General features: G+C 35.1%; 4 protein-coding genes and 1 long non-coding RNA gene across 7 annotated transcripts in view; 4 read left to right on the top strand and 1 right to left on the bottom strand.

Moving 5' to 3' along the window:
- LOC145821053 (uncharacterized) overlaps window positions 1–4,553 on the top strand; it is a 6,992-nt gene extending 2,439 nt beyond the window's left edge. The window contains exon 2 of one of the 2 annotated variants that reach the window (XR_014363095.1): window positions 4,138–4,553. This is a non-coding gene — a long non-coding RNA (uncharacterized LOC145821053). Of the gene's footprint in view, window positions 1–4,132 lie in introns of both variants that reach the window. The other variant, XR_014363094.1, reaches the window with a different exon arrangement.
- Window positions 4,554–8,694: 4,141 nt separating this feature from the next.
- Window positions 8,695–9,804, bottom strand: LOC145821664 (putative mitochondrial protein AtMg00860). Its single transcript, XM_082918212.1, has 2 exons — window positions 9,484–9,804; window positions 8,695–8,760 (listed from the first exon to the last, which is right to left on the bottom strand). Exons 1-2 carry the CDS (start codon window positions 9,802–9,804, stop codon window positions 8,695–8,697), a joined length of 387 nt encoding a protein of 128 aa, XP_082774338.1.
- Window positions 9,805–11,053: 1,249 nt separating this feature from the next.
- Window positions 11,054–12,609, top strand: LOC114296866 (uncharacterized). The gene is made up of 3 exons (XM_082918211.1): window positions 11,054–11,510; window positions 11,699–12,095; window positions 12,246–12,609. Exons 1-3 carry the CDS (start codon window positions 11,054–11,056, stop codon window positions 12,607–12,609), a joined length of 1,218 nt encoding a protein of 405 aa, XP_082774337.1.
- Window positions 12,610–39,336: 26,727 nt separating this feature from the next.
- LOC114296867 (uncharacterized) lies at window positions 39,337–40,581 on the top strand. The gene is made up of 2 exons (XM_082918209.1): window positions 39,337–39,426; window positions 40,057–40,581. The coding sequence occupies exons 1-2, from the start codon at window positions 39,337–39,339 to the stop codon at window positions 40,579–40,581; spliced, it is 615 nt and encodes a 204-aa protein (XP_082774335.1).
- Window positions 40,582–52,912: 12,331 nt separating this feature from the next.
- RPN13 (regulatory particle non-ATPase 13) lies at window positions 52,913–71,412 on the top strand. Of its 2 annotated transcripts, XM_028241216.2 has the most exons (14): window positions 52,913–53,108; window positions 53,783–53,828; window positions 54,384–54,476; window positions 54,632–54,691; window positions 57,135–57,173; window positions 57,261–57,335; window positions 57,418–57,484; window positions 59,692–59,773; window positions 64,579–64,697; window positions 64,803–64,826; window positions 70,058–70,152; window positions 70,239–70,316; window positions 70,431–70,485; window positions 70,929–71,412. In XM_028241216.2, exons 1-14 carry the CDS (start codon window positions 52,984–52,986, stop codon window positions 71,069–71,071), a joined length of 1,101 nt encoding a protein of 366 aa, XP_028097017.2. In that variant the 5' UTR covers window positions 52,913–52,983; the 3' UTR covers window positions 71,072–71,412. The 2 variants fall into 2 exon arrangements, with proteins under 2 accessions (XP_028097017.2, XP_028097018.2); XM_028241217.2 differs by lacking the exon at window positions 64,803–64,826 and having other exon boundaries at window positions 52,924–53,108.
- The last annotated feature ends 677 nt before the right edge of the window (window positions 71,413–72,089 follow it).

Raw genomic sequence — 72,089 nt, 5'->3', positions numbered from 1 at the left:
TCCTATCATGAGGTTATTCAAGGAAGAAGTAAGCATGCTTCACGAATCATCAAATATTACAAGATAGTATGTGATGATTATAGAAGCAACTAAAATGAAAAATAAAAAACAATAACAACTCAAAAATTGTTGTAAACTCCTCTCTGTACTCATGGAATAAGGATGAGACATCTATTTTCATGCTTCAAAGTGGAACTAGAAGAGAGTTTTCAACACTTTCGGTAAAGAGCTCTATATGAGCAACAAGAAAAGTAAGGGAGAAACTCGAAATCAAGCTAACTATAAAAAAGCTTAAACACACAACTTGTAGGGATGTAATAATGGCTGGCCCAGACCGACCTGACCCATCCGGGTCCGAGTTCAAACTGACCCAAATGGGCCTTACAGGCTCCCTTTTTTAGCGAGTCGGGCCGGGCCCATGGGCCGAAAAGTGGGGCCCAGGCCCAAACCCAATCATAATAGGGCCAAAGGCTTTGACCGCAGGTCGGGCCCTTTTTTTTATTATTTTTATTAGGAATAAATTTTTTTAAAAAAAATTTATACTAAAGTATTTTAGTTAAGATTAATGAGACGTTTTGTTTGGTTACGTTTCATGGTGATATTTAAATTTAAATGCGTATGACTTATGCTTTTTTAATTATGAACTTATAACTAAAAAAGTATGCAATTATGTAATTTTTTTCTTTCGAAATAAATAATTATATATATATATATGAAAATGAAACCTTCAATATTACAATATTAATTAATTTATATAACATATATTGAATGAATAATTTTTATTTCAAAATGAAATAAAATATTACAAAAATTGATATTATTAAATAAAATAGGTATAGATTATTAATGATGGTAAAGCAATTGCATCACTATAGGTTACGTACATCCAAACTAGGTTGGCACCTGCTAGCCTACCAATCGTTTGCATTAACTCCACCTCAATAATCTAATATAAAAAAAAAAACGAAATGAAATGAAATAGTAAAAAACAAATTACTGATCAATTATCGAAGGAGACAGACATTTCAGTCGCATTGCCCGATAATATGTCATCTAAATCATTTTGAATTCGCTCATTTTCACTATAATTTTATCTTTATGTAAGTGCATGCATATAATCTCTGGATATAATCAATGCCTCAACCATTTTAGATGAAAGCATGCTCCGGTAATCACTCAGCACCCGTCCACCTACACTAAAAGTTATTTCCGAAGCAACTGTAGAAATATGACCGGTTAGTATATCACGGGTCATCTGTAAAACCACAGGCTACATAGTTTTATTTTGTTTCCATCATTCCAAAGTGTCAAAATCATCGGAATCATCCACTAACAGGCTTTCCAAATAACGTTGTAGTTTAGAATTACTTAAACTTGTATGTTGAGATATTTTTCTACTTTTTATTGCTGAAAAACACTTAATCTCTCGCCTAGAAATGAGCCTGCTAGTGGTGTGTGTGGAGGTGTATTTAAAGATGCAGTTGCCCTGTATTCTTCAAATAATCTGTTGCATGTTTGTATAATAGGGGCAAACTATGTTTGATCAACGACAAGACACTCTAAAAATTCTTGTAAACCAATTTATTTGCACCTAGGATCAATTGTTATGGCTAAACCTAATAAATGAGGCAAATAATCAAAATATTTATCAAATTTTGCTTCCATTGAAGTAATAATGGTTACATAATATTCATTACCCATATATTTTACGAAAATTTTAATTGTTTCTACTAGCATATATAAAACAAATGGTGAAGTAAGAATATATATATATATATATATAAGAAAATAATTTTGTTGAAGTATCGAAAACTTTTAAACAATCTTTATACAAGGCTACTTGGCACCAATTAAGTTCTTTGGGAGTTCGTATTCCTCATATTGATGTTGTTGCAAAAAATAAATCTATTGCTCTTCTTTGTTTACAAACTATTTTTAACATATTATATATTGAATTTCACCTACTTTCTACATCTAAAATTAATTTTCTAAATGGTATATTTTCTCATTGACAAATTTTTCTCTATTCCGAAATTCGATTACCAGAAGACATAATAGTAACAACTGCATTTTCTATTACAAATACAGAAGTCTTGTATACACGCATAGTTTCTTTAACAATCAAATTTAAAATATGGACACAACAACGAAGATGAAATAAATCACCATCAACATGTAATTGTAAAGTTGATTTTAAATAGGTTACAGTTTGATTATAATATGCTGCATTATTTAAACTAACCATAAATATTTTATTTTGTAAAGCCCACTCCTATAATACATTTTTTATTCTTACACTGAGCGAATGACCAATGTATGGAAGTTCAACTAATTTAAATGAAATAATTGTTTTATTTAATTTCCAATCATTATCATTAAAATGTGCAGTGATACATTGATATTCAAAACTATTATTTGACCACAGATCAGATGTTAAACAAACTCTTCCATTCAAATTTTTAAATATGTCAAATAATTCACTTTTAATATCCTCAAATTTCTTCAAAATCTTATTTTTAGTAGCATTTCTTGAAAAACTTTGATCCTGCAATACAAAACTTTCGTGAATCATTTCGGTAAAATCGGGACATTCACTAGTAGTAAAAGGTTGTTCTTTTTTAATAATATAATCAACTACAAAATTTTGTGCACGTATAGGGTCATATGAAAATGTTTGTAAATTACCAATTGATGAAGCCCCTAATTGCATTTGACTTCGAATATCAGGTTGTTGACTTTGTAAATGTTTGTTAGCATGCCTTTTTAGATGACTAGTACTCCATGTAGATGCAGTACTAAGTAAATGTGTACGATATTTATATTTTACTTTAAATGTACTTGTACCATCAGGATTATTTATAGATACTTTTTCAAAATGTTTTCAAACACTACTACTTTTGCTCCTAGATGATGATCCAACTGTTGGAAGAGTGATATTAGAAGGAGAATTAACAGATTCATATTGTATCGTATATGTATCAATATCGACATAAATATTAGGAATATTAGAATCTATAGTAATGTAAGTAAAACAATATATAAGAATTAACAATTAATTTAAATAATATGTAAATACAATGAGTAAAAAATAATAATTAATATATGTGCACAAATAATTAATGAAAAAAATGAGTAGCTCATAAATTTAATTAAACTAATTAATGTTACCGACTGGCGAATGCGATACAGAAATTAGCTTCTTCTGATAAAAGTTTCTTATTGCACAATTGCAATTGTCACTTAGGAATGACAATTCAAAATTAATTGAGAGTTGAGAGAGATTGAGAGTCTAAGAGAGATAGAGAGAATTATTTGTGAGATTTATTTTGAAAAATAAAGGATATTTATAGTAGTTTTAAAGAGTGAAATAAATTTATAAATATATATATATATATATATTACCGTTTGAATTATGATCGTTTGAATTTTTATGACCGTTTGAATGTCTCTACTAATTTATGATCGTTTGATTTTATTTTATTTTTTTCATTCAATGAATGAAGAAGAGTGTGAGTTGAGTGATTGATAAGATACAACAAATAGAGTAGGCTAGCAGGGGTGGGGCAGTAGGAGGCTCTTCTTCTTAATGAATCAATGTCTTTTCTGTTGCCTAGTGGGCCCCACACTCCATTTCTCTCTCTCTCTCTCACTCTCTCTCTCTCTCTCTCTCTCTCTGTTCCTCCTCTCTTGTTCTTGTCCTGTGATGGTTGCCAGAGAAAAAACAAGATAAAGTTAATTAGATTTTAATTTAATAAAACTATTATTATTTTTTGTTTTTTTTTAAATTATTAATGTTATTTATTTAAAGGATTTTTATTGATAAATTCATTTTAGAGTTGTTGTAACCCATTAGATCCACAAAGGATTATTATAGCATGATTAGTCCCATGTACTTATCTTTTTATTCCATGAGGTCCATTTTACTAATTTTATATTTTTAAATGGACTATTATGCCCTATATATAGTGTTGATACACATACCGCATTTCCTTTTTTTTTTTTTGTTTATTTTGTTTTGGTAGTTTCTATCTTTACGCTTTTGATCATTATTCTAATTCAGATGGATACGTTTCTATTTTGCTTACTCGTTTCAAGACTTTGATATGCTAGGGTTTTATTGTTACTGTTGTAGTATAGTTCAGTGATTTTGGAGTGAAGACGACGGATTGGACAGTGTTCGGTTGTGACATTTTCTGGAGTATAACTAGTTGAAATCAATTGTTTTCGAGTTACAGGACGAGTGTAGGATTGCATGATTAAGGTTAGTATTATTTTGGTTATGAATACATGTTCAGTTTATGTTTTGATTTTTATGATGGATGGGATGCTCTATTTGTTGATTGATATGGATCAGATGCTCTATTTGGTCAATTATATGCATTTTACATGGCCACAGGAGGGGAGGTAATTCAGATTATGTAAAAAATGTGGATGTTCACATTTTATTTGTAATGATAGTGGTGATATTTTGAGTTTGGTTTTGGCAATGTAAAATTTACATATATGCATATACTTTGTATGTTCGTTTTATTTTATGTTTTGATTTATGTGGTGATCCAAGTATTTGTTTGGTGAGTTTTTGATATTTGCTTAATGAGGCTCTGTGTGGGCGAGATAATTCAAAGTATATGTAACAATGTAAATGCTCACATCTTGTTAATATGAAGTTATAGAGGGTTGCTTGCATGTTGTTTACTGTAACCTCATTCTGGTGGTGTCATTTTGACATTATAAAATGTTTTATGTTGTGTAAAAATAGTGGTGATAGTTTTCATTATGGAATTAGCTGTTGAACTGTACACATAGGCATTTAATTTTGCACAATGTAAATTTTCATATAGTTTGGATTATTGTATGTGTTGTTATTCGTATGGTTGTAATGTGGTTGTTGACTGTTGTATTGTTGTGTTTTTACAAGAGATGGATACCTTTATGATGTTGGCGTGTACATATGGTTGCAGTATAACTGTAATAAATGTTGCCCACGCATTGTGTTATTCACGTTTGGTGGAGTGTTTGTGTGAAAAATTGAGTGAGTTGTCTGCTTGTTTTATTTCATTGTTTTGTCGGATACTTGGGATTAATAGGTGTGATTTGGACAATGATGAAGAATTTCAGAACATGTTATTGCTTGCTAAATCAATGGGGGTACAACACGTAGAGGTTGTCGTTGGGTTGAAAAGTGATATTGGTCAGTCGAGTAGCTCTGGGTCATTGCGTATGGGGGGTGAGGAAGAAATCGATGCACTCCGGAGATTTTGCCACCATAAGGAGAATGTGTTGTTGTCAGCCCCTTAGGCAAATAGTGTTACGCATTTAGGACAATGGTTTGTTAGAGGTGCACAAGAATTTCTTGATGTTTTATGTAAGTATGCAATCCAATGTGGGTTTCAGTTTACGTATGTCAAGAACGAGACAACAAGGGTTACCGTGGTGTATGCGATGCACGAGGAGAGAAGTTGCCACTCTAAATCTTTCTAACACCTGGAAGTGATAAACAACTAAGTCAGCTGATAGCTCAGTGAGTAGTAACATGGATCGTAAATACGGTTTTGAAAACAGGGTTCGATTCCAAAATAAGATATATATCACATAAACTAGATTGGCATACTGTTTGGCAAAGACAATTTGTTTCAAAAAGAAGGTTCTGCAGTTCAACATTTAAAACACTCATGTCTCTCAAGAACATGATAAATGACATTTTCCACTTAAAACATATTACAACATGAACACCAATAATTTTTTGGGTACAAAGAAATAACAAGTAACATGTCACACAGTTCTCAAGACTATAAGCCCCATTAGATCCAATACTGAACTAAGAGTTATCTTCAGGGTGGCAACCCGGGCCTTTTCTCTAAAACGATCCGATTGAAGGTCACTTAGCTTAACCTAGGTCTTTTCCTTACAATCGTTGAGCACTAGAGTCATCACAGCCCAACCCGGATCTGTTCCCTAGTGGCCAGAGTCACCACACACAGTAGAATAATTTCTTTGGACTAAAATACACAGATGGTCCCAATAATCAATACACATCAGTTTCACAAAACATGGTAGTTCACCATTATAAACATGAGACCAAAACAAATAGTTTACAGTATGCTAAGTTTACACATGTTTCAGAAATAATTTGATTCTATTGATAATATAATAATTTATCAAAATAGTTTAGTCCTGAAACAACAATTTAATTTTCTAACAGTTCAGGATAGAGGAACATTTACAAAAATATGTAGCATGAACTACTCACCTAAAAACGAAATAATATAATCCTCGAATAGAGTATGAAAGTCCAACTAGTGCCCTGAACCAGGTATGAAGACTATACATCACTACTAATTTAAAAATACTAAAGAGAATAATAAACTAAGTATCCCACACTAAAGCGCACTAACACAGCTTAACCCCACTCACTGTTACTCTTAAATAATACCTAAGTTCATGTTCTTCAAGGTCTAAAATTACCCAAGACATGGGTTCCGACCGAAACTTAACTAAAAGTAACTTTAAGATAAAACAGAGTTTTAAACAAATTTTCCCAATCTATTCGCTAACTTTGAAAATTAAAAACCCACTCCATGCTATTCGAAAAAATTCCAAAACCCTCCAGATATCAACTAATATATCCTAAGTTTCCAACCCAATTGGTTTCACTTGATTTTCTTATCAAAATAACTATCTACAATTTATTATATCCAAACATGTTGTTTTTTGCAGCACTTTAAAGAAATTGACGGTTCTCTTAGTATATACGAGCAATCAATGCAAGGACAAAAATTTAAGAAACCAGACTCGTAACCGGTTCTAATGACGCTGATTTGATCATTTTCGAATTTATACCCAAAGAGAACAACACTCCCGAACTTACTGTTTTAAGCCAGTTTTCTGGACAGATTTGAACGCATCAGTTTATATGGATTTTGACTCCCAAAAATTATGAAAAAATCCATATATGCAATTCAATATGTAATTAATCTACTATAAAAATTTCAGTTCAAAATTCATTTGTTTGATATGGTTTCTTGATTTTTAAAGTTTTTGGTTCTGGATCAAAATTTCCATCCACCATTGTAACCCAAAACTTTCCATCACCAACCCCTAGCTTCACACCACCATCCATCATCCACACAAAACAATGACTTCAGCAACTCAATGATTACCATGGTCTTAATTAAAGAAAACAACATACATGCTTATATATAAAAATATTTACCTGCACAATTTCTTTTTCCTTCTTTAATTTCTTTCACAAAAGACATCTTCCTTTCTTTTTTCTCTATATCTCACGGCTGCTGTTAGGGTTGTTTAGAAAAGAATTAATATCTCACCATTAGGGTTTTATCCTCCTATAATAAATTTTCAAAATGACCCCTTACTAACTATATTATTATTATTGTTACTATTATTAAGATTATTATCAATAGTCTTTAAAATTGTGGACTTCCATAAAAAATTTATTTATAGTTTAAAATTAATTAAACAATCCTCCAAATATTTAATTTGCACTTTAGGATTCACCATCAAAATATTTGAGATTGTAATATTATTATTATTTAATTATTTACGTAATTTTTATATTCGGGTTCTCACATTCTCCCCCCCTAAAAGAAAAGTTTTGTCATCGAAACTAACCTGCGTAAATCATGAAAATAAATGTGGGTACTTCTTGCGCATTTCGTCATCGCGTTCCCAAGTCGCATCTTCAACTAGATGATTACACCACAGTACCTTAACCAATTTAATGGCCTTTGTACGTAACATTTTCTCTTTCGAATCCAAAATCTGAACAGGCATCTCCTCATACAAAAAATCCTCTCTAATTTGAAGCGGCTCATAATCTATCATATGCGATGGACTATGCACATATTTCCTTAACATAGACACGTGGAACACATTATGCACTCCTGCCAACCTAGGGGGTAGAACAACACGGTACGCAACCTCACCAACCTTCTCCAATACCTCAAATGGACCAATGTATCTAGGACTCAACTTTCTTTTCTTTCCAAACCTGATGACTCCTTTCCATGGTGATACTTTCAAGAATACCGTATCCCCCACATGAAACTCTAAATCTCTCCTACGATGATCAGCATAACTTTTTTGTCTACTCTGAGTAGTTAATAATCTCTCTCTGATGATGATAATTTTCTGTGTAGCATCCTCCACCAAATCAGGTCCTAACATTTGCCTCTCACCAAACTCATACCAACACAAAGGAGACCCACACTTCCTCCCATACAAAGCCTCATAAGGAGCTACTCCCAAACTAGAATGATAACTATTATTATACACAAACTCCATGAGTGGCAAATAATCATCCCAATTACCTTTCCACTCCAAAGCACAAGCCCTCAACATATCCTCAAGGGTTTGAATAGTCATTTCCGATTGCCTATCTGTCTAAGGGTGATAAGCTGAACTAAAATTTAACCGAGTACCCATAGCTGACTGTAATGCACCCCAAAACTTAGACATAAAACAAGGGTCCCGATCTGACACTATTGACACAAGTGCACCATGCAATCTAACAATCTCCTTCACATACAACTGTGCAAATCGAGCTAGAGAATAGTTCATTTGAACTGCAATAAAATGTGCTGACTTGGTTAATCTATCCATAACTACCCAAACTGCATCGTGATTACTACTAGTACGAGGTAATCCGCACACAAAATCCATGGTAACATGATCTCACTTCCACTCTAGTATAGGTAAGGGTTGTAGTTTCCCCATGGGTTTCTGATATTCAACTTTAACCTGTTGACACACCAAACATTAAGCTACAAATTCTGCAATATCTCCATTCATACCATTCCACCAAAAATGTTCATAAAGATCCCGATACATCTTAGTGCTTCCAAGATGAATGTTGTAACTAGAACTATGTGCCTCTGTCATAATCTCTTTCTTCGAATCACCACCAGCAAAAGCACAAATTCGGCTACGGAATCTAAGCAACCCATCATCACTAACCACAAAGTCTACATGCTTACCCTCTGTCATCTCTCCTTTAATATGCTTACATTGGGGGTCAATTGCCTGAGCTAAACGAATCCGTTCTCTCAAGGTCGGCTGAACTGTTAATTGACTACAATAAGCCCTATCAACAGGCGTAACAACCTCAAGCCTCAAATGTCTCATGTCTTCCACCAAACAACTCTCAATAGGTAAAGCAGCTACATCTCCAACTGTGACCTTCCTACTCAAGGCATCTGTCACCACATTTGCCTTCCTCGAATGATACAAAATATTCACATCGTAATCTTTTAGCAACTCAAGCCATCTTCTTTGCCTCAAATTTAGTTCATTTTGTGTGAAAATATAATTCAAACCCCTATGATCAGTGTAAATCTCATATGACTCTCCATACAAATAATGCCGCCAGATCTTAAGAGCGAAAATCACTGCTGCTAACTCCAAGTCGTGCGTAGGATAATTTCTCTCATGTATTTTCAACTATCGTGACGCATAAGCAATCACCTTCCCATGTTGCATAAGCATACATCCTAAACCCTGTCGTGAAGCATCACTATAAATCACAAAACCACCTCCATCTGTCGGTAAGGCAAGGATTGGAGCTGATGTCAATCTCTGTTTAAACTCTTGGAAGCTATGCTCACAATCATCATTCCACTCAAACTTTATCCCTTTCCTGGTGAGATTGGTAAGTGGCAAAACAATACGGGAGAACCCTTCCACAAACCGTCTGTAATATCCAGCAAGCCTTAAAAAGCTACATACCTTTGTCACAGAAGTAGGTCGTGGCCAATCAACAATTGCTGCCACTTTCGTGCTATCCATAGATACCCTATCTTTACTCACCACATGACCCAAAAAGGATACACTACTCAACTAGAATTCACACTTCTTAAATTTCGCATACAGTCTCTTCTCCCTAAGGGTCTATAGTACTACCATCAAATGCTGCTCATGCTTCTCCTTACTCCTCGAATAAATTAGGATGTCATCAATAAACACTACCACAAATTTATCCAGCTGGGGTTTAAATACTCTGTTCATTAAATCCATGAATGTGGCTGGTCCATTTATGAGACCAAAAGGCATCACCAAAAACTCATAATGCCCATAACTGGTTCTAAAAGCAGTCTTAGAAACATCCTCATCCCTTACCTTCAATTGGTGATAGCCTGACCTTAGGTCAATCTTAGAGAATACTTGAGCTCCTTGCAACTGGTCAAATAGGTCATCAATGCGTGGCAAATGATACCTATTATTCACTGTGACTTTGTTCAATTCTTTATAATCAATACACAATCTCATAAACCCATCATTCTTCTTCACAAACAACACAGGTGCTTCCCAAAGTGAGACACTAGGCCTAATAAAACCTTTGTCTAGCAACTCCTGTAACTGAGTTTGTAACTCCCTCAACTTCATTGGTGTCGTTCTATAGGGCACTTTAGAAATAAGTGTTGTGTCAAGGACCAAGCTAATGGAAAATTCTAACTCACTATCTGGAGGAAAACCAAGTAGATCCTCTAAACAAACATCAATAAATTTTCTCATTACAGGCAACTCCTCTAACCTCTACTCTAGTTGTTCGGTACTCACCACACAAGCCAAATAACCATGCCACCATTTTCTTAACATTCGATTAGCTTGAAGGGAAGAAATAAAACAAATAGAAGACCCTTTCCTATCTCCCTGAAAGAAAAATTCATCACAGCATAATAAAAACTACCCTCTTTCTAAAACGACCAACAGAGGCATGATGCTTTATTAACAAATCCATTCCCAAAATCACGTCAAAATCCTGCATCTCTAAGGAAATCAAATCCACTAGAACAATCCTACCATCCAAGTTTATCTCACAAGATCTATAGACATTTCCCAACACTACAATTTCTCCTAATGGAGTAGACACATCAATACATGCATCCAAAGGCTCACAGGGAATAGACAATCTATGCAGATATCTAGGTGCCGACTCTTAACCTTCAAAATGAAATCAAGAAAAGATCAACACAAGATTAAACAAAACTAAACACAACGAGAAAATGGTTTTTTTTACATCAAGAGGTTCAGTGATATGCATAGTTGTGGTACGGATGTCCGAACATCGAAGAATTCAAGAGTTAGTTCTGATTTGGTGTTGAGTACTATATCTAAAATTGTGAAGGACAAGCCGTTAACTCAGCCTTGTGACGTGATGACTATTTTGAAGAGAGATTATGGGCTAGATGTGAGTTACTACGTGGTATGGTTGGGCGTAGAGAAAGCAAAGGCTGTTATTAATGAAAATCACTTATTATCGTTTGACCAGTTGCGGTGGTATTTAGCTACTGTGATGCGTTACAATCTGGGAAGTTATGTCAATATTGACTATCACGCAAGTAGTCAACAGTTTTGTCGTTTCTTTGTATCATTCGTTGTGTGTATTTTTTGGTACAATTCTTGTCGGCCTTTATTATTCTTTGATGGAACATTCCTCAAAGGAAAGTACAAAAGTCAGCTACTTGCAACAATGGCAAAAGATGGAAACAATGGTTAGTATTTTTTTTAGCTATGTATCCATGTAAATATTCACATTGAGCGGCATAGTGTGGATATATGACAGACTATTACATAGTGTAAACATTCACATGACCTGTTTGCTTAGTGTTTTTGTAAACTACTTGTGTTACTATTCACATTGGAATATTGTGTACAGTTGTTTAATAGTGTTGTGTTGTAGGTCTATTTCTTGTTACATTTGCGATTGTTGATTCAGAGACCACGACCAATTGGTTGTGGTTCTTGCACAAACTTGGGAAAGTTATTAATGGTAAGCGTCAAATTACTTTTATTTCGAACCGTAATCTTGGTCTGTTAGAAGCGATGTCGAAGGTGTTCCCATCGGCTCACCAAGGTTATTACTTACAACACTTGAAGAACAATTTGAGAGACCGGGTAAAGGGAATTGATAATGCATTTAGGGACCACCTCGTTAGTAGTTTGGGTGACTATGCTTACGAGCTAACTATGGTAGGGTTCCATGAAAAGCTTGAGAAATTAAAAGAGGAGGGTAAGCAACGAGCTCATAGTTTTTTCAAAGAGTTGGCACCTGAGCACTGGGCGAATTCATATTTTAGGTAATAGTAGCTTCCTGATGTATTCTATTTGTCAAGTTTAGAATGGTAGCGATATGAAATTTCAATTATGTTTTGTGATGATGTGAAATTTCATATTCAATTTCGAAGAAATTTAATTCAATATTGTACAATGTTTATGATGTTATGTAGGGGCATGCATTATGGGGAGATGACATCCAATGCAGCAGAGTCATTTAATAATTGGATTAAAGAAGCACGCAATCTTCCTATCACTCAAATGGTGGACACAATTCGTACTCAGTTGATGTGGCAAATGTCTGCGAGATGTGACCAAGCAAACAAGTGGAATGAGCTTATTTGTCCTACATTTGAAACAATGCTTCTTGATTCGTTCAATGACAATAGGTCTTGGCAGGTGAGCAAAGCCAATGAGGATGTGTTTGAGGTTCATTCTATACCATCTGTTATGGTTGATATTGCAAGGTGTACGTGTTCTTGCTTCAAATGGCAAATCAACGGATTCCCATATAACCATGTTGTTATTGGTATTTAGAAGACCCGCTACAATCTCAATGATTGTGTGAAACATTACTTTCATGTAAAGACGTATCTTGTAGCCTATTCGGGTGTCATATTCCCTATACCGTCGGTGGAAAAGCTATCTTTTGATCCCATGGACTTCACTGTATACCCATTAACTGTGAAAAAATCACCGGGCAGGCTGAAAAAGAATAGAATCCCGTCAAGGGGTGAGAAATTGAAGCAAATAAGGTGCGGGAGTGTATAGACTCCATTTTTGACCGCCCTTAGGACTTGGGCGCTTTATTCTAAACACACAATGATGAAAGTTTTTTACTATGCAATCTTTTGAATTCTCAATGAAAAAATTTGGATTCAAGCTCTAATCCCAAACCTTGCACCCCATTTTGGCCAAACTATTTTAGACCTTAAAACCCTCTTTTTCAAAAAAAAATTCCAAATGCTTTTACGATGTTCTGAGGCTCGCATTTCGTTTAAAACATTGCATTTTTGGGTAAACCGAATAAGGACAAAGTGGAAATAAATGAAAGGGAAGTGAACTCTTTAAAAAATATTTTAAAACATCTTAGTTATAGGTTTAGAGTTGAAGGAAATAAGAAGGGAGGGAAGAAAACTAGTTGGGGAAGAAGTTGGGCATCAATCCGTTAGGATCGAAATGAACAGTCTTGACTAAAATAGTCGTATCTCTTTGCATACTTAGAATTTAGATGTGAGGCTACCACCATTGAAAATTAGACTTTCGAGGCTTCAATTTAGACTTAAGAATCACCTAAAATCGAGTCTGGATGAGGGAGATATGACCGTTTGAAATCAGGCCTGAAGTGTAGATTTTTAGACCCAGCCTGGTCCATTTAGAACCGGCCGTCCCTAATTGAGGCCTGGCTGGGCCTCAATGAGAAATTTCCCTGGGATGCTTTTTAGGCCCAGCCAAGGGTTTTCGAGCCTGGCCGGGTCTTAATGGCACCAGACAGAAAGCTGGAGGGAATTGAACAAATATCTTTGTTTGAAGATATTTTTGACCATTTTTGCTCAAATTCTATAAATAGGACCTCCTACTTCAAATATTAAGGGTTAGAAAAACTTTCCAAAGGGCTTAGGCATTGATGAGAGCTCTTGAACCTTCAAGCTTCTTTTGTTCTTCAAATTAACTTTCACCCTCCATACACCATTAAAGCTTGGATTTGAAGCTTTCTTGTAGAGAATTCAAGGCATATTTTTAGAACCTAAAGGTTAGAGAATTGTTCTAGAAGATATTTGTAGAAGCTTAGACATAACTTCTTTACAAAAGCTTTCTTGACCTTCAAACCTTCTTTAGCTATACATACACAATTCATACACCATTGGAGCTTGTTCTTAAAGCTTTTTGCTAGAGTTTCAAACCATATTTCGTAAACTTGAGGGTGTATGGAATCAAGTTTGGTCAACAACCAAAGCTTGCTCTCTTCAAAAGGTATAAGCTTGTCCCTTTTTTTTCTTGCTTTCATTTCAATCTTTTTCTTGTGTTTCCCTGCTATTTTGGACCTATTTCAAGTGTTGGAACTTGGGGTTGAAGAGCTACCAAATGTAGAGAGGCTTAACACTCTTTCTTGCACCTTATCCCATAGCTGATACCCTTCGTTTTCAATTTATTTTATTTGGTTTTCATACTGATTTTTAGAGTTTAAAAGGGCTGAAAAACATGGTTTAAAAGTCTCAAAAGTGGAGGGGTTAGCCACCTCTCCTTGATCTTGCTTACCAACTTTATATCTCTTGCTTTTGTCTATCTTTTTGTGCTCTTTAAACACACTTTTAGCCATTGTTTTTGGGTTGTTTTGGGACTATTCTTAGACTGTTTTTGAGACTGAAATATGTGATTTAAAATTGCAAAAAACGAAGGGGTTAGCCACCCCTCCTTAGGCTTTGTTCCATAACTTTTCCTCTACTCTTTTTACCTACCTTCTCTTGATTTTAGCCACTATTTTTAGCATATTAAGGGTTGTTTTAGGGCTATCTTAATTTATTTAATTAGTGTATGCTTTGAATATATAGCTTGTTATGTTGTAAGTCTTCATATCTAGCTTGTTGTGTTGTGTTACCCATCCTTTGATAGGTTTTCCTTGGTTAATTTTTATATCAAGAGTCTCATTGTAATAATCAAATTCATGTGTTCATTTCTGTAACCACTCTCTTTTCTTCTTTTCTTTTGTTTGAGAGTTATTTCAACCGATTGATGGTTATTCAAAGCATGAAAATGAGACCTATGCTCAATGACTTAATCTCTACGGAGGTTCATCGTCAACGGTATGGTCTCTCTTTCATGTTTAGGATCACCTCTCATTTGACATTTCTTCTCGTTTAGTAGGCGTAATCATCACTTTGGACAAATGGACTAAGAAAATTGCTAAAATGAACCGACCCACATAAAGAAAATGAAGTATCTTACTTGGGTTCGGCCGGACGTTATGCCGAGTCCATTGTGTCAAGGGTTGTCTTACATCAATTCATGATGTTTTGATGAACCTTGAATCGTTTTTACCTCCCTCTTTGAGTCCATTCTATGATAAGAAGGAGGGGTAGTTATTGATTCATTATATTCATTAATTTTTGTCCAAAATCATGCCCTAACTCATCAAGCAATCAATTTGCTCATTGATGGTTTTGGAAATGAATTTATTTTTCTCTTAAGGCTTACCATAAGAGAGAAGAGTAGAAGGGACAAACAAAGTTTAGAATAATTCTGTCTGCACTGTTTTCACCTCAGAACACAAAAACAGAGTTTTGCATACAATTAAGGCACGACCGGCCTTATTTGGGCCCGGCCGGGCTTCATTGGGAGCTGGCCGGCCATCAATGTTTGGTAAGACAATGTGTTTTGCAGAAGTAGAGGGTAGTGACTGGGGTGGAACAGAGTAACTGGGTAGACAGAGGAACTTCTAGGCATCGCATATGCAATCGTCGTGCCTCATGGTCATTTGAATTAGTATTATAATTAATTATTGATTGTCATAATTAATATTGTTATAGCAATGTTTCGTTAGATGGTTAGTTTATTTTGTTGTAATAGATTAGCTAGTTAGTTAATTAGAGCTTAGCTAGTTAGTTACTTATTCATTCGTAGTTTATTTTGTTGTAATAGATTAGCTTAGCTAGTTAGTTACTTATTCATTCATTCAGTTTTATAATAGTTAGTTTAATTCGGACTCTCGGACATTGATTCGCACCCTCTTGTGCGAGGGGAAAATGTAATAAGTTGTATGTCTTCTAACCCCACGTCTTTTTTCCTTTTACTTTATTATTTACAATGATTAGAATAGAACATCATTTTTCAAATTAGCATTCTTATACGTTGCATCCATTGTCTTGCATGCATCGAGGCTTGGTTCATCATTCTAACAAGCATTGCCGTTTATTACTTCGTTGAATACGTGCGTTACTGCATGCTATCAAATTAATTCACATGTCATGTTAATAGCCGAGCCTATTTAAGATGGCATATTGCATATGTTGCATTAGTCATTTTGCATCTGTAGGATCATGCATTTTTTCTAACTTTTTTATTTCTTTTGGCTTGCCTTGGAGCACTAGGTGAACACTTATTACTTTAGCATAACCGCATGCGTGTGATTGTTTCCATGATAAGCATGAATACCACAAGGCTAATTGCTTAAATGATATAACTATTTGAATGCCTGCGGATGAAGGCTAGTTGTTTGAATTGGGATAATTTGATTAAATGTCCATTTTAAGCTCACTTTTTCAAGTGGCAAATTCACAAAACAATTTCAAATTAAACATGAAATCAAATGTTCCAATTCTTACAAATTAGTCTATACCTTGTGTGCATCACATAGTAAAATAGCTAATAAATCAGAACAAGAGCATATAATATAAATAAAAATCACATCATAATTAGTAGAGGCCGATCTTTGATCAGGCAAGTGGGGTGTTCAATTCATGGCTTTCCCCTCTCGTACCTAAGTTCCCGAGTTGAGACACTTTAGTGATGATAGACTAATAGCCTTTGGCACGAGTCTTGGATTTGTTAAATTTCTCATAAATATTTAGGTGGTGACTCTGAAATCTGGCAAAATAGTCCATTTTTGGCATTTGATTCAAATATCGATTTTCCAAAAGAATTACCAGATTTGGACTCTTTTTATGTTTTCACTATTTCACATTACACTTATGAAATCAAATTCAGAACCGCGGGAGTCCGAACTATAGGGCTAGTCGTATTCGAAAGGAGCACGAAAAGTCGAGCTGCAGGGAGATGTGATAAGTTGGGAAGCCACAATCGAAAATCATGCAAGGAGCCGATATAAGGTCTACATTTTTTCATTTCAACATTATGTTTTACATGAGATTCTTATATTGATTTTTGAAATAAGATTGTGTTATGTTGGCAAACATTGTGTTGCAATAAGATTACGTTGTGTTGGTAAACATAATAATGCATTGGCAAACCTAATAATGCATTAGTATTTGATTTGTGTTTTTTTTTTTTTTTTTTTTGAGTTGCAAACTGACATTTTTGTTGGTGTGTTAAGGATGAATACATGATGTGAACATTCACACTTGTATAAGATAATCATATTATGTGAATACTTGCGCATGGGTTAAACTTTTTAACATTATTGTGGTGTGAATATACACATTCTTGTTACCATTAATAGCATCAAAGTAAATGACATGAATATTTACATCACTGTAACTATTCATATCATCAAATCAAAATATGTGAATATTCAGATATGTATTACGAAATTTAATTGTGAGTGCTTTTTGTTAGCAAAAATAAGATGTTCTTATGTATATTATGATGCATGCATGGGCGTGGTGTGAATATTGACATCGTTGTTGCTATTCACATCATCAAAAGTTACGATGTGAATATTCACATTATCAGAATATTCACATGATCAAATTATTTGCTGTCAATATTGATTTATATGTTAAGAAATATCATATTCACACATGTCATATTGTGTTACAATAACACTTTAAGTAATATTCACATCCATGTAGTAGGGCTTTAAACATAAGAATGTGTATGATCCTTCCATGATGTAGAAATTCACATCATGTCATATGTTAAAAAAAAATAAAATACAATCTCAATATGAATGATCAACATGAAATAGGCCTCAAAATGCATATAAATATATTAAATGAAAAATAGCAGTACAAATAGTGATATAGAATTGATTTACAATCAAGCTAGTCTGCTCCAATATGTCAAATCTATTAATACTAAATTGTCTTAAATGTTGATAATAGTTTTGGATAACAGTTATAGGTGGACACCCCCCACTATAGGTTTTCACATTGCACTGTCTTTCTGTGATTTAGAAAAAGGTGTACTAATGAGTCTCTTATTTGACACCATTTAAAGCGATTAAAGCTGTCAACAATTTCCTCACGGTATACATGCGCCCTCATGATGTAACACACTGCGGGCCCACAATCCACCCTGAAAATGTAAAGTTGTTATTGTTAGATTTTGAAATTTAGGTGTGTATAATGGTTGTGGAAGATGTGTATAAATTGATTTGAGGCTTACGATTCGGATGCTTGTTGAGGACAAACGTCTACTGATATGATTGGTTGCGATGGATTTTAGCCTGATAATTTTGTCCATAGTGGTGATGACGGTCCGATGTTGCGCACCACTGCCTCGATGTAGTCCCTCTGCCATGGAGGAAACAATGAAATTTCATATTAGGCACAAAGCAACATAGTGCATACGTCCAAGTTCAAATATTACACATCATGACAAGTATTATATGTGTCAGCCACTTACGATTATTTATGCTTTGTCAATATATGGGTCATGTATGCCGGGTCTTGGTCGTAGTGAGTTATAATGCCTCCATAGATTGTCTTTGACGTCGTAGACAATAATCGTCCAATGGAAGTCGTTGTGTATTGGGACGATGAAGTATCTCTGGCCTTGATAGTCATTGATATGGACATCAATCAGTTTATTTCTCTTGTGGGGGGTTACTCTTGCATAACGTTTTGCATACAATGGGCATATAATGATGTACTAAGTATTTATATCAATGTTCACTGTGAATGATGTGAATGTTCACATTTGTTAATTTGTTAAGCAGTCCTATAATGTATTACAGGTGTGAATGTTCACACATGTTAACTTCTCAATCAGTCATATAATGTTGTTGTTAACATGCACATTTGTCTAGCATTTAAGTCAATAATATAAGCATATAATGTTCAGATGAACATTCACATCTATTCAACATGCAAATCAAATAATGTTCATGTGAACATTCTTATCAACATCAAACATAAGCAAACCAATAGTCTAGTTGTTACCAAATATGTGCTTGTAAAGATGAATGCCGAATCCTCCAAAATTGGGTTGACCAACTCTTGTAGTTCGAGTAGTATTTCACCATATGCATCTATCACCTGCACAAACAGAAGAGTGGCAGTACATTATTTCTAGTGTCTTTACAATCTGTGTGTGTGTGTGTTTTTTGTACACATTTATGAGTGTCATACGTTGTTGTGTATTGATTCTTCCTTGATGATGTGTATGATGTCATCAAATACACGTTTCTAGACTTTGAGTCCCCTCACCACAAAAGCAACCTGTGCATTGTGATTACAGAAAATGTGAATGTTAACATTGCACAATTATAAAATGATTTAATCTATTAAGCACATATGTGAAGCTTAACATCATTACAAAAAGAATTCAATCTGAATATGTATAATCACTTACTCATCACCGCCGTTCTTGTGCAAATTTTGGACCTTCTACTGGTTGAGTTTGCTCATGTTGGCCAAAGCCTTCAGTTTGTTGGTCAATGTTAACTTCTTTTATTTTGTTGGGTGCTTTGTTTGTGGATGTTTGTCTAAATCTTGTACAATGTGGACTGTATGGGATTGCTCTTCAGCTCCCTCTTTCATTTTCTTTTGGCTAGGCAAGTCGGGGTATTGAAAGTCATCTAGGCGGTGCTCTCTCTTTACCTTTTGCTTGATGCGCTTTACCCTAGATGATGGGCTGAGAATGTCTTTCAGTGCTATAATGCGATACTTCTTAAGGCTGTCATGAACCTTTTGTGCTTCGATTTACGTGATAATGTGGACGGACTGATCATTGTAAAGGTTTTTGAAGAATCTTTTTTTTCATATTCTAGGTTGATGACCAATTTTGTCAACCGCTAAATTTTTGTATCCTTCTGCTCCATGCAATTCTTGATCTTCATGTCCATATTGGATGGGCCTGATTGGTCGAATAAGTTGGCTTCAAGTGCAGCAATCACCCTTGTCCTCAACTCCCATGATTTTTCTAACTGCTTGTATTTTGCTTCCCATTGTCGTACAAGACCCCAAGCTTTTTTATTTTCTTTTATAAGTACATCCACGATGTCCGGTTCACTTGGTTGTGCTACGATGATACCTCTCTCAGCATTGGGGTTATTAAAGCTGGTGTTGATGTCATCTTTAACATCATTTAGGTCAATTGCATCGCCAGAAATTCCATCGTTGTTGTCACTGCCTTCATTGTCTTTGCTTTCATCGTCATTGATTTCATCTTGCTTTGGTGGTGCACTCGACAAAACCTCATGTTTTGGCTCCACATTCAAATTGGTATGATGGTACATCTTTGCTTCTATTGGGGATGTCATCAGCTCGCCGCCATATACTTGGAATTGGAAACATTATGTTGGTTACATAGTTCCTTGTCTCAGTATGTGAATGTTCACAATATTTTTTGTTATACTTTTACCTCATTTAAACCGAGCTTCGCGAAAGATATGGACTTCATGTTGATATGTAAGGCTGTGAGGTCCCACTTCACACACTGCGGAATGGCATTATGCTTGCGGGGTTGTAAGATGGTTGTGTGCTCACACAACTAGTACTAAAACAAATAACAAACATCAATGTTGATTTCAGCATATTTAACACAACCGTGAATGTTCCTATCAATAATCACTGTTGTTAATGTTCACATGAGCAGCACACTGATGTGAATGTTTACACCAGTGTCTACTAATGTGACTTTTTTCATTAATAAACAATGATGTGAATGTTCACATTATTGATGTCAACTTCCACACCATTGCCTAGTAATGTGTGTTCCACGTTTATTTTGGTGCTAACATGAGCAAAACACCGGTGTCAATGTTTACATCAATACACATTGATGTGAAAGTTCCTAACATTCTATAATGTTGTGAATATTCACATCAGCGTATACGCGTGCCAACCTTGCCACCAGTGTGTACCGATGTGTGTGTCACATTTGTTTTGCTGACAACATGAGTGAACAGACTTCGTGAATATTCATATTAAATATAGAATAAGATTTATGGGATTTATCATTAACAACATAACACATTCGGTGACTCGTCCTCGTTTTCCCTAGTCTTGGCCCACTGACCCCATCAGGGTTGCCCAAATGCTCTCAGCCCAGTCATACTCAATCATGTTGTCTAATGGGTCTATGTATGAATAGAATGTCCATCAAATTGTTTCTTCGGATGTGAAAAAGAACAATTTCACGCATGCATACATGCAAACTAATCTTGCAACCTCTTCATTGCCTTGTTTCTTTATGCCCTTTAATGCTTTGTTCAAAATTTCACATATTTTTGATGCACTTAACTGATTGACATCCTTGCACGTTCGGTGTATGATGCCGACCGTTGGTTTTACACCGTAAGAGAGATCCATTAGCTTGGTGCCGCAGTCCACCCCAAACATAAGTGATACATCACTTCTAAAAGTCTGAATGCTCTTGTCCCCGATGTAAAACCTCCCACTAGATGGCTTGAATGTCTACATTATACGTACAATGACATCATCGTATTTCATGCAATGGTAGAGGTCGACTTCATTACTGATCAAACAATCAAATAAGGGCCAAAATGGTGTTTTCCTAAGGCATTTCAATTGACCATTTGTAAATTTTGTAGCCTTCAATAGTTTCCCCAATCCAGTGATATTAGACCGATAGTTAACCTTTGTCATGTTCACTTGTTCAGGACTAGCTATTTGATCGGGTTTGCCTTTGACAAGGGATTCCTCTCTCTTTCTTTTGCCATCAAATCTACGGGAAAGACCTGTTTGTTCAAATACACACAAATTTAATATTACTGTTCACAAATGAATAGGGATAATAAGTGTAAATTATTATATGCCATGTGAATAATGGGATGGTTATGGTGAAATAGTATGTGAATAGCTGGTGTAAATGTTCACATGAAGAAGTGATAGCATAAGACAAATCAACATTGACATAAAGAGGTGAGAACAATCACACATTACAACAACTAACTTGCAAAAACAAAACATGACATAAATGTCTATAATGGTTACGGTCTTGTGTTGTTGATATTGTTATCAGTTTGGAGCCATTACCAATATATAACAATCTGATGTAAATATTGACATTATGTATAATGGAATTCATATTGAACCAAAAGATGTTACAATGTGAATATTAACATTATGTTCAGAATGTAATTATTGACATTAATGTGCATATTGACATTTATGTCACTCAATAACGAGTAAAACAATAAGATGTTATTATTTAACATGCCTACAAGAATTCACATGTAACCAAAATAGGGTTGACAACCATCCAAAGTTTGAATGATGTGACCATGGTTGCATTGAGCAAAACCATGATGTCAATATTCACATGAACACTGTACAACATAGGATAAAACAATAAAAATCAAATAAATTGTATGAACATTCACATGGATCATATATCATGTCATTAGTTTATGTGTCTAAAAAATGAACAAAATTTTGGGAGTTCAAATCATTTGATCATAGTCAACAACTCCAACAAGGGTAACAACTAAAAAGTAGGAGGAAAATAACAGATGAAATATGGAATAATAACATATTATAACTATTAAACTAACACGAGGTAGACATGATGTTAATCTTCACATCATTACATTATATATTTGACTGTGGATGTTCACAGCCAAATATATGGTATGAATATTCGATGTGAATGTTACAAAGTGAACATTAACATTATGTTCAAAATGTGAATATTAAAATTATGTTCAGAATGTTACAATATGGACATTAACATTATGCTCAGAATGCAATTACTGGCATTATGTTCAAAATGTTACAATGTGAATATTAACATTATGTTCAGAATGTAATTCTTGACATTATGTTTGGAATGTGCATATTGACATTGATGTTAATCAATAAGAAGTGAAACAATATGATATTATTATTTACAACATGCCTACAAGAATTCACATGTAATCAAAACAGGGTTGGCAACCATCCAAAGTTTGGACTGTAATTATTTCATGACCATCAACAACCAACAACACCAACAAGTCTAACATTGACACAAGGGAGGAGATAAGGAATGTATTACAAAATAATAGAACATGACAATTTAACACAAACAAGTCATTACCAATATTTGACAATCTGATGTAAATTTTAACATTGCGTATAATGGAATTCACATTGAACCAAAAGAGGATTGACAACCATAATATGAATACTGCCATTGATGTTCATAATGTGAATATTGTCACTGATGTCACAAAGTGAATATTTACATCATATTCCATCAGATTTTTGGGTGAAGATTGGGAGTCCTATGGACATTAACAATCAACAATACCAACATTGACAGAGAGAAAAAAACCAAAGAATTCATTACAAAATCACAACCACAAACAACATTAATAACAAATGAATGTAATATTCAACAAAAAAAATCAACATCACCAAAATGGACAAAGAGTGAAAATAGGGAGTTTATTACAAAATCAAATCCAAAAACAACAATAATAATACGGCATGTAAATATATACATCAGTGATTACATTATGTTATCATTGACTAAAAAACAAAGGGTGGAAAGAAATGCAAATTGTGCATTTGTTTCTTAATGTTATTCATATTCAACAAAAAAATCAACATGACCAAGATGGACAAAGAGTGAAAATAGAGATTTCATTACAAAATCAAATCCAAAAACAACAATAATAATAGGGCAATGTAAGTATATACATTGGTGATTACATTATACTAACAAAGGGTGGAATGATGGTGCTTACTTTTGCTCCTCATTGTAGGTGGGTATGGAAACCGACAGACCACACTCAGTCGATCAATGGGAAACACGGAACAACGAGCCACACTCCTTCCGATGTAAACCTTCGTAGCGGTGAGATGAAATGGAATAGTAGTAGCCGACAACAGTTGACGGTGGAGGACAACGGTGGTGAGGCAATGTGAATCTAGGGTTATGGTTTGGAAGTTTTTTGGGGCCAACGATGAGATTTTTTTTTTTTGGAAATCAGTGTTTTGTGGAGTGAAGAGATGGAATTGGAATGGTTTGTTTTTAGAATGGAGTATACGTGGGAGAAGTGGAAGGACAATACTTTGGTCTTACTACACTGAATGGACCTAATGGAATAATAAAAAATGATGTGGGTTTTATGGTATAAAACAGTTAAGAATAGGATTTATGAAAAAAAAGCTCCATTTATTTAATTATATAATTTTTTATTTCAAATCTTATAATTCAATTAGAGAAAATTGTACAAATTATTAACTATTAACTACTGTGTTATTTTGTTTTTGGTTTTACAAGATCAATCTTTTATTTATTTTATTTGTTTATATTTTTTATTTTTTAACAGTTACAAGTTGTTTTTATTTTTATTTTTTGAAATTTTACCATTGGTAGAGAGAGGGCCGAGTGGATGGATTGGGCCGGGCCGACCGTAGGGCCTGAATTTTGTTGGGTTGAGCCGGGCTAATAGGTTGGGCCGAGCCACAAATGAAAGGCCCAAGTCCAAGCCCAAGGTATTGCGCTGGGCTCAGACCTAGGCCTAGTCGGGCCTATCTCGGGCTTGAAGCCCGTCCACGGGCCTCGGGCCATTTTTACACCCCTAACGACTTGCCAAAATTGTTCACAACTCCTCTTTTGTTCATGGAATAAGGATGAGATATCCATTTCCATGTTTCGAAAATGATCAAAAAGAGAGTTTTTCAACACTTCAACACGGAAGCTATCACCTAGCTTCAAGATAAACAACAATAGTATGAAAGCGAAAGATTTACAACTAGTTAATCAAACTTGTGGCAGGGTGGTTAAGCTCTAAACCACCCATGGCCACAAGGTTTCAATATACTTAAAAAAAGCTATAAAGATAAAGGAAAAGCTATTAACTCAAACGAATTGGTTACTACATCCTAAACACACCAAATTCTCAAGGACTATTATGCTATTAAAACAATGAAACTATAGTATTCAAAGCAAAATAAAGCAATCAACTCAGATGGATTGGCTGCTACATCCTAAACGCACCATGTGACATCCGAATTTTTAATTTAATTCAATACCGTGATTAGATCAATTACTCATGAATAGAATATATATATATATATATATAATAATGATAATAATAATAATAATAATAAAATAAATACATAAATAGATAAATAGAATTCCTTAGCATATCAAAAAAAATTTCGTGAAAGCTTGTAGTTAACGTTAGCTGTTATTAAAATAATGGAAATCTTTGTTTAAAGGAAAAGATTGTGGGACACCATATTTTTAATATTAAATATTTTAGTGAGCGGTAAGTAATGTTCTATAGTTGGGTGGTGAGGTTTTTAGATGCAAACTAACTTATAATTATACGTCATTTTAGGGATCATTGTAGATTACCAAAGAGGATAATAACCCTTAAAATTGTAATTCAATTTTCATTAGCCAAAGGCCTAGGTGACTCTTGGTAAAAGATAAGGGTCAAAGCCAAGGAGTAAATTAGGGGGGGAAAGTGAAATGCTACCACATATGTTCCACGTGTGTGGCTCTTGCTTGGGACACATTGTGTGGGTATAAATAGTGAAGTGAAGTAGATTGATGAAGCACAAAAATGAAGTAAGGAGATGGAGCGTAGTAGGTGAGGCTTTGGAGGACGAGAAAAGTAGGGATAAATTTATATTAGAGGTGAGTTATATTATACCTTGAGTTGTCATAACATGTTTGAATATGTCTTGAGTTACCATAATATATGTTATAAATGTTTTGAGTTACCGCAATTTATTTTATATAATTTATGTTTTATGGTTACGTTAATGTTTCAATTACATGGATTATTTTATGAACTCTATTTGCTTAAATTGAAACCCATAGATATGTCTGTTTAACTTTTAATAATCATTTGACAATGATTTTATAAACAATTATTTTTTGTAAGTACCACCACTAGAGTCCCACGCCTTGGGGGACTTAAATAAACCATTGGTCCCTGTTTCGCCACCTTGTAGTCCTTTGTTTGTCATGGATCCACTGACCCATGTTCTGATTGTCACTCCAGTGACCCTTGTTCTGTTCTGCTATGCACTGTGGTTATAGTTATTTATGTAATTTCTGTATTTGAATATCTGCCACTTAAATAATTTGTTTATTCAACTTAAATTATGTTAATGTTTTGGCTTAAATAACTATCCATGGTTATTTTATGCCCCTATACTCACAGTATAATAGTTCTCACTCTGTTATATACTTATAGTTGTTACCACTTCAGGTGATGAGATTTAGTAGGATCAAGATGGGGAATAAATCACAGTGTTTTCTTTTTCTTTCTTTTTTTTGTACTATCCGTATTTTTTATTGGACTCTTGTAAAAAAATAAAAGCCCAAATGACTATTTTTGTTTCTTTTTAATAAACTTTTGGTACCCAGTTATTTTATTTTAATTTATTTAATTATCCGTTGCGCTACTACTACAGAAATTTTAGAATTATTTTATTTTTATCTTGTTGTAATGCCAAACTTTGGGTACAGGGTTTGGGTCGTGACAAAAGTGGTATCAAAGCAATGATTTTTTAAAAAATAAAAATAAAAATAGTATATGCTTTTGAATTTTTCTGTACAATTATTCACATTATTTGCAATTCACATTATTTGAATTGAAAATTATTTCAAAAAAACAAAATATACCAACTAAAACAAAATTTTAGTTTGTCTAATGCGAGTAAACCATGTTATATATATGTCTAGGCTAAGGTTTCCTGTGTTGTAGGAAATAGCGAATCTAATGAAGCCCTCAGGAGTTCATCTTATCCTAAACCTATTAGAAGGCTGGGGTGATTCGAAGAGTCTTATCAGGCAAGCCCACCCGACACTTAATCGACTCATGGGGCGACCCGTATATTTGCAGGCTGGTCCTGATGAGGATTTCTTATTTTGAGGACTTAGCCGAGGCAACACTCGTGAGAGGTACATAGGGCCGACCCATATTGTTGGTCTTCCTCCAGACCTAGGATAGCCGCATTTTCTGGTCACACCTCTACCCCTAGCTTTGCGAAGAGGAAGGGACACGCATACCTTAGTAGCCACATTCGCACTACGACGCCTCTTCCAGAGCACATTGTCCATACCTCAGCTGTAGACTTCACTGATAGTGCATCATACTTGGAGATACCAGTACGGATTACCGGACGGGAGTTTTGGGGTTATGATCATGGTGTTCCTGTCTACATAGTCCAGGTGGTATGAAGTTGCTTTGGAATAGAGCACAGTGAGTGGGAGTTTGAGTCCCTTATACAGGGGGAGTTAACGGGGTTATTTCATGGCCTAATTTTCCGGAGCCAGTTCTCATGGTGGCCTAACGATCCCTTCTAGACATCCGACCAGGAGACCTTTTTTTGTGACCCAACTATGATTTGTCTAATCCTTCTATTTTTGTATTAGTAGAATTAGACACTAACTCTTGACTGTGTTGTAAGTACATTGTACTACTACCTTTTCTTTTGCATAAGTGAAAATTATATATGTACTGTTATAATATCTTGTGAATCATAAATATGACATTGTAATAATTAAATGCATACTAAGTGGTTCAAAAAAAAAAGATAAAAAAGAAGTCCACTAACCGTTTTCACCTTGTAGTAATGGCTAATGATGGAAATGGAACCGGATCATCGGTCAGTGATACTGATCCATTAAAGCAAATCATGGAAAGAACAGTTACTAGTTTTCTATGAGCCCTACAAACCAACATTAATAGCGGATTACTTGAATGACGAGAAGAGCCAACTACAATAAAATAGTTTCAAGACTTGAAACCTACCATATTTACCAGCAGTACAAACCCACTGGTAGCAGAAGCTTGGGTCAGAGATATAGAGAAGATTTTTCGAGCACTACCTTGCACAGAAAGATAGAAGGTAACTGTAGACACCCTATTTTTGACCATCCTCAAGACTTGGTTGTGTTTGTAGCTACATCCAGCCACAAGTTCGATTGCTCGTCGAGTGCTCGACTTTCGCGGCAGAACGTCACAGGTTTGAGCTTTCCAAACCCTGTATCCTTTCTGCCCCATTTTAGGACCATGTGTTGGTCCTTCCAGCATAATTCTCTTGGTGCACTGCCGACCATCCTATGCTACTGTTGGCCATGCCTTTGTTACTACCGACCATTAATAAGGCCTGCCGGCCATCAATGAGCCACTGCCGGCCACCACTGATGGCCGGCAGACCCCTTGTGTAAACGTCCCCGAACGTCCCGGGAAAAATTTCATTTTGTTCATTTGGGCTTACTACAGTTCATGACTCAATGTCACGGTCCTGTATCTAATCTCGCATAGTGCAATGCAAGACCGATGAATCATCAAAGAGTCCAAATCCGGCAAATCATTTTTTGAAAAACTGATTTTTAGAAAGAAGTGCCAAACATAGACTGCTTTGCCAGATACAGAGTCGCCACCTAAATATTTATTTTGGGGGAATTTAGGAAACCCTGACTCGTTGCCTAAGGCCACGTGTCCGTCATCACCAAAGTTGCCTCGGCTCGGGAACTTGGGTACGATTGGGGAAGGTCAGCTATGAGCACCCCCGCTCGCCTAATCAAAGATCGGCCACTACTAAGCATGATATCGAGTTTTGAAAACATATGTGCTCTTATTCCGGTTATTAGCCTAGAATCACTATATAATGCGCACAACATACAAATATAGACTGGGTTGCCTGAATTGGAACAAAACATCTCATATTCGTTTTGAAAAACGGTTTGAAGGTGCTACTCGCAAGTAGGCTAAGACGTGGATTTTGCCACCCTCGGGTGGGCTTAGAAAACATGATTTTGCCACTGTCAAGTGGGCTTAAAACTCTCATTCAGTGCATTGTTCCAATTCAAATAACCCAACCTTCACCCACAGGCATTCAGGCAATTATATCACATGAGCAGATAGCCTCATGGTAAGCATGCTATCATGGCAGTCACTCACACGCATGCAAGGATGCTAAAGCATAAACACTCACCTAGTACTCCAAGCCAAAACAGAAACTAGTTAGTAATCAATTCATGAATCCTAACTATGCTGAAATACCTAATGCAACACATGCAAAAATGCAACTAAGATAGGCTCGGCTATTCTAAAATGGCATATGAAATGCAACAACTGATACACGTATTCAACTCGGAATTGAAATACAATGCAGTTAGGATGATGAGCCGAGCCCGGTGCATGCAAGACAGATAAGTGAATGCAAACATACGAGCATAAGTATGCTAATTAAAACATGCCCTAAACTAACCATCATAACCTGGTCAATAAAAGGGAGAAAGACGTGGGGTTAGAAGGCATGCATCACACACACACGCACACTTATTACAACATTGCCCTCCTCGGAGGGTCTGAAAGAATAATACAAACCACATAAATAATTAACTACTCTAGTTAATTAATTATTACACACCCTTAATTAATTAACAAATTAAATACAAAATAAACTAAGTATGAAACTCAAAAGGCCGCCGCAGCTCCGCCTCGAAATGATTGGATGATGCATGCTCGATTCGCCTTGCTCGGAAACCCGTTGCCATGCCTCTGTTGCCTCTATTTGCACTGTTCTGCACCTCTGATAATTGTGAAAATCCTAAGGTTGCTTCTGAACCACTCCCTGAGCACTATAGTATGTCACCGGCCAAGAGAAAACACCACCGGCCATGGAAATATGGTTATCGACCAAAAATGGGACCATCGGTTGGATATTGATAGTCAGCCGGCACTGAAAGTTGCCGACCGGCCATTTCTTCCTGCAGAACACTGGTTTTGCTGCAACAGAGGACAGACAGTGCATGGCATGGAATTTGCAAGCCAAATGTATGCACGACCACCCTCTCTATCATGCTATGAACTCAAGGGAGTATGGCTCTCGACCCTCAGGCCACCAATCACGCATTTCGATGCATGATGGCGAAAGATGTCAAGTGTGCAAATCAATATGAATGAATGTAACAAAACAAATGAATGCTACACATTCTATCATGTTGAATCAAGAGTGTCGGCGACCGAGGATTGAGGTACGTTTCGTCACTCCAAGTACGAACGTCCCTCATTCCTCATGTTTGGTTTGACACCCCGAACCAAACATAATGCAATGTATGTATGCCATATACAATGCAAAGCATGTAACCAATGCAATGCAACATGGGAATGTTAAGGCAATGTAACATGAGTATGTCAAATACAATGTGATGCAACCTAACATGCAAACATCATGGCAATGAAACAAGTATGCAATATTACAATGTAACCTAGATATGGGAATACACAAAGTCATAGGCATGCAACAATGATACCAACCACAAGGATGCGACAGCATGCAATACGGTAGGCCTACAACAATACATAAATGCATGATCCATGGACTTACACTAAGGATGGATAGGCCTTAGCCATGCCCAAAACAATGGCCAAAGTACCAAGAAATGATGGACAAAACACACCCAAACGTGCACATGTGAAGGTTCAACACTTAGGCATGAGAAGAGTCAACTCTCAAGCACATTAAGAAGAGACAAATATGGACAAATCACAAGCATGACAAGCTCTAAAAATGTGTAAAGGATGATGCCAAATCAACCGAGCCATGAAAGTAAGGCATGCAACAAAGCCCAAAACTCAAGACTAACAAAGGGGTTCAAACCATGGCCACATCAACCAAGCCCCAAAGAACCAAGATGACTTAAAACAGTCCCAGGGCAGACCAAAATAAGGCTAAAACATGCATAGAACAAGGCCAAAACATGCTAAGAAAGGCGAGTACAAAACAAAGCGTACATAAGGCCAAAAGAGGGAATTGCACTACACCCATTACAACCAAGCATGGCATGACTTAATCAAGGAAAATCAGAGTTACAATGTGCCAAAAGGAGCCCCAAAACCCACTGATATGGCAGCCCAAGGACTTAAACAAAGAGGCATGCACAATGACCTATTTTGAGGCACAAAAGAACAACTCTTCAAGGAATTAAAAGGATGGTAAATGCAAGCATACAAGCATGGAGCATGGACTGAAATGGCATGATAAGTGATTCCAAATCACTGAAATAATCCAAATAAAGCATGCTCATGACTCATGCACTCAAAGCTAACAAGCTAGGATACATGATGGCTATACAAAACATGGCAATCATGACTGAATCAAAATCAAACAGAGCTTAATCATGTCACAACATGGCTAAAAGCTTCATGAAGTCAAGCTAAAACATGCAAGCATGATGGTTTAAATGCATGGTATATGTTATGACAATAGAGGGGATTACAAAGCAAGTGCATGATGCATATAATAGGCCATTAAAACAACATGAAATAGAGGCCTAACATGATAAACTAACACCAAATACCCTCTGAAATGGAGCCAAATAAAGCTATGCAAACATGCTACCTTTATAAGCCCTAAATGCAAGCAAATGAGTCACAAAGGGAGAGGGGTGTCCCTCCCCTATACAATACCTCAAAACCACCTCTCTATCACTGAAAATCCTCTAGATTTCAGTGGTGAGAAGGCCAAAACAAAAGGGTTACAAAGCCCAAAGAGGAAGGCACAAAAAGAGACCAAACAAGGCCTAAGAGAGGGTGGACAACCCCCAACACAAAAGTGACCTTAATGAAACATCTTAAGCATGAAAATATAGAACTTTTATCAGTTATATACCAAGCTCAAAACAATATTCAAATAGGTCTAAAACCTTAAGCAAAATGGGGAATAAAAAGGTAAGTTCTCACCCTTGAAGAACACTTCAAGAACACCAACTCCAGCACCTCTTTCTGATCAAAAACCAACTCAAAACTCTGAAATCAAACCCTTAAAACCTCAGCAACCAAAGTATAGTGTAACACTAGGTGTCTTAGTGCAAAACTAAGAACAAAAACTCCTTTAGAACACTATTACACACACAAATATAGAGAGAGAGGGAGATATAGAGAGAGAGAGAGTGATATATAAGTTATATCTCAGAGTTGTTCAACCCCTGGAAAGGGAGGGGAGGCCCTCCTTTTATAGGAATTCAATTCCTAAGCTTCTTGGAGAAGCTAACACAAGGGAGCAAATCCCTCCATACACGTATATGGAGGGGGTGTATTGTGGATACCAGCTGTGACAGCTGGCATAAAATATCTGCCAAAAGCAGATGGAAAGGGGTCGGCTGGAAAATATGGCCAATTGACTAACAAAAATGGCCGACCGGCCAAAAACATTGCCGACCGACCAAAATATTTGGCCGGTAACAAGAAAACAGGGTCGGTGGCCTCAAGCCAAGGCCGGTGAGGTGTGGGGGTGGCCAACAAGCCATTCCCTGCCCTCAGAAGCAAAAACACAAATGTTTGGTACACAACCAAGCACAAAACAAATAAGTCAAGAGGTCTTAAGGCAAAGCGCGCGACCGAAACCTCCGAGAACTCAAGACGAACACAAACATGGATGATCATCGAGTGTTCAAACGATGACGTCCAAGTCTTAAGGACGGTCAAAATGGGGTGTCTACACCTTGTCTCAGCAGGTTTCACGCCAGATCTTTTGAGCCAGCCGGTTTTCACTCATCTCCCCTCTATACACATGTATGGAGGGATGAAGCTCTTGCCAAGCTTGTTTAATAAGCTTCTTCTTGCATTCTTCTATATAAGGAGAGGCCCTTCCTCTCTATCAGAGGTTGAAGAAAATTTTGGAGAATTTGTATCTCTCTCTCTCTATATTTCTCACTCTCTCTCTATATATTGTGTTTGTTTATGCTCTAAAGTCTATTTTTCTTACACTTTTGCACTACAACACATAGTGATACACCACCATCTTTGAGCTGAGGTTCTTGAGAGGGTTACTTGAGCTCTGAAACTTGGTTTCTAGCCTCTGAGGTTGCTGGTTTCGAAGTTGATCTTCAAGGGTGAGTATATTCCCCATTTAAGCCTTTGTTTGTATCTCATTTTGGCCATCCTTGCATATTTTTTTAGGCCTTGCTTTAAAATGAATTTTTTTTTTAAAAGTGATTTTGATGATTGTTTAAGGTCTTTTTGGTGTTAGGGGTGTACAACCCTCTTGTATGCCTTGTTTGGCCTTGTTTTGTGCCATGCTTTAATGCCTTTAGAATAGTATTGGTTTGGCCTTTTAGCCACTGAAATCCAGTGGATTTTCAGTGGTAGGCATGTAGTTTTGAGGCTTCAAATCAGAGGGGGGTGACCCTCTCTTTTTTTGTTTTGTTTGCTTGAGTTATTGGCCTATCAAAGGAGCATGTATCCCTATACTTTTGAGGCCTGGTTCAGGAACTTTTTTATGACTTTTAGGGCTTGCCTTAACTCTTTCCATGGTTGTTTTGGTCACCTTGTACATGCATCTTGTATGTGTAGTGTAATCCCATTTGTGGCTCATCAAAGTAGCATGTCTTGATAGCATGTATTGGCCCCATTCCGGTGGGTTTTTGATCATCATTTGACATGTCATGACTCTGTCTAAAGTTGGTTTGGTAGTCTCTTGAGTGGCTCATGCACTTGTAGAACAAATCTTGCTTACTAGCTTTATGTGCATGATGTTTTGACTCATCATTCTAGCATATTTTGGCTATGCTCCAGCATGATTTTATTCATATTTTGGGCTGTTCTAGAACTGTTTTGGGCTACCATGGTCATATCACTCATGTTTTGTATAGCTATAGTGTAAATGCTTTGACTAGTCTTGAGCTTTGAGGCCCCTACCATGCTATACTTGTGATGTTTGCATGCTTTGGCATCATTTGAAATGTTATTTCAGTGCATGTTTCATGGTCAAACACTTGCCTTTGTCATGCTTTCAATGCCTTGAAGAGTTGGTGTTTTATGCCTTATGAATGGATCATTGTGCATGCCTCTATGCTTAGGTCCTTAGGATGCTATCTCAGTGGGTTTTTGAGCTTGTTTTATCATGCCATAACTCTGTTTTCTGTTGGTTAAGTCATGCCATGTTTGGTTGTAATACGTGTAGTGCAATCCCCCTTGTTGGCCTTACTTACACTATGCTTTATGCTTTCCATTTTGACTTATTTTGGCCTTGGTCTATGCATGTTTTAGATTCATTTTGGCATGATCTAGGACTATTTTGGTTGTCCTTGGCCCTTTGGGGTTTGATTCATGTGGCCTTGGCTTGAGTCCCTTTGCTAGTTTCGTGCTTTGAACATCCTAGCATGCTATGCTTACATTGTTTAGTGGGTTTGGCATCCATTTACATGATATTTCAGAGTTTACCTCATTGCCATCTTATCATGATTATCACTCTTTGCTCATGTTTGAGAGTTGTGTCTTTATGCTTTAATTCTTGGGCTAATGCATTGTGCATGCATACCTTGCTTTTGTGCCCTCATTCCAACACTTTTGGCCATTGATTTGGGCATATCTGAGGTCTGTCCATTTTGGTTTAAGTCCATTGAGCATGGTTGATTACATGTTGTTTGCATGCTTGCATTACATTGCATTGCCTATGCCTTATACTTTGCATTGTGTATGCTTAGGTTACATTGCATTGAGTATGCCATCGTTTGCATTGAGCATGCCATCATTTGCATTGTGTATACTTAGTTGTTGCGTGCATTAGCATTGTGCATGCCATTAGCCTTGTTAGGTTGTTCATATTGCATTACATGATTGCATGCTTGAGTCGCATTGTGTATGCCATGCTTGTATTCCATTGTTGTTTGGATTAAGTGTTAATCCGAGCACGAAAAGCGAGGGACGTTTCATACTTCAAGTGATGAAACGTGTCTCAATTCTCGGTCGCTGACGCTCTTGATTATCCATGATAGAGTTCTAGGCATTTATGTGTTTTTGTGTATTCATTCTACATTGAATTTGCACAAGTTAGATCTTTGGCCATCATGCATCGGGATGCGTGATCGATGGTCTTGGATCCGACTATGCCTCTCCCTTGATGTTTTGAGGTGATATGGAGTGGCATAGTGCATACATATCCTTGGGAGACCCTCCATTTTCTCTATTTTGTGCTCTGCTGCAACTTGGTGTCACAGCACACCAGTGGCCGGTAGTGCCTTGCAGATGGCCGACAGTCCTTCATTCTTGGCTGGCAGTGCCCACTCTTGGTCGGCAGGGGGGTCGACAGAAGCTCCTTATGGCCGGCAGGCCACTGGTGCACTCCTCAGCATGGTTTTGGTAAGGTTCAGGAGGAATTCCTTGAGGACACCTTGCAAATAGAGTCTCTAAAGAGCAACCGGAGAGCTTTCGGGGGCAGTAACCGAGCATGCATCCTCTTCTCCCCCAACCAGAGCTGGAACAGCATTGTTTACTGTTTTCCTTACTTGCTAATTAGCATTTGGTTTTGTAATTTAATTAGTTAATTTGTTAATTAATTAAGTTTTATAATAATTAGTTGTACCTAGTTATTCATTCGGTTATGTAATAATAATTAGCTTGTTAGTTAGTTAATTAGTTGGTCTGTATTATTCATTCAGACCCTCCGTCGAGAGGGCATATTGTTGTAATAAGTGTGCGTACTTGTGTCCATGTCTTCCAACCCCACGTCTTTCTCCCTTTCACTTACTTGCTTTTGATGGTTAGTTTACGGTCATTTTCAATTAGCATACTTATGCTCGCATGTTTGCATCCATTCATCTGTCTTGCATGCACCGGGCTCGGCGCATCATACTAACTGCATTGTATTTCAATTCAAAGTTGAATACATGTCATCAAATGTTGCATCTCATATGCCATCTTAGATTAGCTGAGCCTATTTCTAGTTGCATTTTGCATGTGTTACATTAGCCATCTTAACATGAACTAGGATCATGCATTGATTACTAACCAGTTCTTTGTTTTGGCTCGGAGTACACTGTGAGTGTTTATGCTTTAGCATACTGCATGTGTGTTATTGTTGCCATGAAAGCATGCTTACTATGAAGCTATTTGCTTATTTGATAAACTGTCTGAATGCCTGTGGGTGAAGGTTGGGTTACTTGAATTGGAACAATTCATTGAAATCCGCGATTTAGCCTACTTACGAGTAGCAAACTTCAAACCGTTTTCAAACAAATGGATATGCAATGTTTTGTTCCAACTTAGGCGATCTAGTCTATACTTGTTTGTTGTGCGCATCACATAGTAATTCTAGGTTTAACAATCGGAATAAGAACACATGTGTTTTCAAAAACAAGATATCATGCTTAGTACAGGCCAATCTTTGATCGGGCGAGCGGGGGTGCTCATTGCATGACCTTCCCCTCTCGTACCCAAGTTCCCGAGTCGAGGCAACTTTGGTGATGACGGACACGTGGCCTTAGGCACGAGTTAGGGTTTCCTAAATTCCCCTAATAAAATATTTAGGTAGCGACTCTGTATCTGGCAAAGCAATCCATGTTTGGCACTTCTTTACAAAAATCAGTTTTCCAAAATGATTTGGCGGATTTGGACTCTTTGGTGATTTATCGGTCTTACATTGTACTTTGCGAGATTAGATTAAGAACCGTAACATTGAGTCCGAACTGTAGCAGTAAGCTCGGAACGAAACGAGATTCGCGCCCCCCTCGCGAGCGTAGATGTCGGAGAGTTCCCGGGAGCGCGTTTACAGTAACCTTCGCCACATTCACCTTCAAAGACAATGCACAATAATGGTGGTTGCTTAACCTGGAGAAAAAAGATATTGTGACTTGGGCCAGATTGTTAGAGATATTCTATGAAAAATACTTTCCAGATTTATTGCGGGAACAGAAGGCGTCGAAATTCATACATCTAAGGCAAGAAACCATGACAGTAGCCGAATACGAGAGCAAGTTCACGCAACTAGCTCGATTTGTGACATACGTCATCCCCATCGAAACTCGAAAAGCTAGGAAATTCGAAGCAGGATTGGATACTGAAATCAAGAACAGGCTGAAGGTTTTGAAACTATCAACCTAGGCGAAGGTAGTGGATCGAGCATACATTGCGAAAAAAGGGCTAAAGCCTTGCGCTCCGAGGAACCAAGCCAAAGGAAGCGATTTTGGGAAAGAGATAACAGAAGACCCGGTGTCACGCCTCCCAAGAGGGTAAATACGGGCACAACCAGTTCAAGCAATCAAGGTCCTGCAAATCCTAGAGGTGGCATCATTCTAACTTGCTGTACTTGTGGAAGGACTCATTAGGGACAATGCCGGCGAGACACGGGAGCATGCTTTAGATGGGGCCAAGTCGGCCACTTGCTGAGAGATTGTCCAAAGCTTGTCAATCCTACAGCCAGCCCCTCTGAGCCAGTCCGAAAACCCGCGGTACCTAGAGGAGTGAAGAAGGACCAAAAACGCCAAGGAAGGGCTTTTGCCTTGGTAATTGGAAACCCAGAACTTGCTGAGAATGTTGTGTGTACACTTTTTATCTGTGGTCATTTAACTCATGTTCTCTTTGACTCTAGTTCCACTCATTCTTTTGTTGCACCACACTTTGCTTCCAAGTTAATATCAACACCCGAACCCTTAGGATATGTATTGTCTTTGTCTTTTCCTTCTAGTAATTCTATCTTTAGTACTAATGTGTACAAATCTTGTACTGTATCCTTAAAAGGCAAAACCTTACATGTAGACTTGATTCCCCTCTGCATTAGTACCCTTAATGTAATGTTAGAAATGGATTGGTTAGCTGCCAACCATGCCTCTATCGATTGTGAAGCCAAAAAGGTCTTCCTCCGGTCACTAAACCAACTCGAGCTTATCTTTGACGGAACTAGAGTTTCTCCCCATCCATGTGTTATATCCTTCATGATAGCCCAACGGCTTCTAAGAATGGGTTGCTGTAGTTGTATCTGTTATGTGATTAATACTCAACAAGAGGCCCCCATACTTGAGGAAATCCTTGTGGTTCGAGAATTCTCGAATGTATTTCTTGAAGACCTACCTGGTACCCCGGTTGACCGAGAAATTAAATTCACCATTGAAACCCAACCTCGTACACAACCAATCTCAAAAGCCCCTTACCGTATGTCTATGACAGAATTAAAAGAGCTAAAGACTCAACTCCAGGAACTATTAAACAAAGATTTCATTTGACCTAGTACCTCACCCTGAGGAGCTCCAGTACTATTTGTAAATAAAAAGGACGGCACGATGAAGTTATGCATCGATTACCTGGAGTTGAACAAAGTCACCATAAAAAATTGGTACCCTCTGGCACGAATTGATGACTTGTTCGACCAACTACAAGGTGCCCAAGTGTTCTCGAAAATTGACTTGTGTTCTGGCTACTATCAACTAAAAGTCAAAACGGAAAGCATTGAAAAGATTACCTTCAGAACCCGTTACGGGCACTATGAGTTTCTCGTCATGTCATTTGGCGTCACCAATGCTCCAATGGCTTTCATGGATCTCATGAATCGAGTGTTCAAACCCTATCTTGACGAATTCATCATTGTCTTCATTGACGACATTCTTATATACTCCAAATCGCTTGAAGATTATGAACACTACTTGCAAAAAGTTCTACAGACGCTACGCGATCACAAACTCTATGCCACATTGAAGAAATGAGAATTTTGGATCACCAGTGTACACTTTCTCGATCATGTCATCAACAAAGACGGCATCTTAGTTTACCCCCAAAAGGTTGCAGCAATCGTGGATTGGCCACAACCCATTAACGTATCTGAGATTCGAAGCTTCTTGGGTCTAGCTAGCTATTACCGGCACTTCGTGCAAGATTTCTCAAAGATAGCATTACCTTTGACCCAGCTAACTCAGAAGAACACACCCTTTGAATGGACCGACAAGCAGGAATGTTGATTCTAAGAATTGAATAACAGACTTGTGATGGCTCCTATGCTAGCACTCCCCACGGAAATAGAAGGGTTCATAATTTATAGTAATGCCTCATACAATGGTTTGGGTTGCACTCTTATGCAAAATGGGAAGGTTATTGCATATGCCTTACGTCAACTAAAGACCCAAGAGAAGAACTACCTGACCCACGATTTGGAATTAGCCGTAGTAATCTTTGCCCTCAAAATCTAGCGTCATTATCTCTACGACGTAACCTGCGAAATTTACACAGATCACAAGAGTCTCAAATATCTGTTTACATAGACATAATTGAATATGAGGCAACGACGATGGCTAGAATTTATGAAGGACTATGATGTGGAGATCCATCACCATCCAGGCAAACCTAACGTGGTAACATATGCGTTGAGTCAAAAGATTACCAAAAGTTTGGCATGTATCCTCGTTTCCCGGAAGATTAATGGATTGCTTGCCAACATAATCGTGGAACCCGAGCTGATTGAATAAATTAGAGTCCGCCAATGCGAAGATAAACTTTTGAAGAAAAAGTACGAGAAGCAAGGAGGCACGCCTGATCCTGACATCATAATAAGCAATGGGATACTAAAATTTCAGAATCGAATTTGCGTACCCGACTTTCCAAAACTCAAGAAAAAAATATTGGTAGAAGCTCATAGCTCGAGGTTTGCGATCCACCTTGGCAATACGAAGATGTATCACGATTTGAAGGAACATTTCTGGTGGACAGGAATGAAGAAAGACATAGCAAGCCACATCTCCAAATGCCTGCATTGTCAACAGGTTAAAGCAAAATGTTAGAGACCTGCAAGAATTTAACAACCACTCTCTATTCCTAAATGGAAATGGGAGCACATTACTATGGACTTTGTGGTCGGGCTACCGCAATCAATCTCGAAGAATGATGCAATATGGGTAATCGTAGATCGATTGACGAAGTCTGCGCATTTTCTACCAATCAAAATCACGTACTCCCTTACTAAGTTCGCCACTCTGTACGTTAAGGAAATCATTCGTTTGCACGGCACCCTAGTTTCAATCGTATTTGATAGAGACCCCCGCTTCGTGTCTCATTTCTGGAAAAAATTGCAAGAAGCTTTGGGGACCACTCTGAAATTTAGCACGACTTATCACCCGCAAACTGATGGGTAATCAGAAAGAACAATCCATACTTTGGAAGATATGTTACGTGTGTGTGTGCTAGACTTCAAAGGTAATTGGGACGATCACCTACCTTTGGTGGAGTTTGCCTATAATAATAACTATCATGCAAGCATCGATATGGCACCATACGAGGCACCGTATGGAAGAAGATGCTGATCACCTCTATGCTGGACGGAAGTCGGAGACAGAAAACTGCTAGGACCTGAGATCGTGCAAATAACAAGTGATAAGATTCAGCTCATTCAATAGCGAATTCGTACTGTTCAAAGCCACCAGAAAAGCTATGCAGATACACGGAGACGAGACTTAGAATTTCAAATAGGCAATCATGTGTTCCTAAAGATCTCACCAACAAGAGGGGTTATCCGATTTGGGAAACGGGGAAAGTTAAACCCACGTTACATCGGGCCATTTGAGATACTAGAAAGGATTGGTCCTGTGGCATATCGCCTTGCGCTTCCACCTGAACTGTCTAATGTCCACAATGTGTTTCACGTTTCGATGTTTCATCGATATCTTCGGGATCCAGAGCATGTTGTTGATTATAAGAACCTGGAAGTTCAAGAAGACCTCTCTTATGAAAAGCAATCTGTACATATTCTCGATTATTGTGATCAAGTTCTTCGAAACAAGACTGTACCTCTTGTAAAAGTCTCATGGAGAAATCATCGCGTCGAAGAAGCAACATGGGAAACTGAAAGCCAAATACGAGCCAAGTACCCACACCTCTTCGAAAAGCAAGCTATGCCAAGTTTGAAGACCAACTTCTTTTAAGGAGGGGAGAAATGTGAGATCTGAATTTTTAATTTAAGTCAATACCGTGATTAGATCAATTACTCATGCATAGAATATACATATATATATATAAATATATATAATAATAATAATAAAATAAATACATAAATAAATGAATAGAGTTCCTTAGCATATCAAAAAGTGCTTCGTGAAAGCTTGTGGATAACGTTAGATGTTATTAAAATAATGGAAATCTTTGTTTAAAGGAATAGATTGTGAGACACCGTATTTTTAATATTAAATATTTTAGTGAGCGGTAAGTGATGTTCTATAGTTGGGTGGTAAGGTTTTTAGACGCAAACCTAACTTAGAATTATACGTCATTTTAGGGATCATTGTGGATTACCAAAGAGGATAATAACCCTTAAACTTGTAATTCAATTCTCATTAGCCAAAGGCCTAGGTGACTCTTGCTAAGAGATAAGGTCAAAGCCAAGGGGTAAATCAAAGCTAAGGGGTAAATAAGGAGGGGGAAAGTGAAATGCTGCCACGTATGTTCCACGTGTGTGGCTCTTGCTTGGGCCTCACACATTGTGTGGGTATAAATAGTGAAGTGAAGTAGATTAAGGAAGCACAAAAACGAAGTAAGTGTAAGGAGACGGAGCGTAGCAAGTGAGGCTCTGGAGCACGGGAAAAATAGGGATAAATTTACATCAGATATGAGTTATATTATACCTTGAGCTGTCATAACATGTTTTAAATATGTCTTGAATTACCAAAATATATTTTACGAATGTTTTGAGTTACCACAATTTATTTTATATAATTTATGTTTTATGGTTATGTTAATGTTTCAATCGCATGGATTATTTTATGAGCTCTATTTGCTTAAATTGAAACCCATGGATATGTTTGTTTAACTTTTAATAATTATTTGACAATGATTTTGTAAACAATTATTTTCTGTAAGTACCACTACGGAAGCCCCACACCTTGGGGGACTTAAATAAACCATTGGCCCCCTGTTTGGCCACCTTATGGTCCTCTGTTTGTCATGAATCCATTGACCCCTATTCTGATTGTCACTCTAGTGACGCTTGTTCTATTCTGTTCTGTACTGTGGTTATAGTTATTTATGTAATTTCTGTATTTCAGTATCTGTCACTTAAATAATTTGTTTATTCAACTTAAATTATGTTAACGTTTTAGTTTAAATAACTATCCATGGCTATTTTGTACCCCTATACTCAAAGTATAATATTTATCACTCTACTATGTGCTTATAATTGTTACCCCTTTTAGGTGACAAGATTTAGCGGGATCAAGATAGGGGATAAATCATAGTGTCTTCTTTTTTTTTGGTTGTACTATCTATGTTTTTAATTGGACTCTTGTAATAAAATAAAAACCCAAATGCTATTTTTGTTTCTTTTTAAGAAACTTTTGGTACCCAATTATTTTATTTTAATTTATTTAATTATTCATTGCGTTACTACTACAGAAATTTTAGAATTATTTTATTTTTATCTTATTGCAACGCCAAACCTTTGGGTATTGGGTTTGGGTCGTGACACACCAAATCCGTGAGGACTCACAACAATACAACTATAATATTCAAAGCATAAATTAACATATTAAACGGCCCAAAAACAACACAAAACAGTGCTGAAAATCAGATTTAAGAGGTGGAAAATATGAGCAAAAATGGAAGAGAACAAAGAGGTTACATCAAGCAAATAAGCCTAAGAAAGAGTGGCTAACCCCTCTACTTTTTGTAACTTTTAATCACATATTTCAACCCCAAAATACTCTGAAAAATGATATGTAAAGACAGGAAAAATAGAGGAAAAGAGTAAGAGAAAAGATGATGAAAAGGTTCAAAGTTCACGTCTTGAAAAGAGGAAGATCTTCTTAATTAACAAACTTAATTTTAAACACCCTCAAGTTTCTAAAATATGGTTCGAAACTTCAACAAAAAGCTTCAAGAAGAAGCTCTAATGGTATATGTATTGTATATGTATAGTTTAAGAAGGTTTAAAGATCAATGAAGCTTTTAAGATGAAAGTATGTCCAAGCTCTTGCAAATATCTCCTAGAAAAACTCTCTAACCTCTAGGTTCTGAAAATGTCTTGAATTCTTTACAAGAAAGCTTCAAATCCAAGCTTTAATGGTGTATGGAGAGTGAGAGTTGATTTGAAAAACAAAAGAATCTTGAAGGTTCAAGGATAGTTCTAAGCACTTGGAAGGTTTTTCTAACCCTAAAATCTGAAGTGGGAGGTCTTATTTATAGAGTTTGAGATGTTTTGGTCGAAAATATCTCCAGAAATTGCGAGGTGGCAAAATCTCGTGTATGGGAGCAAACTGCTATAAAACACTCTGCCTAGCGCTATTAAGACTCGGCCGAGTCTTAAAACCCACGGTCGTTCCAAATAACGAAAGGTCGGGTCTAAAAAGGCACTCTGGACTAGTTTTCACTAAAACCTGGCCGGTTCTAAACAAGCCACGGCCGAATCTAAACAAACCCGGTCGGGTTAAACAAAACTACTCTCAACTCCAACTTCAAATGGACATATCTCCCTCATCCGAACTCTGTTTTAGGTGATTCTTGAATCTAAATTGAAGCCCCAAAAGTTCACTTTCCAATGGTGGTGGCCTCACATCTAAATTTCAAGAGCACAAAAAAATATGTTTAATTTAGTGAAGGTTGTTCATTTATTTCTTAACGGTTTGATGCTCAATCTTTTTCTAAACTAGTTTTCTTCCATCCCCTCCTATTTACTTCAACTACAAACCTATAAATAAGATTTTTTTAAATATTTGTCAAAGGGTTCACTTCTCTTCCATTTATTTCCACTTTGTCCTTACTCGGTTTATTAAAAAGTGCAATATTTCAATCGAAATGCAAATCTCGGAACATCGTAGAAACATTTGGAAAAATATTTTGAAAAAAAGGTTTTAAGGTCTAAAATAGTTTGGCCAAAATGAGGTGTAAGGTTTGGGAATAGAGCTTGAATCTAAATTTCTTTACTGAGAATTGAAAAGTTTGCAGTGTAACTTTCATCATTGGGTGTTAGGAATGAAGCGCCCAAGTCTTAGGAACGATCAAAATGGGGTGTCTACACATACATACATACATATGTGTATGTGTATGTACTTAGACCATCCATTCTTTCTATAGGTTTATCTCTCTAGATTATTTTTTGCAGCTTACCTCTGAAGGCTTAGGCGATTGGTTTAGAATCTGAAGCATTGAGGTTCGTCGATCTCTTTTACTATCACATTTACAGATCCACATTTTTCTTTTACAAAATCATTCAATGATCATTTAGGTTTTAGTTTGATTTTCAAATTCTAGGTCTGAATTTATAGTTATTGTCAATGTGTAATTTGATTTGAATTACTGATTTATTTATTTATTTTTAGAGATCTAAATTGAGAAAGAGAGAGTTGCAAATGGAGTAGTCGTGTACATTACTGGTCCACTGTGATAAAGAAACATCAGATTTGAGTTTTTTTTTTTTTTGTAGTTCTTTTTGCTTAAGGTTTAGTTGTTGTTGATGATGATGAATCTGTGCTATGATGGTAATAGGGTTTAAAGTAGATAAGGTTTGGTTTGGATTATAACAGAGAGGTGTTGGTATATGTATGTATATCTATAAGTGTGTATATATATATATATATATTTGTGAGTGAGTGTATATATGAGACAGATCTGGAAAAAAATTGATGTTCATGATGATGATTGTAACAGATAAACAAAAAAGTTGACACAGATTTTCAACATATAAAAACAAATTGAATAGATAGAAAGAATTTAGGAAAAAAATTGAACAAATAGATAGAATTTAGGAGGAAAAATTGAACAAATAGTCAAAAATGTTGAACAGATAAATAGAATTTAGGAAAAAAAATAAACAGATAAATAAAATTTAAGAGAAAAATTGGACAAATAAGGAAAAATTGAACAGATAGTCAAAAAATTTGAGTAGATAGATATAAATTTGAACAAATATACAAAAAAATTGAACAGATGGATATAAATTTGAGCAAATAGTGAATGAAAAGTCAAACAGATAAAAAAAAGTTAAGGAGTAAAATTGGAAACAAAAATTTTTTTAGGACTTCTCACCAAACCATTTTATAAAGCGTGTACTTCTCATCAACAAAAAATATTCACTAGACCTAATACTTTACACTTTCTTTAGATTGCATTTATTACCAATTTTCTCTAAGTGCTTTCCTATCTAAATTGATTTTGTATTCCTAAATTACTCCATTTTGATCTAAAGAATCTCCAAATTTTCTTTCATTTACAAATTTTGAATTTCTAAATCAGTGATGCTACGTAGCTCGAATCCGAGCTTCCCCAAATCCCCCGAATTCAAAACGACGTCGTTTCGTCGTTTTGATTTTTTTTTTTTCCAATAACGCAGAAGAAGAAAGAAAAAAAGAATAAGAAGAAGAATGAGGAAGAGGAGAGTAGCAGAGAGAGAGAGAGAGAAGAAAAAAAAGTTTCATCAACAACATCATTAGGTCTTCATCAACATCATCATTAACAACCATTCAACCACAACATCAACAACATCAACATCATCAACAACCATTCATCATCTTCATCATCAACAACAACATATTCATCATCACCATCATCATCATCAACACATTTTCAGAAGAAAAAAAAAATCGGGCTTCGATCTGAAAAAAAAAAACGGGCTAAGGAGATGGGCGATCGGATGCGGAGGCGACGGCGAGCGGCGAATGGCGAGCGGCGATCGGTGATCGACCCTCTCTCTCTTTCCATTCCTTCTTCCCCTCTCTGCTCTTTCTCTCCCTCGTTCTCTCTCTCCCTCTGTTTCAGTTTCAGACTGCATAAGAAGAAGAAAAAAAAAAAAAAAAAAAACTGCCCAAAACAACGTCGTTTTGGGCAGGCGAGGGATTCGGGGAAGCTCGGATTCTAGCTACAAACCATTTTCCTTTCTAAATTTGTTTTAATATTGATTTTTCATACTTAATTATATCCATTGATGTAACCAGTGACAATAAAGTTGTTTTGTATTAAAGGAGTTAATGGAATATAAAAAAAATTGGGAAAATTATAAATTTAAAAAAAAAAAGAAAAAAGAAAAAAAGAGTTTGACCCATGTAGCAAAATAAACACAGAGTTTTTAATTTTGTTAATTCAAACTCAAATTTTTATTTGTTTTCAATTTAAACTATTTATCTATTTTTTTAAAGTAAAATCAATGGGCAAAAATATTTTTTAGTCATTAAATTTAATAAAAAAAATTATTTTAAACATTCTACATATATCTACATTGAGCTTAATGGCTAAAATACAATTTTTTTTCATTAGATTTACTTAAAAATAATAAGTAAATTATTTAGATTGAAAATAAATTAAAAAATTAGAGTTTGAATTGACAAAATTAAAAACTTAAAATTCATTGGGGATTTTAGTTTAATATAAGATAAATGACATGCAATATTTTCATAATAATTGGGATCCCTCAATATTTTTATAGAGAAATTTAGACATAAAGAAATTTCAGCATAGAGAAGTTTATCTTCACAAAAAAATTTCAACTCTTCAAAGAGAAATTTCATATAGAAATTTCATAAATTTCACAGAGAGATGAGCTGAAATTTCTCTATGATCATATTAAGGTATTTTAACAAATAAAAAATACATATTGGACAACGTCTACTACAAAAAAATTAGAGAGAGATATTTCACTAATTTTTTCAAATTTATTTTGTTATAGAGATCAAATCCTAATTTTTTTTTTTTTTTTTTTGGTAATTTCTTATAAGAATTTTTGTAGGACTAGGAGCATCTGCCTCACACTAGTTATTTTTATTTTTTTAGTTAAAATAGTGAATAAATCACTAAATTTCACCTCTATCAAACTAGTTATCAAGTTAGTCATTTTTGTTTTGATGGTTTTGACTCAACAAATATAACTAGTAGTTTACCCTAGCCAAACATTAAAAAAGTATCATTTTTTATATTTTAGAATTAATTGTGCTGAGTTTATAAAAAATAATTTCAAATTAAAATGAATAAAATAATATTTAAATACTATAGAGAAATTTTGGGTACAACAAGATAACACAATATAATAAAATAGTTAAAATAATTAATTCCAGTCCCGTTGAATTAAATCGCAAAGAAAGGCAAGAAACCGAGTGAAAACGGTGTTATTGAGAATTAAGATTTTTTAGCAATTAATCTATAATTAGAGGACCTAAAAATTAATATAGGAGTTATAAAAATGATTTCTAAGTTATTGGGAGTGATTAGGGTTAATCAGATACGCCCACGATGCGTTGGTGTTCTAGGGTTAAATTTGCGAGAAAATGATTAGTTTCATGGATTTATTATAATCTCTAATATTAGAATTTTAAGGTAATTACAAAAATTAGAATCTCTACAAAAATAAGAGAAAGTTTATTGGAAAATGTATTTAAAAAGATGTAAGACCAATATTAAAAAAAGCAACTTTTAACTTAAAATGTAACAAAATTAACTTATTTTTTACTTATTATGAAAAACGTTTAGAAAAGTAAAAAGATTAGGTGATCCAACTAAGTTAATAAACAACTAATTTATAGTTTTTCCAAATAAGCTCAAATTGAACAGAATATGGCCATCAGATTTAATAGCCACTATCAATTAATAAAAGCAACCTAATTGCAACGAGGGATAATTGTAGCCCAGTGTAATGAGGGAAAAAAATTACATATTTATAGAATAACTTACAATTTTAATTATAAATATTTAAAAAAAAATTATTGATTTGTAATTATTTTTTCAAATCAATTTTAATTATAAATATTTAAAAAAAAATTATTGATTTGTAATTATTTTTTCAAATCCCTACTAATTTGATATCTCCCCTTATAATAATAATTAACTAGCCTGGATAATAATAATTAACTAGCCTAGTCGTAAAGAATTATATAGTTCTCTAGTCGTAAAGAACTATATAGTTCTCAACTTATTTAGAGGGTGTTTGGAACTTGGGTGTTTTAGTTTTTTTTTTTTTTTTTTTGATTAAAATAGTTAATAAAGATAAAATAAATTAAAATAATTAATAAGATAAAATATCACATTCAAAGAATAATTTTTTTTTTTCTCTCCTCACAACCATCAAATCTACCACTATTATAAAAGTGTCATGTGTTCTACTTTTTTAAATCCCAATTTTACCTTCTCAAATTTACTATATTTTCTTAAAATCATGAAGAGTCCTATATAAACTAACTATTTCTTTATTTTTTGAGTTAAACACTCAAAAATGATATATATGTTTCTTAGAGTCCTATATAAATATAAGAGAATCTTTTTTTAGGATCCATAATATTAAGATTTTATAGCATAAAAGACATATAATATTTTCATAATGTCTAAGGTCTCTCAAATTGATCCAGAGAAAATTGGATCCAGATAAATTCTCTGGACTCACAGAATTTCTCTGGACCCAAATCCAGAGAAATTTTCTCCAAAATCAGAGAAATTCCATTTTTTAGCTTTCTACTCATCTCTCAGACCCACTTCATCTTCTTCACCATCTTTATCACAGACATTCAACCTAATAATATACAAATTTTAAGTTTATTCCATTTCACATATTTTCTTAGTAACCAAACACGCAACCACTGATACAAAGTCCATAAAAATTATGCCCTTCCAAACTTAGAGAAATTCTCTTCAAAATCAAAGAAATTCCATTTTCTAGCTCTCTACTTATCTCTCAGACCCACTTCATCTTCTTTACCATCTTCATCGCTGACCTTCAACCTAATAATATTTAAATTTTTAAGTTTCTTCCCATTTCACAAATTTTCTCAACAACCAAACACGCAACCACTGATACAAAGTCTAGAGAAATTCTTCCCAAAATTTCTCAGAATTTCTCAGGACTCCCAGAATTTCTCTGCAATCCCCAACCTAGATCAAACTAGAGAAATTTCCAGTCAAACCTTTCCAAAGAAATTTTCTCAAACCCAGAGAAATTCTCTCCAGAATCAGAGAAATTCCATTTCTGTGATTTCCAACATCTATCAAACCCACTTCATCTTTAACAGTCTTTAATGATGAGCAGCTTACCACTACTATCAGAAAGCCCGTACTCCATGGCCGTTTATAACAAAATCAAGAGCATAAGTTCGCCTTAAAAACCCCCAAATCCGTAGCACCACTCCAGAGCCAACAATTCATGAGTAATTGTAATTGTAACAACAACAAAGGAGATAACAAAATATGAAATTCTATAAAATTAAAAAAACAAACAAACAAACAAATAACTGGGGATTAGATCAAATATGTTCCTGTGTGTGAAGAATTTGAAAAAATTAATGCACCTGCAGTGTTGGTACCCTGAAGTTTTGACAAGGAAAAATAGCAAAAGAAAGAGCTGTACGAAAAATGACACACACGGAAAGAGAGATTGGTGGCCCACGGTGGCCATTAGTAGTTCATGGCGTTCCACAATGGTTTGGTTTTTGGTGGTTTGGCAAGAGAATGATGGATAATAGAGAATGCGAGCGATACAGAGATCAGAGAGAGAGAGAGAGAAAGAGGAGAAGAGATGAATTTAGCAGAAGAGTTTAGAATGAGAGAGAGAGAGAAAAAAAAAATGAGGTTTGATTTGAGAAATTTCTCAGTGATATATAAGTATGGGGGTTGAAGGACCTTAGACATCATAAAATAATATTGTGAATCTTTTTCATTACTAAATATGGGAGAGGGACCTTAGACTAATTTTCCCTAAATATAAACAAACCGTGTCCCTTCTTATAATAATAAAAAAAAGGTCGTCCCCTTATTTTTTACATTGATAATGATTGAAAAACAAAAAAATGATTACTCTTTCTTATTTTCTATGTCTGCTTTTATATTGATATATATAATATTTATAATTGTCTATCATGGTTCAAATCATTGTTTTATCATTTAAATTCTTTAGCCGAATATGTATTTATTTATTGCTTAGTTGTATTTTGGATATAAATCAATTTACCAATAAATTCTCTATACTCTTTTGACAACTAGGTTAAAAGCCAAGACCTCGTTTGTCAACTATATATTTTAATAAAAAAGTCACTATAAGTTGTCACATCACTCTTTATACTTTTTTGCACATTTTTTGTAAAAAATCAAAAAGTTACTAAAATAGCGTATTCCCAAACAAGGCCTTATTGACTTTTTTTTATCACATCACATCTCTATTTTTTTGCATATTTAAAAAAAAAACAAAAAGTCAGCTTTTAACATATTTTTCAAAATAGGCTCACATACCAATTTAAGAAACATGCATAATTGCAGTACTAACAGTTGATGAAAATAAACTACGTGCTACGTGCAATGCATGTGCCCGGCCACTAGTTAACTACAAAAGAATGGCAATTGTCATCCCAAACGTAACTTTTTTAGCTAGGTTAAAATAGTTAAAAAACTAAAAAAATAACTAAAATAACCAAGTTCCCAAACGAGTTATAGGCAATTTAACAAAAAATACTCTTACGCCCGCTATCAATTGTAGACTACTAATTTCAGGCGTGCAACTTGGGTTGGGAGGTTTTTCAAACTCAACCCAAGTTGTGCTAAGACTTGTGCAGGCCCGTCCAAGCCCAATTTGTTACCTGAAATTGTCTGTTCAAGCCTGGTTCAAGCTCGGTTCAAGTTAAACCCAAATCAAGTTGCCTAATTTTACATAAATTTCAAATTTTTTTTGTACAACTATATTATTAATTTATTAAAATTAGACTCTATTTATATTTTTTTTTTTATAGGAATCATTAATAATATCAAAACAAATGAAATAATTTCATAACTAAAATAAATAAATTATAACACCATATAAGGCATAACCAAATGTCTTATGAGTTATAACTAAAATAATATTATAATTAAATAAGAAAATACCATAACTAATAGTGTATATACATCTCTTTTAAAAAAATGTATATAGTAAAATTTCCCAAAACAGCTCGTACAAACACATTGGTGATTGAAATTCACCACGGCTTTGACAAACAATTAAAAAGGTCCAAAAAAAATTAAAAAGTAACTAGAAAAAGTTAAAAAAATAAAAAATTATACAAAAAGTCAAAAAAAATATTTTTTTTTCTATTTTTTACACAATGTTTCTGTAAAAAATTATTCTAAACATACTAATTTTTTATACTTCATATTTTAACTAAAAAATAAAAAATTACTAAAATAATATATTCCCAAAACTAACCTCACATTGGCACAACTATTTTTTTATTTATATAATAATAATTATTATTATTTTATATGACAAGTAATTTTTTTTTTTATGAATTATTTTAAAATGTTTTTTTTTTTTTTTGCCAAATGTTACGTTTCACATAATTTTTAATATTTCAAAAGTGGGTTAAAAAATTTCAAGAATTATCTTTTTGAAAACTGTTAAACACTATTCAGCTTGTTTAGGATTCAACTTTTAGAAAATTGAAATTTTGTGTTTTTTGTATTTTTTTTTTCTTTTTACTGAATTTTTAAATATTTTAAGTAATTTTTTATAAAATTTTTAGATACACCTAACATAAATACAATTACAAAGTATAATATTTGTGAAAAAAACTTTAGAAAATTTACTAAATACCAAAAATATATATATAAAAAAATGAGAATTTAATACATTTTTCGTATTCTTGCGTATTTATTGATTTTTTAAAAATATTTGTTTACAAATGACGTAGTTAGGCCCATAAAGACCATAACCCACTACGAACAACCCAAGCCTATCACTTAGAGCCCAATACACAACTCAATTGATGAGGTCCAGAACAGCTGGAAGCCAACATGGCATGAAGAGCCAATGATATTCAAACATGTGGCAGGTAAAGGAAAAGTCACGTCAGCAAACAAAGATCTGCAAAGTTATTGCCACTACACATCGCCATTAATGCAGCCCTTCACAGCGTTTATTACGACAACAACTCTCCGTCGAGATAGAACAGCTCCACCATGAACAAGGTGAGCTAGAACATAGACTTTCGGCCAAGGTGACAGGTCGGCAGGGATAACGAAATGATTACTATGAGATATAAGCGAAGTCGAAGACAAGAAAAATGTTAAGTTTTTCTATCTCTGATGCATATCTCTACATTCTACTTCTCTCTCTAACTTGCTCGTCGGAGGGTTCGCTGGGGGACTCCCATTCCCCGTTGAACTCTTGTATAGGTTCTCAGGTGGGCTTGGCCATTCAGATATCAGTTGGAGAAGCGTGGACCAGTCTGACCTATTCCCTCTGGAACTCGTCGTATCGTAACTATGTCATCGACAAATATTTTACTTTTAGACATATCTAAATAAGGTGTATCTAAATTTTTTTAAAAATTACTTTATTTTTTAAAATATTAATTAAAAACACAAAAATATGAAAAATAAAAAACTCAATTTTCTAAAAATTAAATTCAGAAAATTGAAACCAAACACACTGATTAGGTCTTTAAATTATTCCATTCGAAATAATTTTGGATTCTTTTCCATTGTTACACTCTTTTACATTTAGGTATTCTTTGGAAATTAGTTTTTTAATTAAAATATGAGCTGAAAAAATCAATACATTGTTTGGTTTTGATTGATGTTCTAAAAATTGATTTTTTAAAATTTTTTTTGTGTATTTTTGTTTTTACTAATTTTTTTTTTTAATATTTTAAGTAAATTTTTTATTTTTTACAGATACATAACTTGCATTCCCCTAAAAAATTAAATATTTATTCAAAAAATTTAATAAATACACAAGAATAAAAAATATATTAATTTTTTTTGTATTTGATGGATTTTTAATTTATAAATATTATACTTTTTAAGTGTATTTAGGTTAGGTACATCTAAATTTTTTTTAATAAAAAATTAATTTTTTTTGACTGAAAAAAAAAAACTCAATTTTTTGAAAAGTAGTTGGGTAGTTTAAGAAATTTTTTCAACTTTTTTTTTTGGAAAAAAAATGAAAAAATGGAAAGAAATCTATTCAGTGTGTTTGATTTGAATTTTCTGAATTCAATTTTTTAAAAATTGAGTTTTTTTTTTTTTTGTATTTTTTTGTTTTTAGTAAATATTTTTAAAATTGTAAACAATTTTTTTTTTTTTTTTTTACTTTTTTACATGTACTACTAAGATATATATTTAAAAAGTAAAATATTTTAAAAAATTAATAAACCTACAAGAATAGAAAAAATATATTAAATTCTCATTTTTTAAAATATATTTTCGGTATTTAGTAAATTTTTTAAATAAATTTTTTTATAAATATTATATTTAGATGTATCTAAAAATTAGAAAAAAAAAATACTTAGAATATTAAAAAAAATTAGTAAAAATAAAAAACATGAACAATAAATTTTTTTAATTTTCTTGAAAATCTAGAACAAACCAGCTGATTTGGAACTCACGTTTTGTTTGGAATGCAACAACAGTCGTGCCCTTGTGTTTCAACGCCGACTCTCTGTCTGTCTCTCTCACCATTGAACACAGATTATTGCTCTGTCGCCGATTGTGCTTCGTCACCGACTATTTCTCTGATATTCAGGTTCGTTCGCTCTCTCTGTCTTGTTCATTCTTCTCTCTGAACTGATTTGGGTTGACTTTCGACATCATATCATGTAATAATTTGCTCAACAAAAGAAGAGGTAATGCTTATTTGCTTATTTCCTTGTTGTTTCCCTCAATTTCGTGTCATAATTTGCTTTAGATCTGAGCAATTTGCTAGGGTTTAATAATTTAGGGTTTTGGAATTTCCATCATTTGATTATATATTACGGAATTTGCGCTCTAATTGCTAATTCTGTTTTGTAGAATGAGTAATGAGTAATGGTTTTAGTACTTTCCTTTTGATTATATATATATTTTGCTTTTTTTGTACTTTTCATGAAGCATTTGAGGGTGTAATCGAATAAAGAAAAATCAAAGGCTGAGTTTTTGTTCTTGCATTTTATAAGCAACCAAATACATTATCAAGGTTTCATTGATTTTTGGTTGGTGTTTTGTTAAACACTTGGGGCATGTGTAGCTTTTTTTCCCCTAGTTACTATATACACACTCATAGCACTTATTTTGTGTGGAACCACTGGTTCTGGTAGTGGTATATTGAATTGATGAGTCTCTTTGATTGGATATATAAGTTTTAGCATAACATTCTTATTGATGTACTTATAATCATGCGATTACTCATTTCAGTTATCTTCTATATTTCTGTGTTGACAGTGGACTAATGGGTTCATCAACAACCGAGCCTCTTCCTGCAATGCAGGTACAGATATATTGACTCATAATGAAGTAATTAAGGATCCTCTTCAATTTTTATTTTGCGACTGGCTTCTGGAATATTATTTTTGTGCTGCATAGTTTTTATTTTTTTGGATTGAAATACGTGTGGTTCACTTCGCTGCAAAGTTGTGGCATGATAAATGTTGCATAGTCAGCTTCTGCACAGTTGAACTCAGTTTTTAGTTATGGTTAATACACATACTTACTAGTCCTTCTTGTTTAAAACTGCATATTAAGTACAAGACTAGCTGGTACTTTGTATCGTAGCTTTTAGAATAGTAATTCTGTGAATGATAAATCTATCTATTGCTTTTATTACTTTCAGATATTTTTATTATCCCTCCTCCTCCTCCTCCTTGCTGCTACTGCTGCATTTTCCCTTTTTATTTATTTATTTTTTAAATTTTTATAAACCAGCATCCAATTTTGTTGTCATTAGCTACCTTAGCATTAGGAGCTTATCATGTCTCGTGACACTTATGAAGCTTATCTGTATATTGGGAAAGGTTCTTTCTTGTCTTACAATCTAATTTTATAGGAAGTTTTTCTGGAATTTCGTGCTGGTAAAATGTTAATGGAGGGGAAACGGGTTATTCCAGATTCACGTAAAGGGCTTGTCCGCATAGCAAGGGTATGAGATATTAAACATGAACTATTTTTTCATTACTCCAGACTTTTTCTTTATGTAAGCACTGTCATGCAGTATCTGATCAACCCATTAGTACCCATTAGTAATTATTTGATTTTAGACTTGTAAAGTGAAGTTAACTTTTCTTATCTTGTTAGGGTGAAGAAGGATTGGCCCATTTTCAGTGGCTCGATCGAACTCATAATGTTGTTGAAGATGTATCCTAATTCTTATTTATCCCTTTCATAGTTTTTGTCATCCGTATACTGTGTATGACTTGTGCAGCTTGTATTCATTTACTTGATTCCATGTCAATATGCATCAAATCATAGAAAGTGAAATGGATAAAAGTTAGTTTTTCCTTTTTTTTTGATTTTGACTTTGGTGTTTTCTGTTTCTTGTATGTAATCATGCAAAAAATCATAGATGAAGATAATTGGAATCTAAGAAGCAGAGACACGGTCAAAAAAATGGGATATGTACACGGCAGGGACAATGATAAATATTATATATATATATATATATATATTTATGTAGATTAATATTACATCCACAAACAATTAACAAAAAACCAATACTAATTCAATATTTAAAAAAAAACCCATAAGTTAACTCTTATCGTTTATGTTCTTTTTATGGATGATCTATTTATTATTTAAATTTAAGAAAAAAGTAATAAACATTCAACATCAAACATACATAAGAAGCACTAAAGAAGAGGGGAAGAAAAACTAGTTGGTGTGTCCCTTAAAAACAAACTAATTAAATAAACGGACACACAAGCTAGTGTGTCTTGTACGTGTCCGACACCGCTACAGTACCTGTTTTGGAGTGTTAGTACTTCATAGTTTGAAATGCTAGAGGGCGTATTACGCCCTGGTTTACCTAACCTGCCTAGGTGAACTAAGTGAGGGTGATTAGGGTAAGTGAACCCGGTTATTTTGAAAAATGACACCATTTAATTAATAATAATGGCCCAATGGCCCAAAATGTCCAATTAAAACCATATCTTGGTTTTGGTACAAATATGTTAGTTTTGGATCCAAAGTTGCATTAGGGTTTACCCGTTTCATCGGTAACATTTTATGGAAATCTGTCTGGTTTTATTTATTTGATAAAAATTGTCTGGAAAGAGCGTCGGTTTGGGCCTCGGGCGACTTTTTGTAACATAAAGATAATGCCAAATTTACCAAAATACTTGTTACCATTTTAACTTCATTAAAATTTGTTTCTAATGATGGCAAAGTCTTCAATTTTTCAATTTTGTCATGGATTCCAAATAGCACATATTCTCACATTTTTACCATTTTAACCTATTCACATGCATTCTAAGTCCTCTCAAATGAACATACATGCCAACATATCAAATTGTATCAAAAGTAAATAAGTTGTAGCAAGAGTTTAAGGTAGTTAATACGTGTTGAATTGTTAATTAATACATAACATCATGTCGGCGCCTTACTATTAGCATTTGTAAAATGTTAGCGTGCATGTGACGGCTCCATAGGAAAACAACTAAAAAAGCTAAACACATGAGATACAAATATAAGCATACAATAAATACATAGAAGTGCATGTATGCATCTTTTTTACTAGAAAGCCATTTTCCATTTTCAATTTTCAAAATCATGGTAGTACCCAAAAATCAAGTCTAATATCATATATTGTGTGTAGAGTCACACCAACCAAAGGACAAAGGCAACCTAATCCCCTGCACGGGTCTATGGTATCTCACTGATGGGCGCCAAGCCCAACTTGTTCAACACCGTACGACAACTTCCAAAACGGCCAACCAGGCCTCAAACTTAAGGCTATGAAACCTATATCAAACTAGTATAATACTTTTACTTGGAGGTTTTTAACTTCAAAATCAAACCCCCAAATCATTTAAAACCAATTTTCAAGTTTACTATGGTATCTCACCGATGGGTGCCAAGCCCAACTTGTTCAACACCATACCACAACTTCCAGAATGGCCAAATGGGCCTCAAACTTAAGGTTATCAAGCCTATAAATATTCGTATTTGGAGGTTTTTAACTTCAAAATCAAACCCCCAAATTCTTTAAAATCAGTTTTCAAGTTTACTTGAATTCTCATCTTGTTCATATGACATGATGCCTTTGTTTTTGATTTCTAGAGACTGAAAGGCTATTTGCCATGTGTAATTTTGTTACTTTTTTCTTTCTTTTCTTTTCTCTTGGTCAACTTCTTCTTCTCCTTGATGTTCTTTGTAGCTTTGTTTCTTTTTTTTCTTTTTTTAATTAATAATTTTTGTTGTTGCTGATGAAAAAACAAACATATGCATTTTTTTTTGTTGAACTTCATCTTTCATGTCATCCAATTTTTACAGAAACTTTTTTAATTATTCAAACATATATATGGATGTATGGACATATATATTCGGCTGTTCTCACATCCTCATAGTGCCCCTGTCCTACTCATTTTGTATGTGTTTGTATTTGTGGCTTATTTCACTTCTCATTTCTTATTTACGAATATGAGTTCTAAGTCCTTATTAGCTTAAGTCTCTTAGAATGGTGCATAGCCCTCTGTGTGTGTGTGAGTGAGATCTTATTTTGTTGTTATTAGCTGTGGTGTTCATATTATTGTATATCTGCCATGGCTGGATATTGTGGTTTTCTTTGACCTAAAGTAAATAGGATCAGATTGTTTTTCCCGAGGAGGCAGTTTTTGAGAAGGTATCTCAATTTATCTTTTTTTGGATAAGATCTTTTTAGGATTTCTTAATGCTCATTCATTGTTGTATTTGTTTTTTGACTACTCAGGTTACGCAAGCATCTGGAAGGGTTTACATCTTAAAGTTCAATATGGATGATAGAAAGTTCTTCTTTTGGATGCAGGTCATTTCTACTGATCAAGTTTTTCTTCATTTGTTTGTGTAGAGCTTGAGATTCTGACCATTCTTGCTTGAACTGGTTCCAGGAGCCAAATGCAGAAGGTGACTCACAATTATGTGACTCAGTTAACTTTTACATCAACCGACCATTAGGTATATGAAGTTCAGTTGGTGTTTTGATACTCAAAATTTGCTTTTGCAAAATAATGAAACCTTATCCTGGTGTTCTGGTTCTCAAACTATGCTTTCACAACATAATGAAACCTTATCCTGGTTTATTAAAATTAGCTACATGGATCTGTTTACCCTATGCTCTATCTGAAGTAATAGTTTTTTTTCTAGATCATAAGCCATCTGTTTTTTTCTTGTCTGCATGTAATTGCATCTATTTTGGTCTTCCTGTTGTTTTAGTTTCACCATGTTATTCATTCTCAATGCAGTTATTGATATAGTTCGCAATTATTACCTGAATCCGTGTCTCGTTTGACAAACTTTTTTGTTAGCTTGGCTTGGTATATAACTTGAAATATAAGTCCTAATTAAGGTAACATTCATTGGGGGCGGTTGGGCCTCTCAAAACTGGTTTCTAAGCCTTGGAAGTCTTTCAAGGGAAGATATGGATACTTAGTCGGCCAATTGAGGACTTCTAGAAGAATTCATTCAATTATAAGCTTGTTTAGGTGATGCTGGTAGAAGTCACTTTCAATAATTAACTTTCACGAAATTGGTTCAGACTTACTTGAAAATTGTTGTGCTGACAATTTTTGTTTGCATATTTATACTACTATAAAGCAAACAGCCACAGTGAAGCCGGCTCACACTGTTAACTGTTTGGAGCAATTTTCTAACCCTATTGCCAATCTAATTGTTTCTCTTGCGCATATGTAGTGTGTGCCAACACTTCTAATTCTAGTTATGTTAGTCCTATTTTTCTAATTATCTAGTAAATACTATTATAAAGCAAACAGCCATGGTGGTGTAGACAAAGGCAGTTCACGTTGTAACTGTTTGGAACAGTTTCCGACCCTGTTTAACCGTTTCAATTTGTAATTGTCAATCTAATTGTTTCACTTGTGCACACGTAGTGTGTGCCTACACTTCTAATTCTAGTTATGTTAGTCCTATTTTTCTAATTATCTAGAAAATTTACAACCTCTAATATCTGCTGATCTAAATACGTTAGTAATCTCTATTTTCTCCTCTTTCTTTGCTTCCCCCCCCCCCCCCCCCCCCAATTTGGCTTTTTATAATTCATCATCATCATTCATTCCCAATCTTTTTTTCCGGTGCAATCCCTACATAAGAGAAGCCTGATATTCTTTTATTATTTTTTCTTTTTTTTGCCCTATTCTGTGTTCAAACATTAAGATATGTGCACCTACATCCTTGCAGTAATTGAGGAAATTTCATGCTCAGGTAGTAATTGAATTCAGCAACTTGAATTATGCTGATTAGAGGAGTTTTCATTTTTATATGGTGCGTGGAGGTAGTTCCAGTAGATAACACTTAACTTTCACTGATGAGCAATTGCTATTTCTTCTACCTTAACTTCTTTCTTTGTGTTTTGTCCCTAAACTTGCTCGGAACATCTATGCTATTATTAAAAGGCAACACCTCAATTGGCGTCTCATGCCTGATAGATTTTTAGTATACCTAAATTACCCTGTGCTCTAGAACCTTTGAATTCTATTTTGACTTGACGATAATGACGAAATTACCTAAACCACGTCTGCATCCTTTTCCAGAACCACTATTCCCATCCTACCTAAAATGCAGCATCACAAACTGTAGTTGGTTACATTATGAATAATAAAATATGACAATGAATCTTACTTGACCCAAAAAAAAATTAAAAAATAAAAAAAAAAAGAGCAAAAGTTTTGTATGCCAATTTTTTTTCCCCCAACATTGTGAAGATGCTATTAATTACAATCCAAATTCAACTTTCTTGAACCATAAAATCATAGTTTTCTTGGAGACGATCAATTTGCCTCTTAAAGGTGATGAGTTGGCACCTCTAATTATTTGTCATATTTGCACATAAGCTATCCTTTTGAGCCCTCCTTCATCTCAATGTTATCTTAAAATCAACATGTACTTCTAAACCACTTGCATCCTATCTGGTTGATTTAAAAATTTCAGTGTTTCATTTTAATGGATGTGGTTTAGGTTAAACTTTTACTCTTAGTATGCCTAGATTCACGGACACTTATATTTGCTTAAATTTTCAGGTATTATTTTGCTTTTAGTGTGTCTGGGATAGTCAAATCTTAAGACCTCAATCAGGTTTAATTGTGAGACATTTTCCCACTAACTTGGAACTGATATATATATATATGTATATTTTCCTTTTTTTGTAGAGTTCCCTGGTGAGGAAGAGCCTGATGCTTCTGTTCCGTTACAGAATTCTGAAGACATGGTTGAGGATGATATCTCATCAAGGTAGTAATGTTAAGTGCCCAATGCACCACATGGGCTGCGCTCTTTTTTGTGTATGAAAAATTAACTTTTTATTCTTTAAGGTAAAATTGGTGATGAAGATTATGACTTAATGGTTAATGTGGATAACCTCTGTGTATGAATATAATTAGGAACTAAGCATGTTGGCTTGAACCCTTGACTTCCCACTTGGTTGTCCAGTATAGTACACCTAGGCTACAATGATGTAAGTGGGATGTGCCGAATAGGGGTGTTTGCGGGTCGGGTTGGGTTGGGTTTACCGTTGGCCCATCATCTACCAAACTGAACATCTCAGGTTGGAAGTCTCCTCAGCCATTCCGGACTGATAACCTTTTCGAAATAGACCGAGACAAACTTGGTGCAGTGAAGAATGCAATACATATATAAAGCAAGAATTTGACATATGTACTAAAAATATATATCAGAGTAGTTATAGATTTGAGAGATCTTACCAATATATTTACAATCTGAGAGAGGTCAACCAAATAGTTATAGAGTTGAGAGATCTTACCAAAATGTTTACAGATCTGGGAGAGATGAAGCACAGATTTGAGAATATTCAACCAAATAGTTACGGATTTGCGAGATATCTACCAAAATGGTGTTGTGCCTTCTACACAAATAGTTAAAGATTGTGTTTTTCCTTACAAACTATTCACATTATCCCTTCTTTGTGTTCAGTGATGGTGAAGAGTCCCCGACGGTCACAAGTTTGGCTAGAATATTGGTGACACCATGAGGGGAGATCGGTGAGATGGAGTTGCAGAGACGTCACTGTTGATTAGACAGGGAGAGAGAAATCTGACAATGAGAAACAAAACAAAAAAAACAGTGAAAGATGAGGAAGAAAGAAAATCAGAAGAGGGATGGAAAATCTCAAAACAAATGAATGAATGAGAGGGGGTTGTTCGGTGAGTGAGGGATAGGGATGACACAGGCACCATTGAGATGGTGCCACGTGGAAGGATGAGATTTATTTATTAATATAATTCGGTCAGGTCGGGTAGGGTAGATTGGTTTCAATGTCACTACACCGGCTACCCGAGCCAAAACCTGAACAGATTGAGTTCTTCGAACTGCAGCCGACCACAATCATGTTCGAAACCGTCCACATACCTCACGGTTCAGTCGCATAGATCGGGTTAATAACACTCGTGCCAAGCATGTGAGTGTGTTAGTGGAGGTGCCTATGTTTATAAATAGCTGTTATGGCTCTCATAACTAACTTTTGAATCATTTGACATTGAATATGTCTAAGATTGCTTTAGAGTTTCTCTCACTCTAGAATTCTCTAGAGTTTCTCTCTCTACAGGTTTGTCTCTTTGGACTTCGATTCCATCATTTTTGTGTTAGAGCTGAGATTTTGTTCTTGTTCTTGTTCCATGAATGGAGTGTATGAATTGTGAGGAATTCACAAACCTAAGAATCGTAACCCTAGTTTGGCAAAATTGTGTGTTAAAGTGAGCATTCATTCTGGTTTGAGAAGCCTTTGTGATAGTTGCTGAAGGTTGTGAACCCTAGCTGGAACACTGTGAGGTCGAGATCTCGTTTGGACTGCATTGAATCCTAATTTGAAGCTTTGTCGAATGTATCAAAGTCATTTTGGCAAACAGCTTCACATGAATCAATGTGATTGACAAATCAAAGTCCACTTTTGGATCATTTGTGATTCGATGAGTATTGATTTTGAATTTGAAGCTGCGACTTCCAATGTTGATTGAGTAACTCAATCATATATAGGGCTGAGCCAAAAAAAAAATTGAAAAACTTGCAAACTGGTCCGATCCAAACTAAATTGCACTATTTGGTTTGGTTTTTTCAATACATGGTCTGGTCCTAATTTTTAAAATAAGCGAGCCATACTTTACAATTTGGTACATGGTTTTATAGGATGGATACAAGGAAATAGAAAAGAAGGAATGAGAGAGATTTGAGACAAAAATAGAATCACCTTGCTTGGTTTGGGTTTTCTAAAAATACTTTTCAGAAAATCCTACTTTCTTGCTTTTTTTATTTTTTTGTTTTTACTAATTTTTTTTAATATTTTAAGCAATTTTTTTAATTTTTAGACACACCTAACATAAATACACTTAAAAGTATAATTTTCGTAAAAAAATCTTTAAAAAATTCACTAATTACCAAAAATACAAAATAAATAAATAAATAAAATGAAAATTTAGTATATTTTTTGTATTTTTGTGTATTTATTAATTTTTTGAAATATTTTTCCACAAATATTTTACTTTTTAGATACATCTAGGTAAGGTGCATCTAAAAAAGTAAAAAATATGCTTAAAATTTTAAAAATATTTATTAAAAACAAAAAAACATGAAAAATAAAAAACACATTTTTTAGAAAACTAAAACCAAACACACTGAATATTTCCAAGACTAAGGGAGTAGTAAATAGAGCATATTCAAAGAGAGAAGATAAGAAATAGGGGAGAACATAAAAGAAAAAGAAGAGACAAGGAGAGTCGAGATAGAAAAATTTAGGTGAGAAAAAGAGAGTTTTCCAAATCAACACTATTGTTAACCCATTTGCAAGTGTCTGTATTTCCTTTGAGATGCCAATTTATAGGCTGTGTGAAACCCCAATAACAAGTATTTTACCTTATAAAATTATCCCTACCATAATAACAACATAAAGCCAATATTTGAACCTTGAAACCCAGAAATATCTAAAGTTAAAAGAATACATCAATGTAATTAGAAAATATTTCTAATAGAACTTTAGTGATGGAACTCTCTCTCTAGGGCTATATTATCTCTCTAACATCATGAAGACACAAATTCTACTAGCGTGGAAAATCTTCAATAGCACCAAGGAAGATGACTAGGGTGAGGAAAAGGTGGAGTTGGTGGGTGGATTTACCTTCATGTAGAACTTCGGGGGGATTTAAATTATTTGGAATGTAGGGTGGTTGTTGATATGGAGTCGTTTTTAGGGGAGTTTTCACTCTGTGTTAGATTTATGACTGAGGATAATAGTGAGTGGTGGTCAATGTGAGTTTTAGGCCCTAATATCCCTACATTAAGAAGTTATTTGTGGGAGAATTTAGTTGTCCTTTATGGTTTGTTTGTGCTCTCCTAAGTGGTGTAGGGGGTTGATTCTAATGTATTAGGTTGGTCTTGAAAATCCATAAGGGTCACCCGAAGTATGAGGGACCGTGATGAGTTAATTAGAGATAGTGATTTGATATCCATCTTTGGTTAATGCTCGATTCACATGGTCCAACCCTCATAATTTCATCTGTAATAGATTAGACAAGTTTCTATTTTTTGTTGAGTGTGAGGAAAGTTTTCCAAATGGAAGACAAGAGGTCATTCCTAGATCAACATTGGATCACTATCCTATGATCTTGGAAAGTTGTTCTTTCAAGTGGGGTCTTTCTCCTTTTAGATTTGAGAATATGTGGTTGGAACATCAATCTTTTAAAGATTTATTTATCAAAAAATAAAAAAAAATCTTTTAGAGATTGTTTTAAGGAGTGTTAGTAATTCATAATTGTAGGATTTGGGGATGAGAGGGTTTTAAATTCATGAAGAAACTTAAAATAGTGAAAGATAAGTTAAAGGTTTGGAGTAAAGAAATTTTTGGGGATTTATGGATCATGAGAAATGAGGTCTTGAATAGAATCGAGGAGCTAGAGAATTTAGAAACTGGGAGAGCTCTTGATGAATATGTTACAGTAGAAAGGCAGGATTTAATGATCAAATTGGAGGAAGTGGTGTTTAGGGTGCAAATTTCACAAGGTCGAAAAGCTAAAATTATGAGGTTAAAAGAGGGGATAATAATGCCAAGTTATTTCATAGGGTGGCGAAAGGGGAAAGGAAGAAGTTTATTAAGAGGTTGGGAAAGGCTTCTAGGAGGGTGGAAAATGAAGATCATACAATAGATGAAATTATTACTTTTTATTCTAGGTTTTATACTTTGAATGGGGTCGATAGGTTAGGGATTGAAGGTTTGGACTGGTCTTCAATTGAGGGCAGAAGTCTAGCTGGTTGGAAAGACCGTTTGATGTAGAGGAGATTAGATTGGCAATTTTTAGTGTGATAGGGATAAGGCTCTAAGCCCTGCCGACTTCACTGTGGCTGTCTTTTAAGATTGTTTGGATGTGATTAGGAGGGATTTAGTATTTTTTTTCTGTATTTTTGCAGAGAGGTATTGTGAACTCCTGCACAAATGCTTTGTTTATTTGTTTAATACCTAAAAAGAATTATTTTTTTAAGGTTGGTGATTTTAAACTGATCAATCTTGTCATATCGTTGTATAAAATTTTGACAAAAGTGCTTTCTAGGTAACTGAAAACAGTTTTTGTCTTGTGGGCTGTGTTGAGGGACAATAGATTTTCAATGTGGTTTTGTTTGCAGATGATGTAATGGAGGAATATAGAGGTGCTAGTAAGGAAGGTGTCGTATTTCCGGCTGATTTTGAGAGAGACGTTAGTTGGAGATAGTGCTCCATTGGGTTATGGCTTAGAGAGGAAGAAAGGAACACTAAATTCTGTCACAAGTTGGATAATTCTCTCAGGAGGTATAATCATATTGTGATCGTGACATATCAAGTATGTTGATTTATGTGAAGAGTTCCAAGATATTGTAAAATGGGGGTGTAGAATAAATGTTGTAATTTGGATATCCTGTGTTGGGACACTATTCTGTTACAAGCCTTACTTTCATCTTTTTCATTTTGCATTATTTTCCCATGATATGATTTATGATCTTCTGGTCTATGTTTTGACGTAAACTCTCAAATTTGTGTTTTTCTAAATTTTCTTTTATAGGGCTGGGAATTTGGTTGGCCCAAGCATTGGTGCAGAAGTAACTAGTGATGTCACCTCTTCTGGACCTGTGAAATTGGCAGATCTACAGAGAATACTGAGTAACATTGGGCCTGCTGCTGGTACAATTTAGTTCTCCCTTTAAGGAAAATCTTTTTTGTAAGTTCTTTTGCTTTTGATTGCTTGGGCCTTCGGCCAACTGTTGATTCCTGGTTATTGACATACAGGTGAAGTTGAAGATCCAGATGCAGGTAATAGTTTACATGATTATAGTGTTTCGTCGCTCTGTCTTAACCTGGAAATTGAGGATGCTAGTCAAACTTTTAGTGATGTGGAAAATTGTACTTTCTGTTTTGGGGCTGTGTAGTTAATAAACTGCATCAGCTTCAAAGTTTCTTTAGGACCAAGGGTTCTTTTGTTATCTCATACATCTGCCAGATTTGTTGTAAATGTTACCATGGAAATAGATGTAATGTATTTTGTTAATTATGCAGAAATTAGCAATTTCAACTGAGGACCCAAATAACTATGCAGGGTTCGTCCCACCCTACAAAATTGTATCCACAAGATGCTGTTTTTGGCTCTGAGACTACGCTCTGATGATTTAAGCCTCTAGATATCATCAGAAAGAGACTCTCCCTTTTATATTTTAAAATATTCTACCTTCGTGTTTTAATACTAAGAAAATTTCTCTTACACATTACAAAACCATTCAAACCTTTTTTTTCCTAGCCAACATTGACGAAGTAGAGTGCAGAGTATTGAAAAGTGACCAATTGCACAACAATGGTGTCTATCAGTCAACCCATTTCTTTTATCCTACCCTCTCTTTAGAATGTAAGAAGTATCTATGCTGAACATGGAAGACACTTGGTGAGATTATGGGTATGCGTCCAAGTTTAATTGGTGATGCACCTGGAAAGCATATCTCATAGTTTTGGTTTATGATATATTAATTTTTTTGTGAACTGGTGAACCGTCTTTTAATTCATTATCAAGTCGTTAAGGAACTTTGGTCATTGATTCTTCATGGTTTGATTGGGGTGGGTGTTCCCTTTTGGAATGGAGGATCTGTTGGCATTGTTGGCGTGGGGCTAGGGTGGGGGAAGAGGTGAAAAAGGTGTGGAGTTTGATTCCACTACACATTATGTGAATCATTTGGGGAGAAATGATTCAGAGCTCATTTGATGGTAGAGAGGTTTCTTTGTATAGGTTCAAAATTACAGTTATAAGCTTTTTATATAGTTGGGAGATGGGTGTTGACCAATTTTTGGATTTCAAAGTGCTGTTTGACACTTGTGGAGGTGCATAGAGATCATTTGTTTCATCTTCATCCACTTTTTACTTGGGTGATATTCTTATAATACCTTTTTGAATAATTAAATTTTATCAGGGTAAATCACAAATACAACCCTTGAAACCAAACCAAGCCTTAAGTCCAATCAAATGGGGTCGGCTACATGAATCCTTCTTCTCCACGCGGCCCTATCAAAGGCCATTTCGTTAGTCAAATTAAGTAGATCCAAATCTCTATTTACAATGCTAGCCAACATTAATCTAGGCCTATCCCCTCCTCTGACACTTCCATCTACCGTTACTGTTATCGTTACAGTATTGTATCTCTTCACTACTGTCTCTGTTGGTCTCCGTTGAATATGACCAAACCATCTCAGTCGATTCTCTCAACTTATCTTCTATCGGTGCTACTCCTACCCATTCCCGAATACACTCATTCCTAATTCTATTTTGTCTAATCTTGTCACACATTCACCTTAGCATCCTTATCTCAGCCACACTCATCTTATCTACATGTTTCTTGGTTGCCCAATATTTCGTCTCATACAACATCGCTAGTCTAATAGCCGTTCTATAGAACTTAGCTTTTAATCTAGTGGATATTTGTTTATCGCACAGTATCCCAGACGCACTTCTCCATTTACACTATCCCGCCTTAATTTTATGGGCCACATCCGCATCAATCTCCCTCGCTGTTGTGATAATTGATCCTAAATAACGAAAATGTTCACTCTTAGGCAGTTCTTGGTTCTCAATCTTCACTTCTCCTCTGCTTTCATTGTTATTATTACTAAATTTACACTTCATGTACTCTGTCTTATTTCTGCTTATCCGGAATCCCTTAGATGCAAGAACTTTTCTCTAACTCTCCAACTTTGTGTTAACTCCTTCTCTAGCCTCATCCACTAACACGATATCGTCTGCAAAAAGCATACACCATGGTACGTCATCTTGAATATTTTTCGTCAACTCATCTATAACTAAAGTAAAAAGATAAGGACTTAAGGTAGATCCTTGGTGTAATCCTACAGTGATAGGAAATTCATTTGTCTCTCTAGTAGGTGATTTAATAGTGGTCACCATCTCTTCATACATGTCTCTAATCACATCAATGTAACCTTTTGTCATCTCTTTCTTCTCTAACACCTACCATATTATATCTCGGACACTTTATCATATGCTTTCTCAAGGTCGATAAATACCATATGAATGTCTCTTTTATTTTCTCTATATTTTTCCATTACTCTTTTCAAAAGATAGATCGCCTCTATTGTTAACCTGCCAGGCATAAATCCAAATTGATTCTCTGACACCTCTATTATATCTCGCAATCGGCATTCCATCACCCTCTCCCACACTTTCATTATACGACACATTAGCTTGATTCCTTTGTAGTTGTTGCAATTCTGGACATCTCCTTTATTCTTATAGATTGGCACGAAAATACTCTTCCTCCACTTATTTGGCATGTTCTTAGTCAACAAAATTTTGCTAAACAACTTAGTGAACCAAGCAATTCTCTTTTTACCCAAACACTTCCGAGCTTCAATAAGGATATCATCGAGTCCCATAGCCTTATTTGATTTCATCTTCTTAAGTGCAATCTACATTTCAAAGTTCCTAATCTTGCGATAGAACCTATAGTCTCGATTTATCGTATTACTGGCTATTTCTTACCTTATTGTCGTACCTCTATATTCCTCATTTAATAGTTTCTCAAAATAGTTCTTTCATTTTTCCTTAATCTCTTTATCCTTCACTAATGACTTAGAATCCTCACTCTTGATGCATTTAACTTGATTAAAATCTTTTATTTTCTTCTCTCGTATCTTAGCAAGTTTGTATACCCTCTTCTCTCCCTCCTTACTATCTAGTTTAGTGTATAGGTCATTATAAGCTTTCGACTTAGCCTCTCTCACTACTTTCTTGACATCCTTATTAGCTAATCTATAGCTCTTAAGGTTTTCCTTAGTTCTATCCTTCTGCCACTTTTTAAAGCACTATTTTTTTTACCTTAACTACCGCTTGAACCTCTTCTTTCCACCACCAAGTTTCCCTAGAGTTAGGTCTCGTTCCTTTCGACTCTCCAAGCACTTCCCTTGAGATTTTCTTCATACAATTGGCCATCGAGTTCCACACAGTGTTAGCATCATCTTCCAAGTCCCAAGTACCTTCCTTGTCCCAAGTACCTTCCTTATCCATTTTATTCTTAAATATTTCTAGTTTAACCCTTTTTAGGTCCTACCATCTCATCCTACGACACCCACCCTTTTAACCACTTTTAGGTCCCACATTTTAAAGAATAAATCTAGTATCAAAATCCTATGTTGAGAGGTCAGGCTCTCTCCAGTAATCACCTTACAATCATTGCATTTTAGGCAGTCCACTTTTCTCACTAAGAAGTAATCTATTTGGCTCTTAACTGACCCACTCTTAAAGGTTATCAAATGCTCCTCTCTCTTCTCATACATAGTATTGGCCATCACCAGGTCAGAAGCCAACGCAAAATCTAAGATACTCTCTCCAGTCTCATTTCTGTGACCAAAACCGTATCCACCGTGCACCCTTTCATAGCCTAGTTTATCTATGCCTACATGGCCATTAAAATCTCCGCCTATAACCAGGTTTTCTCCTACGAGTATCTCCAGTAAGATCTCATCTATTTGTTCCAAAAAATCCCTTTTAGTCTGATCATCTAATCCTACTTGCGGGGCGTACGCACTAATAACGTTCACTATATTCCCTCCAATAACTAGTTTAATTAACATAATCCTATTCCCTTTCCTAATGACCACACTACATTCTCCACAAGACCCTTGACAATGATGATTCTTACCCCATTCCTGCGTCTATCCTTACCACTATTATACAGTTTAAAACCGGTGTCCTCAATTTTCCTAGCTTTCTCACCCGTCCACTTAGTTTATTGTACACAAGCTATATTCACTCTCCTCCTAATCATAACATCTACCAACCCGTGAAGTTTACCAAAAATACTAATATGCTCATTTGGTTTGAAAAAATATAGATACCCTCTTGTCAGAGTTTGTCTTTTAAGGGATAACAGAAAAAGAGAGATTACCTAATACCCTCTCATACCAAAACAAAATTACCCTGTTTCTCCTTTCTCTCTACCAACCTCTCCTTTTGCCTCATGATGGAAGCCATTTCTTCCAACTTCTGTATCAGACAACTCTAAATATCTCAAATGGCAAAGGCCTGTTCTTCAGATACCAAACCTTAAGCATGTAAGAGATGAGCATCTATTCTTGAATTGGCATGTTATCTATTGTAAATGGCATGCATGTTAAGCAAAATCTTTATTACACCAGTAGGTTATACTTGAGCCACAACAGTAGAACTCTTCCAACGACCTACGAATTTTCTTCAAACTAAGGCTCGTCTAACGATATCGACTTGTTACAAGACTAGTTTAATCCATTGAAACTCTTCTCTCTTCTTTTTTTTTTCTATATTTTGCAATACCATAGCAGTAGTTTGACTGTATGCGTATATATATAGAAGAAGAAGGGTATTTTGATAGAGGAGAAGAAAAAATCGTGAGGGTAAAATACGTATTTTAATAAGTAGAGCTGTTAACATCATCTAATCTGTTAGTTGACATAACAGTTGACTGAGGGAAGGGGTATTTATTACACAATTTAAAATCTTAAAAAGCGGGATATATTTTCTAGAACCTGAAGGAGTCAATTGTATTTGTTAGATACCTTAGGGGGTGTATATTTGTAATTTACCCATTTCATTATTACTTTGGAAAGAAGGGTTATATTTATCACGGCAAAAAAAAAAAAGTTGCTTCAAAGTAGTAAAGTGCTTGTGATCTATACAGTAAGAGATACAAATATTTAGCCGGGTTTTGGTGTTGTGGGAGTCGGGAGTTGGATGAATCTAATGCTTAGACATATGCCTGCAATTGACACCATTATCATGATCCACATATGACAGTCTACAGATCCTCTCCTTGGATGGTTAACTAAAGAATGTCTTCAGGTTAATTATTTCCTAGGAGCTCTCAATTGTGACATGTAAAAAGAGTCATTAAATTGTTCTGTAAGATTTATGACCCTATTGAATGAGAAGATATATGGGGTCTCATACTAATATCTCCTGTGCATTGACTAATTTTTTCCATAATATGATTCTCCTCTTTTGCACTGGTCTTTAGGCTTTGGATTGGGGGATATTTTGAAGCCCGATTTGATATTCCCTTTACTAGAGACTCTTCCAATGGAAGAGCAGCTGACATCATATTTACCTGAGGTAAGTCTTTTTTGAGTTCTGTTGATTCATTAAATTTTTTGTTAATGCTTTTTTTTTTTTTCCTGAAGATTGTTGCGATATTGCAGGGCCAATGGACTCCAGAGGAGTTAATGGATTTACTGCAGAGCCCTCCTTTCCGCCAACAAATAGATTCATTTACTTATGTGAGAAATTGTTCCCCCCCAAACAACAACAACCACCTGTCTTTCTATTATGAATTTATATTTTTGTATAATATCGGCCAATTTTATGAGCCTTATGATTTCTTCTTTGTTTAGGTGCTTCGAACTGGACAGATAGATCTCACTCAATTTGGAATTGACCCAAGTAAATGTAAGCCAGCAACAGTTTCAACCTCCCAATGACTGGATGAATTATTAATTTGGTGACTTTAATTTGTTTGTGATTAATTTCAGGACAAATTATTTTTATCTGCTGATTATATCGCTTTTAGTGTTATAAGAGCTCTTTCAGGTCCAGAGTTGGCAAACTGTGGAGAAAATGATTTTGATTTTTTTTATCTCAAAAAGGAAAAGGAATTTGATAAGTAAAGTGAGGCTTTGTTGGCTTTATTAGTTTGAGTTGTTGAATCAGTCTCAGCTCCATAAAGTTGTACATTGCGGAGAAAATGTTGGTTTAAAATCTATAGCCGTAACTGAATGATCAATTAACAGATTTGGTTTAGCTCAGAGTAGCCAAGACTGTATTTAGTTTGGTGGTTGATATGTAATATACACTATTTTCACGGTCAATAGTTATCTCTTCTTTTTTTGCAGACAAGTTCACTGTTCTGTCTTTCCTTGAGGCACTTGAAGATTCTCTTCCCAAAATGTCAGAATCCGAGGAGACTAGGCAAGGTGAAAAGGATTTAAGCTCTCGGGCCTCTAACCATAGAGATCCGGTGAATGAGGGCCAATAGTGGAGTCAATCTGATTCTTATCCCGTGCTTGTTTCACCGTTGCTGTTTGTTGTGAGGGAAAGGAATTTTACTTGCTTATTTCATACTTCTCATACACATCTACTCAAGTCCAAGTCCAAGTCCAAGTTACGCTTGTATCATCTGCTGCTGTTGGAAGGTGCCATTTTGAGCTATGAAAGTAATGGTGATGAAAGGAGATAAACGAACAGAATTTTTACTAAAACATTATGGAGATTTTGTTTGGGTGAAAACAGTTTTTGGATTTTTTTTTTGTATAATGAAAAATAATTGTCAACCGAGATTGTTTTTGTAGTCTAGAAAATGATTGGATTTGGTACTTATTTTGTTTTATTTTATTTTTTATTTATTAGAGGTGGAAAAATATTTTTCTTACTGGCCTACGACTGTTGGGTCAATCATTACCACCAATACCACTCTTATTGTCACCACCACCACTATTCTAAAAAAACCATTCCCACTATTGTTGCTGCTACTATTGTCACCGCTATGACTCTAGTACCACAATTTAGCCACCATAGTGCTACCACAGCCACGTCAATACCATTATTACTGATTCCACTTCTACGACTACACAGCACAACTGTTGCCACTGTACCCTAGAGCCACTACAACCATCACCACAACATCATCATTATCCATTGTCATTGATGCCTCCATTGCCACCACCATCACACATTCCTTTCATACATACAAACTTGCGGGAAAAAACAGAACTCAAAAGAGCTGTTATGGAATAGCTTAAGATTTGCATGACTACTTAGCTCGAAAAATGTAAAATTTTAGGTATGGGGGCAAAATGATCCATTCAGGATTTTTTGTCCACCAAACTAGGCATGCACATTCCCCTTGTGCATGCAAACTTACTGGGAAAAAAAAGGGGCTCAAAACCCCACTTACTGAAGAAAAAAAAATAAAAATAAAACGGAGCTCAGTAGAGCAAGTTAATTATGGGTTAAAGTAACATTTGAATGACAACTTAGTTTTAAAATGTTAATTT

This window comes from Camellia sinensis, chromosome 3 (genome assembly GCF_055761805.1).
Source record: "Camellia sinensis isolate YWXY chromosome 3, ASM5576180v1, whole genome shotgun sequence".
NCBI classification, from domain to species: domain Eukaryota; kingdom Viridiplantae; phylum Streptophyta; class Magnoliopsida; order Ericales; family Theaceae; genus Camellia; species Camellia sinensis.
This window is presented reverse-complemented; position numbering and strand designations above follow the sequence as displayed.

What these genes read in the sequence shown, in the direction of transcription:
- LOC145821664 (XM_082918212.1), bottom strand. Translation starts at nt 9,804, where the DNA reads ATGGATAGCACGAAAGTGGCAGCAATTGTTGATTGGCCACGACCTACT. An exon ending in TGCTTATGCAACATGGGAAG is followed by an intron (nt 8,761 to 9,483) that starts GTGATTGCTTAT and finishes GTGTGTCAACAG; the next exon opens with GTTAAAGTTGAATATCAGAA.
- LOC114296866 (XM_082918211.1), top strand. Translation starts at nt 11,054, where the DNA reads ATGCATAGTTGTGGTACGGATGTCCGAACATCGAAGAATTCAAGAGTT. An exon ending in GGCAAAAGATGGAAACAATG is followed by an intron (nt 11,511 to 11,698) that starts GTTAGTATTTTT and finishes GTTGTGTTGTAG; the next exon opens with GTCTATTTCTTGTTACATTT. An exon ending in TGGGCGAATTCATATTTTAG is followed by an intron (nt 12,096 to 12,245) that starts GTAATAGTAGCT and finishes GATGTTATGTAG; the next exon opens with GGGCATGCATTATGGGGAGA.
- LOC114296867 (XM_082918209.1), top strand. Translation starts at nt 39,337, where the DNA reads ATGTATCACGATTTGAAGGAACATTTCTGGTGGACAGGAATGAAGAAA. An exon ending in AATGCCTGCATTGTCAACAG is followed by an intron (nt 39,427 to 40,056) that starts GTTAAAGCAAAA and finishes CTCATTCAATAG; the next exon opens with CGAATTCGTACTGTTCAAAG.
- RPN13 (XM_028241216.2), top strand. Translation starts at nt 52,984, where the DNA reads ATGCAACAACAGTCGTGCCCTTGTGTTTCAACGCCGACTCTCTGTCTG. An exon ending in ACTATTTCTCTGATATTCAG is followed by an intron (nt 53,109 to 53,782) that starts GTTCGTTCGCTC and finishes CTGTGTTGACAG; the next exon opens with TGGACTAATGGGTTCATCAA. An exon ending in AGTTCTTCTTTTGGATGCAG is followed by an intron (nt 57,336 to 57,417) that starts GTCATTTCTACT and finishes AACTGGTTCCAG; the next exon opens with GAGCCAAATGCAGAAGGTGA.